The following is a 72,089-nucleotide window of genomic DNA, read 5'->3' as shown; positions in this document are numbered from 1 at the left end:
ATATGTCATCTATAATTATGGGTGAAAGGTCAAAATGAGGTAAAAAGCATCAATAAGATTTAAAAAAATCTTAATAAGGAGGTAAAAATATCAATTTTGAGATAAAGTCATGAGATTAAAATGTCATGACTATGAGATAAATGTCTAAGTTGTACAATAAGTCATAATTATGAGAAATTTATCAGTTAATCAAAATTATGAGTCAATTATGCTATAAGTCAGAAGTATGACATAATTATGAGATAGTTATAATTGAGATAAAAAGTCATAACTATGAGATAAATGTCTAAATGGGATACAATAAATCATAATTATGAGACAATCAAAATTATAAGATAAAGTGTCATAATTATGACATAAAAAGTAAAACTATAATTATGGATAAAAGGTCAAAATGAGGTAAAAAGCATCAATAAGATTTTTTAAAAAAATCTTAAGGAGGTCAAAATATAAATTTTGAGAAAGTCATGAGATTAAAATGTCATGACTATGAGATAAATGTGATACAATAAGTGATAATTATGAGAAAGTTATGAGTTAATCGAAATTATGAGTCAATTAATCTATAAATAAAAAGTCAAAACATACTAAACCATAATTATGATAAAAAGTAAAATCTAAAAATCTAAATTATGACAAGTCAAAAGTGTGACAAACATAAGCATTATTATGAGATAAAAAGTCATAAAAATGAGGTTGATAAAAAAATCATAATTATGAGATAAAAAGTCATAAAACATTGAAATTATGAGAAATGTTTATCTTATAATTATGACTTCTTAATCTTAATTTCATTATCTCATAATCATTACTCTTTTTGTATGATGCCATGAGTGACACTGATATACAAGAGAAAACTGTTAATAATTCATCATCATAAAGGCAACAGTACATTCGCAATACTCATAAGCAGTTAGAAATACTTATGTCTGGTACATATGCTCAATTCCTTTGTATTGTCAGGTGTGGAAAAGAGTTAATTTTAGCGGCTGCAGATACCCACAATGCCCCTCTCAGGTTTAGCAGCTCCATTAGGCGCTCAATAATAACACACAGTCACACGTCTACAGTAACAGCAGTGCGTGGATTACTGTAATATCACAGCAGTGTGTCGGATCAGCGCAGCTTCTGTTTCCCTCCCTCTGAGGCCCGAGAGCTTTGCTCGGATCCGACTCTACGGTCACTTGATGCCTGCCAAGGTCAGATACTCAAGAGGTTTGCTAGATGTGTTTATAGGCTTAGAGACGGGTGAACACTGAAAGAGTGTGTTATCACAAAAATATCACCACGCTGCCCTTCTCACATATTTATGAGTAACATTTTACTTTATTTTTTTATTATGTATATTTACTTTTTTTATTTGAACAACATTTGTGTATGTGTGTGTGTGTATGTGTGTGTGTGTAATCACCATAAAAAGCTTGTTGCTATATAAAGTTTATTATTTAATTATAGAGTTTAATGATTAGGATTTGGGCTGTTAATATGTTTTAAAATTAATTATGACTGTAGGCTAATCTTATATTTTAAAATAGCTGAAGATTGCATTTGAATATTAATATTGTTATTTTTTATACATTTTTTCTTCAAAATTATTCTTTAATATTTTTTAAAAGATATTTAATTTCCATTTTAAAATCTTTACAGACATTTTCAGTATGTTTAATTTTTTTTAGCAGATTAATATGAACAGCATTGTTAATTAAACTATTTTTAAACTTGAAATAAGATAAATATGAACTCAAATAATATATATATATATTTTTAAACATTTTTTATTTAATTTTTGATTGGTTTAAATTGATGCACTAAAATTACTAAAACTAAAACTGAAAAAAGAAACCATATAGTCATATTGAAGAAAAAGAAACAGTAAAAATGACAAAAACAATGGCTCATTTCACATTTCCATTCATGCATTTGGCAGATGTTTTATCTGACTTGTAATGCATTCATGCTGTGTTTGATCAGTTTTAGTTTTAACCTTCCTGTAACTCAAACAGAAGAGCATAATGCTTGCAACGCCAAGGTAATGGGTTTCATTCGTTAAAGTATGAACTCACTAAATGTGTAGGCTAAGTTGCTTTAGTTAAAACATCTGTCCAGTGCAAAACTGTAAATCAGTTCATGCATTCCCCCTGAAAATAGACCACAATAAGATCAAATTTTTACGCTGAAGAAATGCTCTTCTGTTTGAGGAACGTCTCTGATCACTGATGCGGAGTTTGTCTCTGCAGCAGGCGAGTCTCTGAGACGCAGCGGCACAGACATGATCCCGAAGGCCCGGATGAAGACGCTGAAGATGACCATCATCATCGTCCTGTCGTTCGTGGTCTGCTGGACGCCCTACTATCTGCTGGGCATCTGGTACTGGTTCCAGCCGGAGATGCTGAAGGTCACGCCCGAGTACATCCATCACCTGCTCTTCGTGTTCGGGAACCTAAACACCTGCTGCGACCCGGTGATCTACGGCCTTTACACGCCCTCGTTCCGCGCCGATCTCGCCCGCTGCTGCCGCTGCCGGACCCCCGCGGACTCTCCACGCTCTCTGGACCGGCTCTCGGCCCTGCACGAGCACGAGTCTGACCCGGCCAGCGGCAAGAGCTCTTAAACCACACCTCAAGACTCAAGTCTCGAGTTCACCACGGGTTTGATGAAGCGTCTGCTTAAGAAGTACTGAAGAATCATTTTTAATATATTAAGTACAAAATTAGTGCGTGGAAATAGAGCACTTTAAGTACATTATAGAAATGTACTTTTTTTTAATCTGGGAGCTGCTGGGTTCATGCACAACTAATGAAAGGAGCTCAGAAGCCTCTGCAGTTTTAGAATAACTTCACAGATTTCACAGCGTGCTTTTGTTATTAAAGCAGCTGGACGCACTGAAGCGTCTGTGTTGAACATGTTCTGTATGTTTACGCTGTTGATCTGCATGTGTTTGCACGCAGAGTGACTGTTATCGTTTGCATAAAACTTTGTTTAGGGAATTTTTGCATAAAAATCTCAAATGCCATTGAATCTGGTCCACTTTAAAGCTAATCCTGATGCAAAATCGCAAGCAAAGACACCGCAAAAAGTGCTTCTCTGTCAGTATTGTTGTCTTGTTTTCCAGCACAAATATCTAAACATTCTTAAATTAAGACACATTTACTGGAGATGCAAAACTTCACAAGATAAGAAGTCTTGTTTCATGAGAAAATTGTAAAAATGAAGTGAATTTATGATTGAAACAAGAACAAATATCTGCTAATGGACTCAACTTCATTCAAAGGGAGAACAAGTTATTTGTTAAGTTTCTCATTAAACAAGACTTAATATCTCATGTCATTATGCTTCTCATTAAAATGTTTTCTGATTTAAGAAAGTATAGATACTTGCACTGGAAAACAAGACACAAATACTGATATACACATAATGGGTGGCATGGCTGCCCATACAAAAGTAATAAATTCTAATTATTTCACAGAGAATAACTCAAACACGGGTTCTTGTTAGCTAATGCTGCTTCACAAAGATCTCAATATGCAGATGCTTGTATCCAAAGTGACTGATGTGGCATTCTATATTTTAGTAGTGAGCCTAAGCTAAAGTTCTTGATTTTCTGTGAAGTGAACCCAAAGTGACTGATGTGGCATTCAATGTATACATTTAATCAGTTCTTGATTTTCTGTGAAGTGAACCCATAACACAAAAACTAAATGTTGGAAAACAGGGTGATGATTTGTCTTATTCTGTTTAAAAATCATATTTTTCATTTGGTATCACACTTGAGAAACTACATAAATACTTTAATAAATGTTTCCCAGAAGACAAAATAAATACAATTTACCCTGATCATCCAATTCAGAAAGTTTACACCCTCTGGCTCTAAATGCATCGTGTTTCCTTCTTGAGCATCAGTAAATGTTTTCACCTTATATAATAGTTACGTATGAGTCCCCCAGTTATCCTGGATGTGAAAAGATGGATCTCAAAATCATACAGTCACTGTTGGAAAGGGTTCAAATATGCAGAAGATACTGGAAAACCAAAGATGGTGCAGGAGCTGGAGGATTTTTCTGAAGAACAGCAGGCAGGTGAACTGTTCAGACAACGAGGGACTCGTGAACAAAACTATCACTAAATAATAACCAAACAGGAAACGACACACAGTATTAAGATTCAAGGGTATGTAAACATTTGAACGGGGCCATTTTTATAAATTTAGTTATTATTTTGTCTTGCGGAGAATATAACCATCTGTTATGTGAAAATAGCTTCATCACAATATTAAATAAACAATAACATGCAATTTTCATTATTCCTCTTATTCTGCAAGGGGCATTATGAGCAGAACTGTATATACTGTATACACACACACACTTCATCTATCAGTCAGCACGCTGAAAGAGAAAGGAAGGAGAATTATGTTTAGTGGGTTGAATACTTGTAAAGTTATGTTAAACAATACTTGTTAAAGTGATCACTAAGAGCTTTCTGGGATCCCGGAGGTGTCAGTAAAGTCTTCATCATCGCTGCAGGCAGTCAGAGAAGCCCGCGTGCCACTTCCAGGCGCCATCACATTCAAGCCCGTTCCATCCAAAGATGTGAAATTAAATTTATGTGCAAAAATTGGAAGTATTGCATAAAACATTTGCAGTAAGTACCATTCCACTAACGAGTCAAAGAGAACAAATCATCATTCCTGGTAAACTGGCACTAAAAATATCACTGAGAGAAAACAGAGAGACCATGAAATATAATAATTTGCATTACTATTTACTTTTGCCTCAGAGGAGAGCAGACGACAAACCAATGAGGTCCATGGCTTTCGGAGGCAGATGTGGAATGCAGTCGTGTAAGACAATTATAACAGAACACCTTTGACACAGACTTTGCGTGAGCATTTCAAGATGCTCTGGTAACGAGATCGTCCTCTGTGCAAACTTTTTTGGTGAAACACAAAGTTGTTCACATTCCATAATTGTTTCGGATGCAATATTCCAAATGTCCTTCATTGGAACAGATGGATCTCAAACATCATACCAGCTACTAGGGATGCAAGGGTTTTCAAATTGAAATAAGACACTGCAAATACTATACTAAGATAGCACTTGCATATTATGGCTCTTTTGTTGGTGAAGAACAGCTTCTTTGCAAGGTGAACTTTTGGGATACAACAACTGCTAAAGTTTACTAAATGAACAAAAATATAACTAAAAATAACAAAATAGCTGTGAATCCTCCCAACAACGCCACAACTCAAATAAAATAAATAACACAAATAAAAAAATCTATTCATGTAAACGGGGCCATTGTTATACGTGTAGTTATTATTTTGTCTTAGAGGAGACCATGTAAAACATCTGTTATGATCCAATAGCTTATGCTGCACAATATGTAAACACGAAGTGTTTTTAATTGAAATTCTTCATTGTATATTCTCAAAATTTGAAAGCAAAAAGAATGGTTCGCAAACTATACATAAATAATATCAGCAGAACGAAAATATAGACGAGCTGAACGAGTGACACAGATTCACAATCTTTGCCATATCAGGTGAGCATTCTTAAAGCGGTTCACTCCTTGGTTACCCCCCCCCCAGCAACGCTGTAAGAGAAAGCACTTAGAACAATGCAGCAGTGGAGCTTAATACGTTTCTTGCGTGACGCACTAACAAGCACTTATGAACATCCAGCAGTGTGGAGTTAAAGCGTCTTCCTCATCGTTGCCGCTGTATCTCAGAAGCACTGATGCACACCAAGCAGCGTGCGCTTCAAGCCACGTTTCCATGGTTCCGATGTGAAACAAAGCACTTATGTGCAAACTTTGGCAAGGGTTGCGCGTTAACAGCTTTGCCAGTGGTTACCGCTCCAAACAAAGTCACTTATGAACAAAATCAGCAGGTGGCTGGTAAACTTTTTCACTTAAATATCACGAGTAAACAAAGCACTTAGAAACACTGCAGCGGTGGCGCTTATAAGCGTTTCCTTGTTACCCGCTGTAAGACAAAGCACTTATGAACACCTGCAGGCAGGTGGAGCTTAAAGCGTTTCTTGGTGCTGTAAGACAAGGCACTTAGAAACACTGCAGCAAGGTGGCGCTTAAAGCGTTTCCTTAGCTTGTTTCCGCTGTAAACAAAGCACTTATGAACACTCAGGCGGTGGCCGCGTAACGTTTCCTTCCTTGGTTCCGATGTAAACACTAGCACTTATGAACACTGCAGCAGGTGGCGCTTAAAAGCGTTTCCTTTTTTTTCTTTGTTTACCCGCTGTAAACAAAGGCACTTATGACACACTTGGCAGGCGGTGGCGCTTAAAAGCGGTGTCCTTGTGTTACCGCTGTAAACAAAGGCACTTATGAACTTTCTTGGTGGAGCTTAAAGCGTTTCCTTGGGACGCCCGCTGTAAAAAGCACTTGAAAATCACTGCAGCAGGTGGAGCTTAAAGCGTTCCTTCGTTACCATACCGCTGTACACAAAGCACTTCATGAACATGCAGCGCAGGGTGGCGCTTAAAAGCGTGCTTGGTACCGCCGCTGTAAACAAAGCACTTATGAAACACTGCAGCACGGTGTGAGACTTAAAGCGAATTCCTTGTGTTACCTGTCCCTTGTACACAAAGCACTCATGAACACAATGCAGCAGGTGGAGCTTAAAGCGTTTCCTTGAGGTTACCGCTGTAAACAAAGCACTTATGAACACTTCAGCAGGTGGCAGCTTAAAATTTCCCCCTGGTTAAAACACTGTAAACCAAGCACTTATGAAACACGCAGCGGTGCGCTTAAAACGTTTCCCTTGTTAACCGCTGTAAACAAAGCACTTATGAAACTGCAGCAGTTGAAGCTTAAAGAATGTTTCCTTGGTTACTCATACTGTAAAACAAGCATGCAACAGAACACTGCAGCCAGGTGGAGCTTAAAGCGCAGTTTCCTTTCGTTACCTCTGTAAACAAAGCACTTGACACACTGCCAGCTGGTGGCGCTTAAGCGTTTCCTTGGTTACCGCTGTAGAACAAAGCACTTATGAACACTGCAGCAGGGTGGAGCTTAAAAGCGTTTCCTTGGTTACCGCTGTAAAACAAAGCACTTATGAACACTGTGCAGCAGTGTGGAGGCTTTAAAGTTGTTTCCCCTTGGTTACCGCAGCTGTAAACAAGCACTTATGAACACTGCAGCATTTGAGAGCTTAAAGCGTTGCCTTGGTGACCGTTGTAAACAAAGCACTTATGAACACGGCAGCAGGTGGATCTTTTAAAGCTTTCCTTGGGTTACCGGCCGCTGTAAAACAAGCACTTATGAAACACTGCAGCAGAGTTGAGCTTAAAGCGTTTTCCTTGTTTACCGCTGTAAACAAAGCACTTATGAAAAACTGCAGCCAGTTGGAGCTTAAAGCGTTTCCTTGGTTCCAGCTGTAAAATACAGCAGCGCTGCACTTATGAACTTTATATGCTTATACCAGAGGCCAAGCAAAAACGGCTTTATTCAGGTTTGATCAACATCACTTGATCAAACTGGACTCCTGTTTTGATTTTGCACGCAGTTTTTTGCCAACAGATTCGTTAAAATGAACAATGATTCATAAGTTGCTCTGTTAACCTTTTTGCAACACTAAAAAAACCCACCCATACATCAAACACATTTCAAACATGAAGGTCAGTCACGTGATGAGTGGTGTTTGGAAACTGGAGTACGATGTGATCAAGTGATTTTTTTCTCTTTGTACTGAAATGGTCAATTTTTACTGTTTTCCAATATATTTTGTTACATACTAAACCAAAAGCTAAAATCTTATAGCGCCTAGTTGATAAAAGGAGGAGCGTTAATGTATAAACTGATGCTTGTCAGATTTCTGGGTATTTTAATGGAGCTGCAAAAAGACTGAGGGGAAATGTAGTTTTGTCAAACAAGCCTCATGACACCATCCATTAATATTGACAGTTAATCACATGAGCTGTAAAATGTTCATGTGTGTGATCCCGGCCTGCGCCATTTTCTTTCTTCTGAAAGCTTCCAGACAGTTCGAATGAAGCCTCTCCTCTGTACTATGAAGAGGATACTTTCCAGTGAAATGTTGCGTGGCGAATGATTGTTCAGTGTGTTATTGAGTGTGAAAGCAGTTTCAAGTGGAGACAGCATTTGAGGTGGCTGACTTATACAGTGAGGACGTCAGCGCACTGCGGTCCAGAAGAACAAGGTCATGTGCAAGGGATGACCCGTTTCCATGCAACACTGGCAGGACACTGCACTCCATCTCAGTCGAATACACTGCCCATCACACCCCCACCATCACACTCCACACACACCACAACTCTCTCCACACCACACCACACATACATACACAACCACACACTGACCCACACGCTCACACACACACGAACCACCCCAAACACACACACACACACCCACTCTCACACACACCTCTCACACACACACACACACACACACACACATCTCACCCACCTCACACACACGCTCTCTCTCAGCCCTCACACACACTCTCACACAACACACACACACAACCACAGCTCACACACACTCTCACCACACACACACACACACCCACACTCACTCTCATCACACACACACATTCTCACTCACACCAGACACACACACACACACACCCACACACAACTCACTCCTCCTCCTCTCTCTCACACACTACACTCCACACACTCTCTCTCACACCACACACACACACACCCACACAACACACACACACCACTTCAATACCATGACTTAGGTGCCCTTGAGCAAGGCATCGAACCCCCCAACTGCTCCCCGGCGGGCGCCGCGCATAAAATGGCTGCCCACTCTCTCCGGGTGTGGGGTTCACAGTGTTTGTGGGTGTTTCACTGCTCTGTGTGAGTGCACTTCGTATTGTGTTAAGGCAGAGCACGAAATTCTGATATGGGTCACCATACTTGGCTGAATTCACGTCACTTTCACTTTTTTTTTTTTTTTTCACACACACACCACACACAACACCACACACTCTCTCACACACACAACACAGCCTCCTGTTTACATTATTCAATGCATCACTTTCTGTCTGTGACAACTGTGCAGGTCTATTTTCACCACCACGATCAAAATAATGAGTCATGTAGTATATTTAACAAAGAAACTGAGTTTCATTCTGTTTAATAATAACTGATATGTTGAATGGTGACATTATTTTTAATAGGAATAAGCGTCAAATTCTCATAAAAAACTCATTAATGTATATTGTTCTAAATATACTATTCATTATTATTATTATAATAATTTTTTGTAATCACAGCAATTTAAAATAAAAAAAATTAATGAATAATTCAACAAATAACGGCTTTCTTGGGTTAAATAACCATTAAGCACAAAACGTATTTTTTCATGCACTTTTTATGCTATATGATTTTATTTTATTTGTTTATTTTGGGGGAAAACATGAACTGAGCATGTTTCTGAGAGATCTGCTGCGAAGATCAGCATCTCTCTTTTAATAAATCTGCTGTTTTTTCCCATTCATATTTATTACGATCAGTTTTAAAATGAGAAGGCACCAGCACTGTTATCCTGATGAAACAAATATGCAACATTCTTTTTACTTTGTGGTGTTTTGTGGTTTTAAAATGCACTTTTTTAAAAACCTGTTAATGATTATCTCTCTAGAGTTTTTCTCACCAGTCGTCAGTTTCTGGCATTGGTCAGCGCTGGTAAAGCTGGTTCGCGTGGTTTGGTTAAACCGCCGTGGTAGAATTTCTAACTACAATATTAGTAGTCTACAACATCTCCTCATTGAACACATCACTCCGCAGTGGCGTATTCTCTCTAAATAGAATTTGTAGGCTTGCAGATCACGTTGAATACTAGTAAACAACCGCAGAACCAAGACTGCGGCTAGTGAACTGATTCGTCGTGAAGCCACGCTTTTCAAACGAGCCATGCGCGGGAATGTTTTATTTTTTTTCCCGCGAGATTAGATCCGATGGCGGGACCCGCGCTTTATTTACCTCGCCATTAAGTACAACCGCCAATTCCGCGGATTTGCACTGGGTCTCACTCGATAGATAGATAGATAGATAGGTAGATAGATAGATAGATAGATAGATACAGGATGCGACTTTTTCTTACTATTCAGACTTTTTTGTTGTTTCTCACAGTGTTGCTTGTACTTTTTCAGAAACTGCGAGGTTAGTCTGTATTTTCGCATTTTTTGAATTTTCTATAAGCCTTGAGTTCTGATTCAGAAAACGTTTGAATGCAATGAATTCAGAACTAGTTCTGTTTGACAGAAAATATATTTTTTTAAAATATTTTATTTAATATTTATTTTGGAATTGACAGTAATCTAAGTCGCATCTACAAAATACAATAGCATTTACACAATTCGATAAAACGGTCTATAAAACTATTCGTCTGCACCTTCGGAAATTTTAAAAACAAAGTAAACAAATGATGCAGCTTCTTTATTGCAACCACTTTGTAGATGTACCCTCTATCTTGCTCCAACCTTAAGGACTTGAGTACTGACCTTCATAAATCGACAGACTTCCTAGTTTCACTTGGACTGCTCCAAAAGTTGGAAACCAGTTTCGCCAAATAAAGTTAATCAAATCTCTGTGAGCGGCGTACACTTATCATTCCAGAAATACACTTGATAGGCTTAAATTATGAAGAACAATCCTTCGGTTCATTTTGTCCAGTGGGAAACGTTAAAGTTCGGTGCTTTGGCTTGTGGGATACAACATGCTAATCACAGTATGACGTGCTGTAGAGATACAAGGATACTGAAGATTCAACACGAGTTCTTTCGCCCAAAAATGAACCGTACACGTAACGTTCTAACGTAACTCTGTTTTATTTTGGCTAGCAGAGGTTCATTACAAACCGACCAAAGGAAGAAAAGTAAATATTTCAAGCTGAACGTTCACGGATGACTGGCAGAGACTAAAACTAACTATTGCGATCATCTGAAATTAGGTAACAGCATGGTAAAGCTACCGTAGCGTTTGGTGCTGAGCATGAACAATCCTGAGGTTTAAAGCATCACTTCTCCTCATTGGTACAAGCTTTAAAATCAGCATCTTACTCCACAGACAACTTCTCCTAAAACAACTACACGATTTTGAGGCAATCCGTCACATATGAACATTTCATCAATCTGCAAAAACAAGTCATACTCCACTTTTTGATAATTCCATACCAGATTGGGGGCAGTATGCCCAATTAAAGTGAATTGTCTACTCTAGAGTAACAAAAGAGAACCGGCCTAGTCTCTCATGCTCCGCCCTACATCAGTAAATGGGTTTCACTTATATAAAGTAGTATGATCCCCCAATTGTCATCGGTGTGAAAAGAGGGATCTCAAACCATACACAGTCAGTTGGAAAGGGATTCAAATATGCAGAAGAGCTGGAAAACCAAAGGATGTGCTTGGAGGATTTTTCTGAAGAACAGCAGGCAGGTGAACTTGTTCAGGACCCCCGACGGGACCCGTGAATTATTTTGTCTTGCGGAGAATATATAAAACCAACCGTGGATCCTCCAGGAAACGACACACAGTATTAAGATTCAAGGGTATGTAAACTTTTGAACGGGGCCATTTTTATAAATTTAGTTATTATTTTGTCTTGCGGAGAATATATAAACATCTGTTATGTGAAATAGCTTATTCAGGACAATATTAAATAAACAATAACATGCAATTTTCATTATTCCTCTTATTCTGCAAGGGGCATTATGAGCAGAACTGTATATACTGTATACACACACACACTTCATCTATATATCGTTCAAGCATTCCTTCTCTCCTCAGTCAGCATGCTGAAAGAGAAAGGAAGGAGAATTATGTTTAATGGGTTGAATGCTTGTAAAGTGACTCACTAAGAGCTTTCTGGGATCCCAGGAGTGTCAGTAAAGATCTTCATCATCGCTGCAGTGCATCAGAGCCGCGTTCACTTCCAAGCGCCATCACATTCAAGCCACGTTTCCATCCAAAGATGTGAATTAAATTTATGTGCAAAATTGGAATATTGCATAAAACATTTGCCAATAAGTACCATTTCCATCCAACGAGTCAAAGAGAACAAAATCATCACTTCCTGGTAAACTGGCACTAAATATCACTGAGAAAACTTGAGAAGCCATTGAATATAATAATTTGCATATATAATAAATGACTTGTGCCTCAGAGAGAGCAGACGAAACACAATAAATGAGGTCATTGCTTTCGGAGGCAGATGTGAATGCAGTCGTGTAAGACAATTATACAGAACTACTTTGACAACAGATTTTGCTTGAGCATTTCAGATGCACAAAAACTAGATCGCCATTCCATCACTTGTTTCTGATGCAATATTTCAAAATGTGCATTAAAATTTTTTTTTTTTTTTTTTATACAAAATGATATTTAAAACTAAACAGAGTGTGGAAACATCACTAGCTACTAGGATGCAAGGATTCAACTCAAATTGAAATAATACACTATAATAATATACTAATATAGCACTTGCATATCATTGTCTCTTTGTTGTTTTGATTGCTTCATTTTGTAAGTCGCTTTGGATAAAAGCATCTGCTAAATTACTAAATTTAAATATAATGTAAATGTAAATAACAAAACTAAATTGAAATTTTAAAACAAGCCACAAATCAAATAAATAAATAACACAAATAAAATAAATCTCTTCATGTAAACAAAATAAGGCTTTGTACGTGTTCTTTCCATTTAAAATTAGAGGCAACCACTGCATTTTAATCATGATCCAAACAAAGATGCTGCATACATGTAACACGAGCAGTTTTTAATCGAAATTAGATTGTATAATTTCAAAATTTGAAGCAAAAACAGAATGGTTACTATAAACTATACATAAATAATATAAGCATGAAACAGAAACAGCAGACGAGCTGAACGAGACGCAGATTCACTCTTTGCCAGCAGGTGGAGCTTAAAGCGTTTCCTTGGTTACCGCTGTAAACAAAGCACTTATGAACACTGCAGCAGGTGGAGCTTAAAGCGTTTCCTTGGTTACCGTGTAAACAAACACTTATGAACACTGCAGCAGGTGGAGCTTAAAGCGTTTCCTTGGTTACCTCTGTAAAACAAAGCACTTATGAACACTGCAGCAGGTGGAGCTTAAAGCGTTTCCTTGGTTACCGCTATAAACAAACACTTATGAACACTGCAGCAGGTGGGGCTTAAAGCGTTTCCTTGGTTACCGCTGTAAACAAAGCACTTATGAACACTGCAGCAGGTGGCGCTTAAAGCGTTTCCTTGGTTACCGCTGTAAACAAAGCACTTATGAAACACACTGCAGAGGCGGCGCTTAAAGCGTTTTCCTTGGTTACCGCTGTAAAACAAAGCACTTATGAACACGGCAGCAGGTGGAGCTTAAAGCGTTTCCTTGGTTACCGCTGTAAACAAAGCACTTATGAACACTGCAGCAGGTGGAGCTTAAAGCGGTTCCTTGGTTACCCGCTGTAAACAAAGCACTTTATGAACACTGCAGCCGGTGGAGCTTAAAGCGTTTCCTTGGTTGCCGCTGTAAACAAAGCACTTATGAACACTGCAGGAAGTGGCGCTTAAAGCGTTTCCTTGGGGTTACCGCTGTAAACAAAGCACTTATGAACACTGCAGCAGGTGGCGCTTAAAGCGTTTCCTTGGTTAACCGCTGTAAACAAAGCACTTATGAACACTGCAGCAGTGGCGCTTAAAGCGTTTCCTTTATGCCTTGGTTACCCCGCAGTAAATCAAAGCACTTATGTGCATGCAGGTGGGCGCTTAAAGCGTTTCCTTCGTTACCGCTGTAAACAACAGCACTTATCAACACTGGCAGCAGGTGCGCTTAAAGCGTTTCCTTGGTTAGCGCTGTTGTAAACAAAGCACTTATGACCACTAGAACAGCAACAAAGACCACTGGAGCTTAAAGCGTTTTCCTTCGTTACCTTGTAACCAAAGCACTTATGAACACTGCAGCAGCTTGTAAAGCACTTGGTTACCGCTTAAACAAAGCACTTATGTTCACTGCGCGGTGGTTTCCTTGGTTCCGCTGTAAACAAAGCACCATTATGAAACACTGCAGCAGGTGGAGCTTAAAGCGTTTCCTTGGTTACCGCTGTAAACAAAGCACTTATGAACACTGCAATGCAAAAGGTGGCGCTGACTGAATTATGAACCACTGCAAAGCGTTTCTCCTTGGTTACCGCTGTAAACAAGCACTTATGAACACTGCAGCAGGTGGAGCTTAAATGTTTCCTTGGTTACCGCTGTAAACAAAGCAAAGACTATTAACATTGCAGCAGGTGGAGCTTTGTCAAACGCGCCTTTCCTTCGTTACCGCTGTAAACAAGCACTTATGAACACTGCAGCAGTGTGGCGCTTAAAGCGTTTCCTTGTTCCCGCTGTAACAAAGCATTTCTTATGAACACCTGCAGCAGTGGAGCTTAAGCGTTTTCCTTGGTACCCGCTGTAAACAAAGCACTTATGAACACTGCAGCAGGTGTGAGCTTAAAGTGTTTCCTTGGTTACCGCTGTAAACAAAGCACTATGAACACTGCAGCAGGTGGAGCTTAAAGCGTTTCCTTGGTTACCGTTGTAAACAAACACTGTATGGGGAACACTTCGGGCAGCAGGTGGAGCTTAAAGCGTTTCCCCTTGGTTTACCGCTGTAAACAAAGCACGTATGAACACTGCAGCAGGTGGAGCTTAAAGCGTTTCCTCGGTTACCCGCTGTAAACAAATTTCCCGCTGTGCACTTATGAATGAACTTTAATATACTTCAAACAAAGCGTTTCCTTGGTTCCGCTGTAAATAAAGCAGCGCTGCACTTATGAACTTTAATATGCTTTATACAGAGGCCAGGCAAAGGCTTTATTCAGGTTTGATCAACATCACGGATCAAACTGGAATCCTGTTTTGATTTTGCAAGCAGTTTTTTGCCAACAGTTTGTTAAAATGAACAATGATTCATAAGTGCTTTGTTAACCTTTTTGCAACACTAAAAAAACCTCACATTACATCAAACACATTTCAACACTGAAGGTGAGTCACGTGATGAGTGGGTTTGGAAACTGGATTACGATGTGATCAAAGTGATTTTTCTTTGTAATGAAATGGCAATTTTACTGTTTTCCAATATATTTTTGTTACATACTAACAAAAGCTATAATCTTTATAGCGCTAGTGTGAATAAAAGGAGAGTGTTAGATGTATAACTGATGCTTGTCCGATCTGTGTGTATTTTATGCGGCCGCAAAGACTGATGGGAAATGTAGTTTTGTCAAACAAGCCTCATGACACCTCATTAATATTTACAGTTAATCACATGAGCTGTAAAAGTCATGTGACTGATCACGCCTGCTCCATTTCTTCCTTCTGAAAGCTTCCAGAAGTTAGTGAAGCCTCTCCTCTGTAATATGAAGAGATACTTCCAGTGAAATGTTGAGTGCGAAGTGATTTTCAGTGTGTTAGTGAGTGTGAAGCAGTTTCACAGTGAGACGCATTTGAGGTGCTGAATTATACATGAGGACCGTCAGCGCACTGCGGTCAGAGACAAGGTCATGTGACAAGGGATGACCCGTTTCCATGGCAACACTGGCAGGACACTGCACTCATCCTCAGGTCGAAATACACCGGCCTATCACACACACACACACACTCACACACACTCACACACTCACACACTCACAAACACACACACTCACTCAGCTCCTGTTTAAATTATTCATGCATCACTTTCTGTCTGTGACAAACATGTGCAGGTCATATTTCACACCAAGATCAAAATAATAAAGTCATGTATTATATTTAACAAAGAAAATGAGTTTCATCGTTTAATAAATACTGATATGTTGAATTGTGACATTATTTTAATAGGAAATAAGCTCAAATTCTCATAAAAAAACTCATTACTGTAATGTAAATTGTTCTAAATATACAATTATTATTATTATAATTAAATTTTTTGTATTACAGCAATTAAAATGAAAAAATAAATGAATGAAAATAATGCAAACAAAAATCTTGCATTTTTTTAAAATAACAATTAAGCACAAAATTTTATTATTTTTTTCATGCACGATTTTTATGCTAAATATGATTTATTTATTTGTTATTTTGGGGGAAAACATGAACTAAGCATGTTTCTGAGAGAATCTGCTGCAGAGATCACATCTGCTGTTAATAAATCTGCTGTTTTTTTATATTCATATATTATGACGATCAGTTTTAAATGAGAAGGCAGCAGCACTGTTTATGTGATGTAGCATCACTTCTGATGATCCTGTGAGAACAAACACCTTCTGTCCTCTTCAGCAGTTTTTATATTTAGTGTGGTGTGAATCTGAGCTGATGTGTGTGTTTGAGAGCTGATATAAACTCGTTCACACACTGAAAGTGAAGCAGGACTGACTCTGGATCAGCTTGCAGAAACTATGCAACATTCTGTTTTTACTTTGTGGCGTTTTTGTGGTTAAAAAAAGCACTTTTTCAAACCTGTTGATGATAATCTCATCTTAGAGTTTTCTCACCAGTCGTCAGTTTCTGGGCAGGTGGTCAGCGCTGGTTTAGCTGGTTAGCGTGGTTTGGTTAACCCCCGCTGGTAGATTTCGTAACTACAATATTATGAGTAAATAACATTCAATCGCAGTCGCGTATTCTCTCTAAATAGAATTTGTGGCGAGCAGATTCACGTAAATACTAGAAAATAACCGCAGAACCAAGACGGCGGCTAGTGAACTGATTCGTCGTGAAGCCACGCGTTCAAACGAGCCATGCGCGGGAATGTTTTCTTTTTCCCGCGGGATTAGATCAGATGGCGGGACCCGCGCTTTATTTACTCTCGCCATTAAAGTACAACCGCCCACTCCCGCGAGATTTGCGCTGGGTCTCACTCGATAGATAGATAGATAGATAGATAGATAGATAGATAGATAGATAGATAGATAGATAGATGCAACTTTTATCTTACGATTCAGACTTTGTTTCTCACAGTTTCCTTGTACTTTCAGAACTGCGAGTTTAGTCTGTATTTCGCATTTTTGATTTTCTATAAGCCTTGAGTTTCTGAGTCAGAAAACGTTTGAATGCAATGAATTCAGAACTAGTCTGTTTGACAGAAAATATATTTTAAAATATTTTATTTAATATTTATTTTGGAATTGACAGTAAATCTAAGTTGCATCTACAAAATACAATAGCATTGAACAATTACGATAAAACAGGTCTATAAAACTATTCAGTCTGTACCTTCATAAATTTAATAAAAACAAAATAAAGTAAAACAAAATGATGCAGCTTCTTTATTCACCATTTTGTAGATGTACCTCGATCTTGCTCCAACCTAAAGTGACTTGAGTACTGACTTCATAATCACAGACTTCCTAGGTTCACTTGAATGCTCCAAAAGTTGGAAACAAGTTTCCCAAATAAAGCTTAATCAAATCTGTGAGCGGCGTACAATTATCATTCCAGAAATAAACTTGATAGGCATAAATATGTAGAAAAATACTTTTGGTTCATTTGTCCGGTGGAAACGGTCAAGTCCGGTGCATTTGCATTGTGGGATACAACATTAATCACAGTATGAGTGCTGTAGAAATACAAGGAATATTGAAGATTCCAAACACGGAGTTCATTTCAGCCCAGAAATAATGAAACACGTAACACGTAACGCTGTTTTATTTGGCACAGAGGTTCATTACAACCGACCGAAGGAAGAAAAGTAAATATTTCAGCTGAGAAGCTCACGATGACTGGCAGAGAATAAAACTATTGCGATCAGCTGAATGTGGGTAACAGCAGGGTAAAGCTACAGGAGCGTTTGGTGCTGAGAAAAGAACAATCCTGAAGGTTAAAGCATCACTTCTCTCATTGGTACAAGCATTTAAAATCAGCATCTACTCCACTAGACAACTTCTCCTAAACAATACACATGTTGAGCAATCAGTCACATATGAACATTTCATCAATCTGGAATATAAAAGAGTCCAGTAGATCCTAAAGCAGCAAATTTCAGAGTCTGAGGTGTTTTCTTCAACAATCGTGCTATAAAAGCACACCTGGAATGACCTTATAAACAATCAACAATCTACTCGTTTCAAACTCTCAAACTTCTAACATTTGAACTCTACAGAAAGAGAGAAGAAATATAATTTAAAAGAATTAAACGCCAAATAAAACGAATCAAAATAATGGCAACAATACTATAAGAATAACATTAAAGAACAATCGTACATCTATTTTGGCAATGTTTCCCAAATCAAGCAGAAAAAGAACTTTTCATCCGCGGGAAAATAAATCAGAGTTCTACAAGAGAACAGATGTTTCTCCACTCGTTTTGTCTATAAATTTGGCCTCAGTTTCTAATCTTGTTTTATTTGAGTTTTTACATTTTGGTTTTGTTTGTTTCAACAAGAATCAGAGTCTGAAAGGTTTAAAGACTTTTACGTGAATACTAGAACGTGTTATTTTGGTAACTATTCAAACAGTGAAGCGTGTGTTGAAGCGCACGCACACACACACACACACACACACACACACACACACACACACACACACATGAACACCATCAGACTGGCTCCAGGTTCCTTCATGTGCTTTAGAAGAAGAACTCCCAGGTATTTGGTCTCATCAACACTAACTTCACTAGCTTCAACATCACAAACAAAGAAGCAGACCTTATATTCGGGTTTAACATATGAAAATATATCCCATATCTGCTAGTTCTTATTATTATAAGTTATAATTTCTAGAATAGAATCTGTGTTTTTGAGGTAATCATCATCATCATGATGTTATGAGCTCGAGCTAATGAGTGCGTTTAGCTTTGGTTAATGGTCAGCCGGTCAGTTTTCTGGTTTAATCACCTTCATGACTGACAGTAAACCAGGAAGACAACCCATACAGCAAAATATATATATATATATTATTTTCTGGCCAAAATATATTTTAAATATATGTTGCAAACAGTTAATATATTTCATTGAAATATAATTCAATGAAATATATTTTTGAAATTGAAAATATATTTAGTTTCAACCTTCATATTCCAAAATATATTTCAAAATGTATTTCAGGGCAAGAAAACATTCATTTAGGATGCAAACTTGGATGGAATGGCTTGTTATTGTGCTTGTAAAAACTTATTGTAATATGTAATCTTTTTTACTGTAAATTATATATGGAGGGCAAAATTTATAAATGCTCTAAATGAATATATTTTAAAAAATATAAAAAAAAATGGCCAAAAATATATAGTCAGAAAATGTATTTACATAAATATTTTTTGGCCATTTCTTTGTATATTTTAACATATATTTAAAATATATATTTTAAAATCTAAATTTTTTGCTGTATGGAAAACAATTTTATAAATGACCGGAAAGGAAACGTCAGTGTGTTTGTGGAACATAGTGAAGAAATAAAAGAGAAGTAGAAGTTCTTTGGACGTCTCTTAACTTTCACAGAAGCTTCGTCTCATCACAAAATCTGAGAAAGAGTCTCGTAAAACGTCAACAGTCACAGCGGAGCTCAAACTCGTCGCCGCCGGAGGTTCTGACGGACCCGAGAGGACCCGTTTGAAGACGCGTGTGGTTGAGGTAGAGTGTTTTTCCCAGCAGCAGCAGGACGGTCAGACGGAGGCACGGCTCTTTGGACAGAGAGAGTCTGTGTGGAGTGGGAGGGGCTTAAAGAAGAGGGCGGGGCTTCAGCTGTACATGCAGTGAATAATTAATGTCCAATCACACGACACACTCTTCATCTGTTCAGTCACATAGAGCATGTGTTTTTGGTTTAACAGGATAAAGTTGAGTTTGTTATTCGTTAGTAACATTAGCAGAGTTTCAGGTTTGTTTGGAAACTTACTCTTAGCAATATTTCATCAAATGAGTTCTGTTCCAAACCTCGTAAGTTGCCTACATAGTCAGCACTGAAGGCATAGTTAGCTGTATTAATCAGTTTTATAAGACACCTATTGATTAACTTCTTAATTAACTTGCCTGGTTAAATCAAGGTTTAAAAAAAAAGCATCACATGCATGCTTTACATTTATGCATTTATGCATGTATAATTAAAGCGATATATTCCCTGGGAATCGAACCCATGACCTACTGCAATCCTAGAATGCACTGGAAAAAAAGCTGAGGGAATTCTTCCATTTTGCCCAGTTTATGTGTGTGTGTTTACGCTAAATGTGAAACTCATAAACAGTCCTGTGTGGTGTTGCATGATGGTTAGGATGTTGTCTGTGTAGGCCCCTCAGGTTTGGAACAGATGCAGCGTGTTGTATTGAGCGCTGAACATGTGTGTGTGAGAGAGTTGAGTTCAGTGTAAGGCTTTGGTGAGAGAGAAGCGGTCTCTGTACAGCTGAAGGGGGTGCTGGGGGGGTAGAGGTGCCTCATCCGGTGCCAGTGTCAGTGCCAGTGTCCGGCGGATGGACAGGTTGAGGTTCAATCGTCACCTGACACTGAGGAACAGCTGCTGGACGCTCCGCTGCAGCAGTCTGAGGAACACCAGGACAATTCATTACAAATCATATATGATTATTAATTTATGACACATGGGTGTGTGTTTTATTCTGAAATGCTGAATGTATTATTTTATTCTAAAATGCATTTATTCCACAATGCTAAAAGTATTTTTTATTTATTCTAAAATGTTTCTTTCTTTAATGCAAACATATTATTTCATCAATTTAAAATGCAATTATTCTATAATGCAATATGTATTCTAAAATTCAATTGCTAAAAGTATTGTTTCAATTCGAAATGCATTTTTTCTAAAATGCAAACAAAGTATTCTTATATGCATTTATTTTATAATGTTAAAAGTATTTATTTTAAAGTGCCGTTAATCTATAATACTAAAAGTATTTGTTACATTTACTCTAATAATAATGCTTAATGCAAAAGTGTTATTTCTTCATTGTAAAATGCAACTGTTATATAATGCAAAAATGAATTCTGAAAATCATCTACTTCTTTAATACTAAAAGTATTGTTTTATTCTGAAACAGATTCATTCTATAACGCAAAGAAATGTATTCTTAAATGTATTTATTGTACGATGCTAAAAGTATTTATTTCAGTGTTGTTATTCTATAATGCTAAAAGTATTTGTTAAATTGATTCTAAAATGCTTTTTTTCTTGAATGTTATTTCTTCATTCTAAAATGCAATTATTCTATGTTGCAAAAATTTATTTATTCTATAATGTTAAAATATATTTCATTTATTCTAAAATGTATTTTCATTAATTCTCTATTCTAAAATGCAATTATTCTATAATGCAATAATGCATTCTAAAATCTATTTCATTTAACACTAAAATTATCTTGTTTTTATTCTATAATGCTAAAAAATATTTGTTAAAAAATGCATTTGTTCTATATTGCAAACTTTTTTTACTTATTCAAAAATGCTTTTATTCTGTAATGCTTAAAGATTTAATTATTTATTCTAAAATGCATTTATTCTATAATTCTAAAATAATTTTTATTTTTCTTAAATAGAGTGTGTAGTCACTTTAATTAGCTTAATATATAAAAACATCAGAAGTCCATCCTGACGTTCTCTGTAGGTCTGTGCTGATGTGGGAGATGTTCACCTGTGTTGTGAGCTCGATAGCGTCGGCTGCTCGGATGCTGGCTTCTTTAGCTGCGGCGTCTCTCTGAGAAACACTGTGTCCTGCTGAAAGACTCCAGTCACCCGGAGAACCCTTCTGACAGAAGAAGCTACACACACACACACACACAGAGTCAGAGCGCTGCGTCTGATAATCACAGTATGAGTGACGGTGAGAACGACAGACGCACCTGTGCCGATAGCCAAACATCAGGAAGAGAGCGCAGAATATGATGCAGGCCATGCCAATGTGGATCCCAACCACCAGAGCCGGCATGGAGCCCTCACTGTCCTCACCACAGTCACACACACTCTCTCCCACTGCTCACACACACACACACACACACACACACACAAGTCAGGTCAGGATTATTACAGTGAAATAAAACTGCAGTGTGGTCTGTTATAGAACATGTCTTTGCAATTGTGGAAAACGTAGTAGATCACCCAATAAATACAGGAACGTCACATTAAAGCATATAGAGAAAGCAGAATGTGTATTTTGTGTGAAGCAGCTGATAATAAAGATCTGAGTAAAGGTGTTATGAAAGGATGTGTATTGTATGTCACTGATGGTCTCTGTCTCCATCTAGTGTATGTCACATCACACTGCAGACGACAGATGCTTTCAGTGTTAAATAAGAACAGGGATTGACTGAATTGAACTTCCACTCAAAAGCATTTTTTTTAGTTCTGGCCAAAATACTAGCCACAGATATCAGAAATTAACCAGTTATCAAAGTGACATCTTTGATTTAAATAGATCCATTCTGAAATCTGTTTGTGAATCATTGAATCTGTTTGAGTTAAATTATTGTTTGTGGACATTGTTTTGCAGGTGATGAATGTGAAGCATCACCTGCTGGCTCTTTCCCGCTCTTTTCAGCCTCAGCCAATGAGACGAGCCGTTTGTTGCTGATGCTGTCGCCGTTCCCGTTGAAGGCCGTGAGCTGAATCTCATACACCGCTGACGCTTCTACAGGAGACACACACTGACTGTTAGACTGACACGTGTGCGTGTGTGTGTGTGTGTGTGTGTGTGTGTGTGTACTGACCCAGGTTAGAGATGGTGTGTGTGTGTGTGTGTGTGTACTGTGTGTGTGTGTACTGACCCAGGTTAGAGATGGTGTGTGTGTGTGTGTGAGTGTGTGTGTGTGTGTGTGTACTGACCCAGGTTAGAGATGGTGTGTGTGTGTGTGTGTGTGTGTGTGTACTGACCCAGGTTAGAGATGGTGTGTGCGTGTGTGTGTGTGTGTGTGTGTGTGTGTGTGTGTGTGTGTGTGTACTGACCGAGGTTAGAGATGGTGTGTGTGTGTGTGTGTAGGTGTGTGTGTGTGTGTGTGTGTGTGTGTGTGTGTTTGTGTGAGTGTGTGTGTATGTGTTTGTTGATGTGTGAGAGTATGTATGTGTGTGTGTGTGTGTGTACTGACCCAGGTTAGAGATGGTGTGTGTGTGTGTGTGTGTGTGTGTGTGTGTGTGTGTGTGTGTGTGTGTGTGTGTACTGACCGAGGTTAGAGATGTGGTGTGTGTTGATGTGAGCGGGGAATCGCTCCTCGTGTCTGAACTCTTGCTGTGGCAGCTTGCGATGAGAGAGTTTGTATCCCTCCACTCGACCGGCTTTAGCTGGAAGCTCCCAGAACACCTGCATCGCTGTGCTGTTCAGAACCTTTGTGAAGAAGCTGGGCATCGTGGGAACTGACAGACACAGACAGATGGGTGAGATCAGTGACTAGTACATGTGTAGAATGATCATTACATTACCATTGTGTTTTGGACAACATTTTATCAGTGATGTAAGGATGTATACTCTTACCAGTTCCACGTGTGGTGGCGATGACACTGTTGGACTGTTGACTGGCTCCCAGCGGTGAATACGCTTTCACATAGATGGAGAAGGTGGTGGAGGCCTCCAGGTTCGTGAAGTCGTGCTGAAACGTGTCTTTGCTCACAGCTTCCTGAAGCTCGCTGCTGTCCAGCTCTGAAAGCACACAAACATCATTCAGTCAGTCTGGAGTCTGATTACGAGTCTGAGTCCGAGTCTGAGTCTAAGTCTGATTCTGAGTCTGATTCCGAGTCAGAGTCTGATTACGAGTCAGAGTCTGATTCCGAGTCTGAGTCTGATTCTGAGTCCGAGTCTGAGTCTGGTTCCGAGTCTGATTACGAGTCAGAGTCTGATTCCGAGTCAGAGTCTGATTCTGAGTCTGATTCCGAGTCTGATTCTGAGTCTGATTACGAGTCAGAGTCTGATTACGAGTCAGAGTCTGATTCCGAGTCAGAGTCTGATTCTGATTACGAGTCAGAGTCTGATTCCGAGTCTGAGTCTGATTCTGAGTCTGATTCCGAGTCTGATTCTGAGTCTGATTACGAGTCAGAGTCTGATTACGAGTCTGAGTCTGATTCTGATTATAGGTCTGATTCTGAGTCTGATAACGAGTCAGAGTCTGATTCCAAGTCCGATTCTGAGTCTAATTCCAAGTCTGAATCTGATTCTGATTCCGAGTCTGAATCTAATACTGAGTCTATTTCTGATTCTGAGTCTAATTCCGATTCAGAGTCTGATTCTGAGTCAGAGTCTGATTCTGATTTCGAAGTCTGAAGGTCTCAGTGTCTCTGTCGTCTCACCTCCCAGTTTGCGGATGTGCAGCACGTATCCGATGATGCCGTCCATCACATGTGGCTCCGGCTGTGCCCAGCGCACCCGTAGAGAAGTGGTGGAGAGCGGCGTGACCGTCAGGTCCTGAGGGGCTTCTGGGAGATCGAGGGATGGGGAGACGGCGAGACGAGCGCTGGCCTGGTTGGTTCCTGCGCTGTTCTCCGCGATGCACTGATAGATGGCCTCATCTTCAGCCGTTATGCGCGTCACTGCCAGCGTGCTGCAGAACAACACACATCATCATTTACACCAACATCTGATCAAAACTCACTGTCACACTCAATCTACTGCACATCTTCTGTCGTCTGAGTGATGGTTTAGAGTGTTTTATCCAGTAAAAGCTCTTCTAGTGTAATCAGCTTCAGCTGCTGCTTCTGGTGTCAGATCTTGAGTGATTTTGATCAAGTAAAGGTCAGAATAACTGCAGTAATATCTCCAGATGAACTCTTACTGGACTGAAGCAGCTCAGCTTTACTAATTCTCCATCAATCTTTTTTTTTTTTTTTTTTTTTTTTTTTTTTTTATCAATGCAAATCTGAGATCTGAATAAATAATCTCTCCATTGATGTATGGTTTGTTAGGAGGACAATATTTGTCTGAGATACAACTATTTGAAAATCTGGAATCTGAGGGTGCAATAAAATCTAAATAAATGAAGTTCTTAGCAATGCATATTTCTAATATATTTACAGTAGGAAACTTACAAAATATATTCTCATGGAACATGATCTTTACTTAATATCCTAATGATTTTTGGCATAAAAGAAAAATCGATAATTTCGAATAATCTGCAGCAAATTCATATTCTTCCTCAATTTGAGTCTCTGAATAAAACCGAGCTGTTTCTTCCTCCATATTCTCACTGTATCAGACTATATAAGCCTAACGGAGGAAACTTGATACTCAACATAAAACACATATGCAAACTTTGTCTTTATATTTTGTTTAAATATTCAATAAACTGTTCCAATTTAGAAAGTTCGATAATTATTAGATATGTCAGGTGTTTAGGCCGGCTCTGACCTGTTGTTGTTGGTGAGTTTGACGTTGTCTCCAGGTGTGAGGATCTTGCCGTTCTTCAGCCAGATGAGGTGTGGATCAGGAACACCTTGAGCCTGGCAGGTGAAGACCGCACTGCTGCCCGCAGACTTCGACACGGACTGAGGCCACTGCAGGAACTCCGGAGGAGCTGAGCAAAACACACAGAGAGAGAGATTCAAGATTTTTATTTGTCACACACTTGGTTATATGGAGAGCATATGACCAGCAGTTCATAACATGTCCAAACTGACAGAGACCAGCTATTAAACATAACTCACAAACTATATCTACAAAATCTGTGTCCTAAGGAGTCCATTCAATTGTTTTTTACAAAATGTTTTTTTATGGTTGTCAAATTTGTATATTTATGTGTATTTGTAAGATAATATAGTTTTTTTTCACATTTTCTGAATTTCATAATATTTCATTATTCTTTATTTTTGTATTTTTTCCTTTTCATAATAAATTTTTTTATAAAATAAGCAAATGTTTAATTGTATAATGTATAAACTTTATGTAGCCTATTTACATCATGCAATATTATTTAACTCTTAGAATGACTAATATGCATCATTCTTTGTCTGTAAATGTGTAATTGATCATTTTATCTCATCACACTCTATTCAGTGTTTCATTTATTGATGTATTTGGTAAGCAGTCGTGTGATGAGCAGCACAAACATCAGAGGTTTCATTTCTATAAATAGTGAATTTATGCTGCTACTTCTGTGTTTTTGTCCTAAAATCACCCCAACCGGCTCTCTCTGGTCCATCAATCCAGACCACCCCCCCCCACCCCAGATCATCTTCTGCAGGTCTGCTGGATTGAGGTCAGGGGTCAGAGGTCAAAGGTGATCCATCACCCAGACAAAATTATTCCTCCCCCTCCGCCTCGCTTTCTTCTATTATCCATCCGTCCGTCCCACTCAAACACAACACAATCCCCACAACACACTACAATACTGTCAAATACTGTAGTAAGAAACATCAGATACCCAACAACACGGTAAAACACTAAACTATTCAACAATATTGTAGAATATTCAACAGCACTGTAAAACACCATATAATACTCAACTGTGCTGTAAAACACAGTTCTCCAGCAGTATTGTAGTGTTACACATGTGCTGTAGTTTGATGTGATCTCGAGTGTGTGTGGCTTTACTTCATTCAGTTCCTGTGGGGTATGTGTGCACTTGTCTTTTATCTTTACTATATTTGACAGAATATTATTTTAATAAAGCACATGAACACCCATCTATCTGCCTGTCTGTGTCTCGTGTGTGTGTGTGTGTGTGTGTGTGTGTGTGTATCACAGCTGCTGCTCAAACCAGACGAGCTCACCAGACCATCTACAAGCCCCTCCCATATGCTAATGAGGCTAGAGGTGACCTGGGGGTTTTGTGGGGGAGGTGGGGTCAGAGGTCAGAGGTCACAGTCAAAGCCCTTTGTTCATGTCTCGCTGCTCTTATAGAGAATAGAGTGTGTATGTGGAAATGAAGCCGGGTCTCTGGTTAGCTATTGTTCAGTCTCCTGTGTAACAGGAAGTGCATCAGTCATTAACATCCTCACATGCTGACCGTAATTAAAGTTGGAAATAAGCAGCTTTTCTAATGAGTGCTTCAGTTAAACCGAACTGAACTGCAGATCTGGTTTGTGTGATGGTGTGTGTGTGTTTAGTGTACCCTGCACCACCAGTCGTCCCAGCGCGGTTCTCCTCATCCTGGTTCCGGGTCGGTTAGCGGAGCAGACGTACACACCTGAGTGCTGCAGAGACACGTCTGAGATGATGAGGTTACCTGTGCCCAACACCTGGATGCCCTCCACGCCGATGGAGCGACCGTCTGGCAAACACACACAGTGTCCAGAAGTTGAAAGACGTAATAACTTAAATATATTACAATTAATAGAAGTTTTAAGAGCTGAATATTTTTCAAAGTTTCTGCTTTTTTTGTTGTTTTTTTACCAATAATTTTGCACGATTTTTCCAGTCATATTAACTCACAATTTCTACATGAAATATTTTTGAGCTTGACAAAAAGGTATTTTTAGATTTTATTAATTTCCATGAGTTTTCCGGGTCTAGGAATCACACTGTTTAAGTGAGTCTTCCTCATATTATCCAGGTTTTCCAAAAACCGGAATCAGAATCTGGTTCTTCAAAGACCAAAAATTGTTGCATTGCTATAGTTCACAGGTGTAGACACTTATGTAGTTATCGTTATAATTACTGCTCGTTATATTGCATTTATCATTATAGTTGTGCTATAGTTATTGTTATTGTTATAGTTATTATGTTCATTATAGTTACAATCATAACAAAAAAGATTAAAAAAAAAAAAAAAAGCTTTTATCCAAAGCGACTTACAGTGCATTCAGGCTATTAATCTCTACCTATCATGTGTTCCCGGGGATCGAACTTATCCCGGGGATTAACCCCCAACCTTGTGCTTGTTAACACAATGCTCTAAAACCATAGCTATGTTCACACTATAACTTGTTATAGTTGTTTTATAGTTGTATAGTTATTGTTAAAGTCATTGTTATGTTCGTTACAGATGCAATCATTATAGTTATTGTTACAGTTATAGTTATCATTATAATTATTATCTTTATAGTTATTATTGTTGTAATTATACTAATTATTATAGTAATATAATAGTAATATAGTAATGTATACATAGTAATACATTATAGTAATTGTTGTTATAGCTATTATTGCTATCATTATTGTTATAGTAATATTGACAAAGTTATCATTATTGTTATCATTATAGTAATTATTGTTATTGATATAGTTATTGTTAACGTTACAGCTTCGATGGCTTTCAGCCTCACCCTGCTTCATTCTACTATGTTAATAAATCATTAGCTCATCAAGACCACAACTCCCATGATTCCACACTCAGTCACAGGCATCAAACTACAGCTTTTTTATTTTTTTGCTTGTTTTGAATACACGCCCTCTAGTGGCCAAAACTTACATATTGTGCTTTTAAGCAGTTGTTGAGTGGGTGAATTGAAATGAGGTCTTGGATTAGATTATTTTTACCCAGCCTGCTCCAGGACACGATGGGCCGTGGGTTTCCGGTGGCGATGCACTCCAGGATGGCGGTCTGGTGAATGTTCAGAGTGAGGTTCTGCGGCCCAGAGAGAATCACTGGCTCCTTATAGAGACGATTAGCTGCGACTGAGACAGAGACGGAGACGGGTCATTCAGAGATGCTCAGGGGTTCGGATCGTATCATCAGAGGAAGGACGGTCTCGGCTCTACCTGTGACTGACAGCTGCCCCTTTAACTTAACCAATTTTTTCCAATTTCCTATAGACACACAGCTATATCCCGCTGTCAGCCTGATGCACTCCTGTGATGTGCAGGATACCGTTGGGAAGAAGAGTGTACCTGAACACACACACACACACCACAAAGTCAGATTAAAGCTATGTTAACACCAAAAGCAGTTACTATAACCATAACATTTTAATAAATTGTGAATAGCGGAGTTATTTCACCACAATCATAATGACACTGTGATGAACACTTAGAATAAACATGAACATTATTATCCACTGCTGCAGATGCTGATATAGATATCATTATAGTTATTATCATTATTATTAGGGTTATCGTTATCATTCTTACCATTATAGTTAGTGTTACCGTTATTGTTGTCATTGTAGGCATAGTTGTCAGTGTTATTGTTATAGTTATGGTTATCATTATAGTTAGTTATTTTCATATATATATATATATATATTATATATATATATATATATATATATATATATATATATATCATTTAGTTTCTCACTATATTTATCATTATCATTTTAGTTATTGTTATAGTTTATAGTTATTGTTTTTGCTGTGATTGAGCCTTAAATGCAGATAAACCACAGTGGGTTTTCCACGTACACAAAGTCAAATGTCAACACATTGCAAGTTGTAAGTTCTGTTCAACAGATTTAATATATTCTAGTGTTTGTTTCAGGCTTTATTCGTGTACGAGAGTGTGTGTTTAACCTGTTATCATCAGCGTTGAGAGCTGTTCTGTTTCTTTCCCAGGTGATGTTGGCCTCTGGGACGCCGCTGACGGCGCAGTGAAATCGAGCGACGCCGCCCTCGTCCACGCTCATGGATTCTGGGTGCGTGTGGAACTCTTGAAATTCCTAAAAAAAAAAAAAAATAATTAAAAAATCCCAAAACAACTCCAGATACAGACCCTAAACTGCCCTAAAGCCACCAGCACACCACATTAACCTGGTTTAAGCAGGTGTATCAACTCTTAATGTCTCTCCTAAAAAAGACCCAGGATAGTAAATTAAATCTCTAGGAGAAGCTATTAAATATATCACAGTGCTTTTTCTTTCTGAAGTGTGTCTGAAGCGTGTTTGCGTCACTCACAGGCCAGCTGCACATGTGCTTTGCGGCTGATGAGCAGCCCGTATCGGTTCTGCGCTGCACAGTCGTACTCGCCCGCGTCGCTCTCGTCACCGTCACGCCGTTTCTGGAAGTTCCGGATCAGGAGCGTCCCGTTATCCAGCACGGCTGCTCTAGCTCCCAGAGGAACGGGAACACCGTTCCGTCGCCAGGTGATGGTGATAGGCCCCTCCCCCTCTACCTGACAGTCCAGCATGAGGGGGCGGTCCCTCACTGCGATGACATCACTGGGTTCTTTGATGAAGGCCAACTCTGAAGCTCCGCCCAAACCTGAAGGACCAGAGCAGGAGAGCGTGACGATGAGGAATAAAACACAGAGAGACATGCGTCTGAGTAATCTGAGAACTTACGAATGATTCATGATGAGGATGAGGAGGATGATGATGATGAAGATGGTAGTGGTGATGAGGATGATAATGATGCATCATGAGAGATGATGAAACCTTGATGGAGGAAAACTGTTACTCACATAACATTAGATCTAACATAATGCAGCAGAACCGATACAGAACCAAATAAAATACTCGAGTAAAGCTTAATAATCATATAAGATTAGTTTTTTTAAATTCAGTATTTTTAATTTAATATATTTACTGCAAAAAGTGATGTATTCCCCAGTATTTTTCTCTTGCTTTCCAGCACAAATACAAACTTTCTTAAATCTTGATACATTTACTGGAGAAGCAAAATGACTGACATAAGTTGTCTTGTTTTCTGAGAAACTGGAAAATGAAGCGAGTTATATCTGTCAAAGAAAAATTTATCTAATTAAAAGGTTGATTTTTCTAATCCCATTGGCAGAAATTTATTCTTGTTAAGCATAAATGAACTGACCTCAAATACCCCAACCCTCAAAAAAACTAAACAAAACAACCAAAAAAACACACAAACATAACATTTGTGCTAACATTTTGGAAAAGAGGTGGAAAATTTCCAAAAATCTTGGAAAGTTTCCAAAACTGCTCTTTTGCAACCCCATTGGCAGACATTTATTCTTGTGTTAAACAAAAAAACTGATGCGCAATAAAACAACAAACAAAATGTTCATCCAGTTGTTACAGTTTTTTACAGTTAAAATTACACTTACTGCCAGTAAGTATAAGAAAGTGTTATGAGAAGTATATAGAAAGTGTTAAATGATCTGTTATTAGCTGTGGACTTGGAAATGTGGGTTTTTGGTTCTCCTGGGTCTAGGCTCAGCTCTTTTGATACTATCGATCATTGTATCTTATTGAGTTGACTGGGGAAGTATGTTGGTATTAAGGGAACAGCCTTAAGCTGGTTTTCATCCTATCTTAAGGAAAGATCTTTTTTTTCTGTAGCCATTGATGATTTTTCCTCTGTCTCAGCTGCATGTACATGTGGGGTACAGCAGGGTTCTGTTTTAGGCCCTGTTTTGTTCTCCCTCTATCTTCTTCCCTTAGCCAAGATCTTTTGTAGGCATCAAATCTCATACTATTTTCATGCAGGTGATATACAGCTTTAGCTTCCAATGAAACTAGATTAGATCTTATGTCTCCAGCATCTGTTTGATTACATGAGTCAAGTTAAAATTTGGATGGCAGATAATTTTTTACAGCTAAATGAAGTGTTGTTTTGGGACAGCCTCAGCGTGCGGCTATCCCTTCTAAAACCCTGCATCCTATAACTAATACTGTAGACAGAATTTTTACCCTAGCTTTCAAAATTGATAAACAGATTGAAATTCAGTTGTTAAATCGGCATTGTTTAAGCTTAGGATAACTGCTAAATAATTTTTTTTTTTTTTTAAGGATCTGGAAACTGGTATCCATACATATATTTAAACACGACTGGACTATTGTAATTAATTGTACTAAGTGATCACACAGTCCTGTTTATCTCGCCTTCAGATGATCCAAAATGCTGCATCCAGACTTTTCACAGGGACCAGAAAGAGTGATCGTTATAGTTATCGATATCATTGACAGATATTTGTTCCTGTTATAACCATAAAAACAGACCTCAAACACTGAGTAAATCCACAAACAAAATAAGTGCCATTTGAAATTTTCTTCTAAAATTAGCGTTTTAGTATTAGGCTCAGTAATTTCACTTTAATGGAAATTAATAGGTTCTTTTCATTGCCATTAAAGTGAAAAAATTGACCATAAACATAGGAGCCTGAAAAAAATGCTAATTTTATAAGAACATTTCAGACAGCACGTAGAGGCTTTTGCATCTGAACTCTTCATTTCTGAACAGACATTCACATTCGTTAAGAAAGACATGAAGTTTATTTAGTCCTCAAACGCACACTTGCATCAGTAGATGGTGTTTGTCTTGTGCTTGAGTTGCCGATGTGATGGAGGCAGGGCTGGTTAGATTTAGAGCATCTTAAATCAAAGTGATTCATCTCCACTGAACTTAAACTTGACTTTGGGCCGTCTGATTGATGGCTCTTTCAGAAGCACTCACACAAACACACACAAAAGCCCAAAACAGCCATACAATGCGACCCCACCCCACCCCCCCACAAACACACCCTCCAGATCTGCCCCGGCCCATCATTCCTGCCCCGTCTGAAGAGCCATCTGCCCCTCCTCCGCCCCGTGGCGCAGCGCGAGGGTGACTTTCCCATGCCACCGCATCAGTCAAACGCGCCGCACGCCGCCCCTCGCAGCTGCCAAACACACAACAAAACACTCCTTGAACGCGCTCGCACGGAAAAACCAGACTCCTGTACCTCTGCGCTCGTCTGGCATCTGAACCGGAGTCTGACCTCAGAACATGAGCCGGGTCTCCTCAGACCAGAACTTCAGTCTGTCCGTCTCTGACAGGAATTAAACGCAAACCTCATGGTACTTAACAGACATTCCCAAGAATGCTAACTATAACTATAAAGATAACTAATAATAACTATAATGATAACTATATTACTATATTAGTGTCCACACAAACATACGATAATTATAACAAAAACTATAACGATAACTATAATCATAATAACTATAATTACAATTATAACAATAATTATTAGCGTCCGTTCACACAAACAAACGATAACTATAAGAATAACTATAATCATAATGATAACTATAACTACAAAATATAAAGATTTCTATAACTATATTAACATCCAAACAAACAGATGATAACTATAACGATAACTACAATCATAACAATACTTATAAATATAAATACAACAACTATAACTATACTAACGTCCACACAGACAATAACTATAACGATAACTATAATCATAACGATAACAATAATTATAACTATATTAGTGTCAAAACAAACAGAGAATGACTAAACCAAAAACTACAACATAACCATAACTATAACTATATTAGTGTCCACACAAGATGATAACTATACCGAAAACTAACAATATCTATAATCATAACTAGAACAGTAATAGCTATCATCTTAGCATCACGAAACAAAAACTACAACATGTACTGATAACAATAACCATGCTTGCATCCACACCAATGAAAAATAACTATAACAATAGCTATAATCATAACTATAATGATAAATATAACAATGACTATAATGACAATAATTATAACAGTAACTATATTTGCGCCTGAACCAACAATAACTATAACAACTACTATATTAGTGTTCACACAAATAGACAATAACTAACCATAACTATAATGATAACTATAACTACAGTTATCATCTTTTGGTGTGAACCGAAATGTAGTTATAATGATAACTATAACAAGAACTATGAAGATATTTGTAACTATAACTATTAGCATTCTCCGGACGATAATATAACCACAGAGACAACTATATTAACATCCAGGATGATATTGTTCTGTTTATTATAACACGCTGCGGTTTTGACGTCTGTTCCTTTAAATGCTTGCGCACTTTAAAGTCAGCCGGATAGTGATTGTACAGTATCCCACAATGCAATGCACTTGACTTTTTAAAACTCATTTGATCAGACTTCGATCATAACGATATCTATAAATATAAATACAACAACTATAACTATATTAACGTCCACACAGACTGAATAACTATAACAATAACTATAACGATAACTATAATCATAAATCACCAGACTTTGATCATAACAATATCTATAAATATAAATACAATATACATTTAATAAATTATAATAAATAAATCATAATAAATATAATAAATAAATAAATTAAATAAATATAAATTAATTAATTATAATAAATAATTAAAATACATTTTAAATTAAAATAACAAATAAATTAAATTATAATAAATATTATAAATAAATAAATAAATGTATATTTATTTATATATAAATATATAAATAAAATATAAAAATATAGTTATAGACTTAAAGTTTAAGGCTTTTTAATGCAAACTTCAATAAAAACATGAACAGTCTGAGTTGAGAGCTGAATTGAACAGCACACTGCTGTTGAACACTATAGAGTGCGCACTATGCAGTAAGTATATGGTCAGGCCCAGGACTGTGCTGGGTCAGATTCAGTGAAGTTTGCTACATGAACTCAAACTCCAGAGACTTAGTAATTTTGAATGCTTTAGTGATTGAATGAGACCCCCCACCCCCAACCCCCGCTGCTGGCACACCGTGACCTCAGATCCTAAAGGTCATGAGAGAATCCGCCGCTCCTCCTCCCACTTTCTTCATTGTCTCTGGAGTGGCCGTGAACTTCAGCGGCCAATAAACACGTCAAAACCCCCATTAATGCCGTCTCTGTGGCATCTGCTGCTCAGACGAACAAATCTGAATGTCAAATATCTGTCTGTGTGACCATGTGACCCGAGGACAGAACCACACTTATATATGAGGCCGTCACAGGCCGTAGTCAAGTGTGTTGAATCTATCACTGATCACTAGAACACACCATCAACAAAAATACCACAGTTGACACTACCATTTTTATACTTTTTGAATGTGTAAAATTGTTAATACTGGCATTACCAATATATAATATTGGTAGTACCATGCAAATATCATAATATATGAATATGGTATTGATTCAAGTAAGGTCAAAGTTATTTCTACAGTACTGTTATCATTGTCTTTATAGAAAATCGCATTCAATCACTGCTAAATAACTCCAAGAATTAAAATTGCATGGTTTGAGAGTTTAATCGCTGCTCCTGTTTTCATAAATAAGCAACCATTTTAAAAGTGTAGGCTAAGTACGATTTTACAAAAAAATAATTAATACTTTATTCATCTAGATGCAATAAATTGATCAAAAAAAGTGACAGTATCATGTAAAAAAACTTTTTTTTTATTTCTAATAAACGCTATTCTTTTGAACTTTCTATTCATCTGTGAATCCTGAAAAAAAAATCTACCAAATATTGTGCAGCACAACTGTTTTCAACATTGATAATAATCAGAAATGTTTCTTGAGCAGCAGATCATCATATTAGAATGATTTCTGAAGATATCATGTGACACTGGAAGCTTGGAGTTAATGATGCTGAAAAATTACAGGCACATCACAGAAATAAATTACACTTTAACAGAGATCTCACAGAGAAAACAGCTGTTTTTAACATTCTAATAATTTCACTATTTTACACTGTATTTATGATCAAGTGTGCATTATAATTGCATTTATCAGATTAGAGATGTGATTCCCAGACTTTATTTTGTGTGGTTTGAGAGTTTAATCGCTGCTCTATTATTGTATGTGATTCCCAGACTTTATTTTGTGTGGTTTGAGAGTTTAATCGCTGCTCTATTATTGTCAGGGTGAGGATGGAGTGAATGTGTGTATAGAGTCTGAAAGAGTCGTCTGAACTCAGAGTCTGTCCTGATTCTTCACGCTTTCAGGCTCTCAGCGGGAGAATCGAGCATCTAATGAGACTAACAGCGGCTCGTCTGTCTCAATTAACACTCATTAATGAAAGTGAGACATCAGAACTATGAGTACTGCTGGAGTTTGTGTTACTGATAAATATTATGCTTGTGTGAGAAGTCGCTGCTTGTGTGAGTGTGTGTGTGTGTGTGTGTGTGTGTGTGTGTGTTGTGTGTTGTGTGTGTGTGTGTGTGTGTGTGTGTGTGTCTCCACTAACAAATTATCATATTCATGACACTGATCTGGTTCCCACAGTGCTGAATAGATTCTGGGGCTAATAAATATGTGAATCAGTCGCTGCTCAGTCGGTGTGTTGTGTGTTTGTGGATTGTTCCAGGACCCCGTGACACACACACACACACACACAGTGAGTGTGAGTACAGACGGTGTGTGATCTTTTGGATTGTGTGTGTGAGAGAGAGAGTGTGTGAAGTAAGTGTGTGTGTGTGTGTGTGTGTGTGTGTGTGTGTGTGTGTGTGTGTGTGTGTGTGTGTGTGTGTGTGTGTGTGTGTGTGTTTGCTTTCAGCAGCTGCAGGATTACAGGCCCTTATAATGAGATCTCAGTCAAACCCCACCCAGTCTGACCCCGACCCTAAAGGCCCAGTCATATGAAAATGAGGGTCAGGTCAAAGGTCAGGGTCAATGTCTGCCTCAGGTCAGTCTGTCTCACTCTCATGAACATGAACTTCAGCAGAAGCTCCTGCAGTGACTCTGAATCATCTGAATCATTCAGCCAATAGAGAATCATTCTGGATTCAAAAACAATATTTGTATTTTCTCATTGAAATAATAAAGAAATTACATATAAATCAGTGGTGGACCAACTAATCAATGAAAGGTAATAAAAGAAAATAATCAACAATGGAAGTAATTATTCATTGTTCTGGATATACATATCTCAATATTTTAATGGAGAACAACAGACAACACACATTCAATAAAATGCTTTTATTTCTGATAAATCAAACAACTAATCAACAGATTATTTATCAAATTCATTGTTAACTGCAGCACTAATATATATAAGGTACATAGTTTTTATATATATATATATATGCCTTAATGACCAACTATGTTAATAACACATGACTTATTTGCATATGAGCAGCAATATTTACATTATCAGAGCCTGAATCAATGACATGAACTGTGTTATTAGTTTTAAATTATTATACTGATATTTCCCAGAACATCAATGAACCAAAATCGAGCAAACAAGTAAACAAAGCATCGCTGCTGAAAGATGAAGGGGTTCTGAGGAGAGAAAGAGTACAAGCTGAGACTCACCTGAGACTGTGATGAGCAGCAGCAGCAGCGCTGAGAGTCTCTCCATGATTCCTGCTGTTCGGAGGATGTTTTATAAACTCATGACGGAACAAATCAAACGAGAATATTCCTCAGGGCTGCTTTATCGCTCCTCCAGATACTCCCAAGTCGAGTCACCGAGCGCGTGTGACAATCAGCAGCTCTGTTTGACGCTCTCAGACTCCAGCTGGGCGGGGCCACGAGTCACCAGCCAATCAGAGAGCAGTTGGAGATAAGAACACGCCCCTTACACAAAGGTATAGGTGTCCAGCACAGTACTACAGATCAGATGATAATACCATGATATTTCCTGTTGTAAATGGGTATTTCTTCATCTTTCAGTTCATTTTTATTTTTTAATAAATAGGCTTATTTTGCATTTTTCCTTTTATAATAAGAAGTGGAAACCACTAAATAAATCGTAATGTCTGCTTCATATATATATATATATATATATATATATATATATATATATATATATATATATATATATATATATATATATATATATAAGTACAGACCAAAAGTTTGGAAACATTACTGTTTTTAATGTTTTTGAAAGAAGTTTCTTCTGCTCATCAAGCCTGCATTTATTTGATCAAAAATACAGAAAAAAAAAAATGTGTAATATTGTGATATATTATTACAATTTAAAATAATTGTTTTTAAATGTATTATACTTTAAATTATCATTTATTTCTGTGATGCAAAGCTGAATTTTTTAGGATCATTATCACATGATCCTTTAGAAAATCATTCTAATATGATGATTCATTATCAAAGTTGGAAACAGTTCTGCTGCTTCATATTTTTTCAGAACATGTGAGATACTTTTTTTAGGATACTTTGATTAATAAACAGTAAAAAAAAAGAAAAAAAAAAAGAAGCTATGTTTTTAAAATATAAATATTTTGTAATAACAATATACACTACTGGTCAGTAATATGGGGTCAGTAATTTTTTTCTTTCTCTTTTTTTTAAATAAAATCAATACTTTTATTCAGCAAGGATGTGTTAAATTGATAAAAACAGTGATAGTAAAGAAAATATATTATTAGAATATATATTATTAGAATTTTTTTCTTTATTTTGAATAAATGCAGTTCTTTTTAACCTTTTATTCATCAAATATATTAGACTGCAGAACTGTTTCCAACACTCATAATAAATCAGAATATTAGAATGATTTCTAAATGATCATGTGATAGACTGGATGTTACATGTGACACTGAAGGCTGGAGTAATGATGCTGAAAATTAAGCTTTGCATCACAGGAATAAATTATTATTTTTAAAGTATATTAAAATAGAAAACTTTTATTTTTAAGTTGTAATAATATTTCACAATATTACTGTTTTTTTCTGTATTTTTGATCAAATAAATGCAGGCTTGATGAGCACAAGAGACTTCTTTCAAAAACATTAAAAATAGTAATGTTTCCAAACTTTTGGTCTGTACTGTATATATATATATATATATATATATATATATATATATATAGATATATATATACACACAACACACATATCACACACACACCACACACACACACACACACACACACACACACACACACACACTATCTCACAGAAGGGAGTACACCCCTCACATTTTTGTAAATATTTTATTATATCTTTTCATGTGACAACACTGAAGAAATGACACTTGGCTAGGTGTGTTAAATTTGGTGTTATCGCTCTCACTCTCTCTTACTGGTCACTGGAAGTTCAACACAGCACCTCATGGCAAAGAACTCTCTGAGGATCTGAAAAAAAGAATTGTTGCTCTACATGAAGATGGTGTAGGCTATAAGAAGACCGAAGACCCTGAGACTGAGCTGCAGCACGGTGGCCAAGACCATACAGCGGTTTAACAGCACAGGTTCCACTCAGAACAGGCCTCGCCATGGCCGACCAAAGAAGTTGAGTGCACGTGCTCAGCGTCCTCCTCTTCTTTTCAAAAGAGTTTGAAGGCATCGAAGTTATGAGTTTCTGGAGTTTTGGTGTTGGAATGTTATACCATTCCAGCTGCTGAAGAGTTTGTGGTCATCCTTGACATATTTTTCGTTTAATGATGCGCCAAATGTTCTCTATAGGTGAAAGATCTGGACTGCAGGCAGGCCAATTCAGCACCCGGACGAAGCCATGCTCCGGACTCTTCTACTACGAAGCCATGCTGTTGTTATAGCTGCAGTATGTGGTTTTGCATTGTCCTGCTGAAATACACAAGGCCTTCCCTGAAATACACATCGTCTGGAGGAGAGCATATGTTGCTCTAAAACCTTTATATACCTTTCAGCATTCATAGTGCCTTCCACAACATGCAAGCTGCCCACACCCTATGCACTTATGCACCCCCATACCATCAGAGATGCTGGCTTTTGAACTGAATGCTAATAACACGCTGGAAGGTCTCGCTCCTCTTTAGCTCGGAGTACATGGCGTCCGTTATTTTGTCATAGCTGAACTCATCTGACCATCTGACCAAAAACAAAGTCTTCGGCCTTGCCCCTTACTCACAGAGATTTCTCCAGTTTCTTTCAATCTTTTGATGATGTTATTAGTGATGTTCGGTTCTTGAACGAATCGTTCTTTTGAGCCGGTTCTCAGAAAGTGACCGGTCGAGCCGGTGCACAAATCGAACTGAATCTAACTTTATGACGCAGGATGCACAGCTGTAGTAGCACGTCCAACTCAAAAAGAACCGAATGATCTGGTTCAACCAACTGTCGAAGTTTGCCGAGGATTACCAAAGATTCTGATGAGTGAGTTGACAAAACTGTGCAAGCCTGAGGTGTGTACTGGAAATATGCTTATTATGACTGTTATTAATTTACATTTTATTAAAACCTGCAAAAACCTTTCTGTCAAGTGATGTAAATAATTTTACAGTAGTTTATTGTGCATGTATATTAAAATTAAAATTGCTTAAATGAAATCAAGGAGTTTATGACTGGTTTATTCATTCTTTATACGCGTTTGTGCATCAATGTCTGTAATGTGTGCTGTAGGTGCGAAACTTTTAGGAATCTTATCCAAGTAGTAGGCTAGTCAATATTGGTCAGTCAGTCGTATTTGACATAAGGATCCGCGAATGAAACTGTGACGTGTGACCACAAATACTATTAACTTAAGTGAATTATATGGTAATAATCAGAAATATGCTTTCACACAAATAACTTTATTTTTTGAATGTTTCAGTGTGTTGGCACAAATGACTTATTTGAATTTTTCATTGATACAACATTGCACTGAGTTGTTAGAAAAGAAATGCATAGAGACGTTATTGCTTGATGACCTCAGGAACCTATGAATCAGCTTTTTGAACCAGTTTAATGAGCCGATCTGCCCGAAAAGAACCGGTTCGCGGAAATGAATCAGACTTTGCATTGCTGGATGTTATGCACTGTAGATGATGATCTCTTTTTACGCACTATTTCTCAGATTGGAGATTCTATGCCCATCTTTACTTCTGAGAGACTCTGCTTCTCTAAGACATCCCTTTTATAGCTAATCATGTTATAGACCTGATGTCAGTTAACTTAATTAGTTGCTAGATATTCTCCCAGCTTTATCTTTTCAAAATGTCTTGCTTTTTCGGCCCTTTGTTGCCCCCGTGCCAACTTTTTTGAGACCTGTAGCAGGCATCAAATTGGAAATGAGCTCATTTAGTGCATAAAAGTATTAAATTTCTCTGTTTAAACATTTATGTTCTCTATTTTCTATTGTAAATAAAATATTGGCTCATGCAATTTGAAAGTCTTTTAGTTTTCATTTTATTCAAATTTGAAAAACATCCATATACAAGTATATGTCTGGAGAAGAAGAGAAGTTTGTCTCCGTCTCAGTTCAGACTCACTGAAGCTGAATCACTGTGTGTCCTAACAGCGCTCTGCACAGACAGCAGTGGAGGACAGTGAGAGGATCTTTACTGAGCTCATCCGCTCCATTGAGAGAAGCCGCTCTGAGCTGATACGACTGATCCGAGATCAGGAAAAGACTGCAGTGAGTCGAGCTGAAGAACGACTGGAGCGACTGGAGCAGGAGATCAATGATCTGAGGAGGAGAAACTCTGTTTTTGGACATATCATAATGCCAATGACAAATTTATAATAGTTAGAAGAGGATCTATGACTTCTGGAAGCACCTCTTTTAGTAGCTTATGGTTAGGGTCAAATCATCCCCTCCATCCCTCTCAGCAGCATCTCTTTGAAATCAGATGGAAGTGAAAATTATATTTTGCTGTGCGCCTCACTTTTGGTTGTGTTAGCAGTCCAAAAATATTCAATTCTATCTCCAAAGTACTTTGCTGGATCTTACTGAATAAATACAAACTCCCCTTCATCCTTTATTTGTTAGAGGATTTTTTAGTCTTTGACTTTCTCAATTCTCCTCCCGATCACTGTACTGTATATCTCAGCTAAAAGATTTATTCTCAAGTATAAGTTCTCCCTTGTTAGAAAAGAAAATACAGGTCCTTCATGAAAGCCTCTTTGCCCAAAGTCAAACTTAATCACATTCAGCAAATTTTGTCGTATTTCTAATCAGAAAAATTTATCTAAGCTAGACCTTTTGTCTTTATTAGGACATTTAAACTTTGCCATGTGCATTATTCCCCAAGGCTGTGCATTTATCTCTATTGCAGTCGTCAAAATCTGTTTCTGCATGATTTAATTAGTTTAGATGAAGAATGTGAGGTTAAATATGAGGTTTGGAATGGCCAAATCTACACTGAAAGCTTATGACTCTGCCTGGTGTTATTTCTCTCTCTTTTGTGCTGCTTTTGTGGTTCCTGCCTTTCCAATAAATATTGAGGTTTTATGCAGCTTCATAGTTCACCCTGCCAGTGCCCATAAGCTCTAGCCTCCTTCCATTAAAGCAACTCTAGCAGGAATCCAGTTTCATCTGTTTTCAAGACCCTAACAGCATTAGCCTCTTCCACACCCTTCCATCTCCCTGCTCATGAATGGCATTTCAAAGTCACTTCAAAAAGGCAAAGGCATCCACTGTCACATAAATTGTTGAAATATCTCAGACTTGGGGTTATTGGGACCTATTTAGACATCATTCTAGATTCAGTTCTGTTCACTGCTCTTTATGCTTTTGTAGGTGTGGGGAATTTACTTGTAAATCACTTTGCTTTGATCCTAACTACGATCTCATCATTTCTGATATTTTATTAAACAACCATCAATTTACTTTAACACTTGAACACACCAAGACTTTCAGATCTGATAAAGGTGACCCAATAATTATCTCCAGAATTAATTAAGGGTTTTGCCCTCTCCTTTCTATGTCTCGGTACCTGAAAACCCGGAATCACAACATACTTGACGACCCCTTGTTCCTTACGGAGGATGGCAACCTATTGATAAGCTCCTGGTTTGCCTCTAAATTCAAGCAGCTCTGTCAATTCTGCAGCCTCAATACAGATATAGTCCGCGCTCAATCAGGATTGCAGCAGCAACTACAGCAGGGCCTAAAGTGCTGACCTCTACTCTAAAAGAAATGGGCCGATGGTTTTCAGCAGCTTTTGAACATTATCCCCCAGTTTCACAGACAAGGCTTAAGCCTAATGCCAGACTAAAATGTAAATCTGAGCTGTTTCAACTGAAAGAAACTTGCTCTTACTGATCTTAAAATATATTGGTGCCTTTATTTTGTCTCAAAATGCACACCAGTAATGTTTTTTTCTAAGGTGCGTTTATAAAAATTACTTAAATGTCCTAATTGAACTTTGGCCTAATCCAGACTTAGTTTAAACCCTGTCTGTGAAACCAAGCCTATATGACCTAATTCCAAAGATATTGTCCAAGGCCAAAAGTTAATGAGTTCTTAATGTACGCAAAATGAATGCTTTACAGGTGGTGCTGGATTAAGTTAGTTCATTCTGTTAGTTTGTTCATTAATTATCGCTTAGTGATAAAAAAAAAAAAAAAAATCTAGTAGTATAACCCTTCGTCTACATATAGTTATCTTCTCTGCAATAGTGATTATCACTAATTCTGGTACACATAGTTCATTATCAAAGTTAATTAATTCCTGGGATTCACATGTCCAGGTACACATTTTTAGTCAGGTCACTAGAACTAGGCTCACATCTATGATAGTCCAGAGAGCTAAGCCATTCGGCCGACGTGGACAGACTCACATAGCTAGTACACTTTCAGGCTCCTGGAGCAGCAGCAGTACACCATAGTGTTGTCACGGTTCCAAATTGAGCTCGCGCCAAACAAACAGGTGTATTGAACACATTCAGATTATTATTATTATTATTATTATTATTGAGCAGATTCTGAATTAACAGCCTCTGATTGGCTATTGCGTTTACATGCTCATCAAACATGTTTGTGATTGGCTACATTGATCAACACTTCAAAAACACAGTGTTTAAATTCAAACCTTTGACGCTCCAAGGTTCCTGGCTGTCCTGGAAGGAGCTATGGTTGATAATCCTAGCTAGGGATACTGAGTGAGTTTAGGTATATTGGTGCAGTGCCAGTGGTTGTCGTGTAGGCAAACACCAGTACCTTGAAATTGATGCGAGCAGCTATTGGCACCCAGCGCAAACTGATGAAGAGAGGGGACGTTTTTCTTTGGCTTGTTGAAGACCACTCTCGCTGCTAGTGTAAAATTTTATATGTTCCTGGTGAAATATTTTTCAGACAGGCTGCAATGCATACAGCTTCCGTCGGATAATCTGGTTGGAATGAGCCAGCCAATGTGAAAAAGTCAAGTGTAAAATTTAATATGTTCCTGGTGAAATATTTTTATGAAATTTTGTGTGAATAAAGGTTTAGTTGTGGTGAATCAATGGTGTACATTTCATTTATTTCCCTTCATTAGTAAAAAGCATTGCTATGGACTTCATTTGGGCAAATTTAAAGATGATTTTCTCAATATTTAGATTTTTTTGCTCCCTCAGATTCCAGATTTTCAAATAGTTGTATCTCAGACAAATATTGTCCTCCTAACAAACCATACATCAATGGAGAGATTATTTATTCAGCATTCAGATGATGTATAAATCTCAATTTTGAAAAATTGACCCTTATGAATGGTTTTGTGGTCCAGGGTCACATATAATAATATTTATGTCTCTCACTCTATAAATAATTCTATATATAGTCTCAACGTTTTAAAAGACAAGACAATGCACAATTAATAAAATGCTTTTAAATCAGTTTAGCCCAAAAACTAATCAATAGATTAATTATCAGATTCATTGTAAGCTGCAGTACTAATATTAGCATATATTTATTATTTATTTATTAATATAAGCAATTATATATTTATTTATTAATATAAGCAAACTATGCCCCTGGTAATCAAAAAAGCCCATGGACAGGGATACAACATTCAGTTAGGGAAAGGCAAAAAAATATGATAATATCTGTCAGAAACATTATCAGTGTTGTCCAAAACAGTAGCATTTAACACTAGTACACAGATCTGTAGAACAAGTAGGTTCCAGAATGAAATGAAATACGCAAACACTAGCCATGAAGAAGTCTATGCTATGTCATTCAGGAGTTAAATTAGTTAATTCAATTTAAATTAGATGTTAAAATTAGATATTAAATTAAAATAAATTAGTTAAATTCAGTAGTTACATTTTCACAAGTAATGCTTAAAACATTCATAAGAGCACAAGACCAACTTATCATCTTACATAGCAATGTGTATTAATCAAAACTGTAACAGTAATATGTATTGCTGCATGAATAATAAACAGCTGATAAAATTATCCACCCCTAACTATAATAAAGTTTTAACAAAATTTGATGCAATAAATAAGGTATGATTTAAAAATGACCATCCCTCCAAAACAGAGAAAACATCTTTCACACTTCTTTTAAAGTGTTTATAGTGGATATACTGTATACTTAGTTGCATTTGTAGAGGTTATTGTAGCACAATTCTACAATTCTTTAACGACCCCCCCACCACACCTACATACGACCACTACAGCCCTGAATGTCAGAGGAGACCGTGTCAACTAGATGAGCCCTAGTTTTATTTAAATGTACTACAAATGGCTATATTGTACCCTGCCCTTCTTTCAACTCAAATCAATGAACCTGTAGCAAGGTATTTTTTTTCTCAAGAATAAGATTTTACAAGTTTTTAAGAAATTATGAGTATAGGTTATTATATTTGGCTTATACACCACTATCACTATCACTGTTTACTTTAATAAGATGCAGGTCTGTCAAAACTAAACTCTACAGGAGCTTTACACGTCACTCAACAGAACCAGGAAACAGTTCAGTTCAGTTCAGAAAGTGAAAGTGTAGTTGAGCTGTTGTGTGTGTCTATCTGTATGTGTTTCAAGCAGCAAAATGGCAGGAGCCAGAATTTTTCAGGTCGAGTTCATGTGTCCAATGTGTCCGGATCTCCTGAAGGATCCGGTGACCATTCCCTGTGGACACAGTTACTGTAAGAGCTGTATTACAGACTGCTGGGATGAGGAGGATCAGATGAGAGTCTACAGCTGCCCTCAGTGCAGACAGACCTTCAGTCCAAGACCTGATTTAGCTACGAACACCATGCTGGCTGAAGTGGTGGAGAAACTGAAGAAGATGAAAGGTCCTGCTGACTTTTACGCTGGAGATAAGAAGTGCGACGTTTGTACTGGAAAAAAATACAAAGCCGTCAAGTCCTGTCTGATGTGTCTGAACTCGTATTGTCAGAATCACCTTGAGGAACATGAAAGCTGGTTTAAAGGAAAGAGACACTATTTGACTGATGCCACTGGACGACTGCAGGACATGATCTGCCAGAAACATGAGAAGATACTTGAGGTTTTCTGCCACACTGACCAGAAATGTATATGTGTGCTGTGTATGGATGAACATAAATACCACAACATTGTATCAGCTGCAGAACAGAGGACAGAGAATCAGGTATTTAACAATGCATATGACAGCAGAAATGAAGAGTTTCACACAATCTTTCATAAAATAGACTTTGATTAAACAACATTAAATAATGGTGAGACCCATTCACATGTTCTTTGTTTAAATACTTTAATAGTCAAAATACAAGCTCTGCTACACAGTCAGTGTGAAGCTCTACGTCTGTATCAGTTTCACTTTTATGTAAGGAATCCCCAAACTGTCCCAGCAACGGAATCCAATGGGTGGACGAAGGTATAATGTGTGCAGGTCTTTTAATTTCGCTTCTGCAAAGTTCACTTAATTTATCAGGATTTAGTGTAAATTTTAGTCTAGCTCCATGTTTAATCTGACTCCAATTTCAAGTGATCATTCAATTTAGGCTGTATTTCTAATTCATGAGTTCGCCTGCATCATCCAGTCCTGATGGTTAATGGTAAACAAACTTGGCTTGCTGTTCTCAATGGAGGCTTGAACCCGAGGCTCAACTTGAGCTCAGAGTTCAATCCCCCCATTGGGGTACTACCTAGAGGGAGGATAACAGAACTAAACAATGATTCATCAGCCCCAAAAGTATATCGTTTCAAAACCAACGCAAAAGGTTGTGGGTTCAATTCCCAGGAAACAAATGTTAGGTCAAAAAATGTGTTAGCCTGAATGCACTGTAAGTTGCTTTGGATACAAGCGTCTGCTGAATGTAAAATGAGGTGGAGGGAGACTGGATGAATTGATGCTGGGGCGGTCCAATGAGTGCTGCTTATATAGGTTAATAATGATGATTGACAGGCCTGAATGATTAGGCTCCTCCCAAACCTGTTTGGAAATTCATTTCATTGCTATGATGACTGGAAATAAGCTGTTACAACGCTGAGAATGTAAGAATCACTAAGCAACCATAAACAAGACGGTGCAATGTGCATTCAGTTAATGATGAATTATGAGGAGGATGTTTAGGCAATACTAACGTTGTTCACTGCACATCATTTCTAGTCTTAAGTGCTACCTGAGGTGCTGTTGCATTGGAATGGCATCACCATTCCATCACCAGCCGCCACTCAAAGTCCCTAATGATTCAGTGTTGAAAATGTCATTTGAAAAACAACAGTAATCCGACCATTGGGAGCTAGATCTAGGATAGTGTGGGTGGGCACGATATGCAGGGACCAGTCGGCCACTGTTTAACAGTTGGAGTGCGTTTGGATTGGATTGCATGCTCAGATTGACATGTCTATAATTTACTGTAGGCTGTAGAGTAGGAGCGCATTGATACTGAGACATTACACATTCACAATTGTTACTTATTTAATAAGATTATAAGTGTAGGAATACCGCTTAGGCATCAGATCATTAACTCTTTCCCCACCAAACACGGAATTTTCCGTTATTTATGAGACAACACTTCCCAGCCAAACACGGAATTTTCAGTGTTTCCGTGTTTTCTCTGTTACATGCTAGGGGGTGCTATTACACATCTCCTGAATGAGTACAGAATGTGCTGATCAAAAAAAAAACAGACCAGGAAGACACAGAAACGAGCGATCTCGTATGTATGCATATGCATCTGAAAAATAATACAATCATCAGCACTAAACCACATATAAATGAAAACTGCCTAATGTTAGTGATTGAAATGTCAATCCAGGAAGTGGAAAAGGCCTGTGCAAGTTTTAGGAGTACTGATGGAAGTAATCTACTACATCTTTATTTGATAATAGTGCTGAATATGATCCAGATGTAGTATTTGATAAAAATGCGATTTTCTCAGCTTTTTGCTCAAAATGTTGCTTTTTTTTATTATAGTAAACCTACCTACTGTACATACTCTACCTAACTACCTACATTTTTGTTTAAAAGTAGAAAGGTCTGTTCTTTATTTTGATTCTGGGGGCCATGACATTTCTGTGAAAATCATCAATAATGCAACTTTTTTTCAAAAATGCTGGTGGGGAAAGAGATAAAAATCTTTTAGGATATAAAGGGAAATCACTCGTAGCAGCAACCGGGTGTGAAAAGAGCAACGGATTAGGTGAGCAGAGTAGAATTTCTGTTTGTGGGAAATGGATGTTTGGGGAGGCTAGCGTGCCTCAAACAGTGGACCTTCTGCCTTCCTATTTTAGCAATGGTAACGTTAGATTTTCCAGATGAAAGTGGTTTAGATGGAATTCGAGTAGGAGCTGACATGGCAGGGTGTGCGGGTGGCTATGCTGGGTGGGAGAAGCATGTTTGATGGAGGCAGCTGGGCAGATCCGCAGGTGGTCGATGACGGGTCTTGATTCCCTTGTTATGAGCCAAAGGTCAAATCGGATTAAGAGTGTCTTTGCAGAGCATTGTTCGTTGGAGGTAAAGTGCTGGAGTTCGTTGTGTTAGGACGCTGTTCACGGGACAGGACAGGGACAAATGCCGGAAGAACTGACACTGGGGCAGTCCAATGAGTGCTGCTTATATAGGTTCGTAATGATTGACAGGCCGAATGATTAGGCTCCTCCCGAACCTAGATTTGGAACTTCATTTAAAACTGATCACAGAGTGAACTTTACCAATATATATAACATTTTAGTTGTCAGATAAATGCCAGATAAATACCAATTAAATAATTAAACAAGTAGAATACAACCCAGAATAAGGTTCAGTTCCAGTTCAGATATATACTTAACATCAATTGCTCAAAAATGAATCTAAGAGATGCATACCTGACAGCAGAGAGACACAGTGGCCTTTGAGAGTTCTAGTGCAGAGCTCAAGAGACTCACACACCCTGTGTGGGGTTATTTGGTTACAGAATTCCCAATGACTATAATGCCCCTTCACTTTTATATCCAGACCAGAACAAAGAAATCTTCAAATCGGACACATAAAAGACCTTTTGGTTTGTTAGGATCTCATGACCCGAGGGCACACCTGGCTGGAGAAAGGAAAACAATCTTACCCCACACTGATGGAGACACACCACTCAGCAGCAGAAAACAATTCTTTCAAAAGTGTTCAGTCTTTCTCATAATATAAGTGACTGCTGTGAAATTGAGACCATTTTACCAATCGCATGGAGACCTTTATAATGATACAAAACATGAAGGGTAAAAACAATAGATTCACGAGATACATCATATGGAAAGGAAAGGAAAGAAAAGGAAAAGAAAGGAAAGGATGTGTAGCCAAGTATGGTGACCCATACTCGGAATTTGTGCTCTGCATTTAACCCATCCAATTGTACAGTCGTGGCCTAAAGTTTTGAGAATTACATAAATATTGGAAATTGGAAAAGTTGCTGCTTAAGTTTTTATAATAGCAATTTGCATATACTCCAGAATGTTATGAAGAGTGATCAGCTGTATTGCATAGTCCTTCTTTGCCATGAAAATTAACTTACCCCAAAAAAACCTTTCCACTGCATTTCATTGCTGTCATTAAAGGACCTGCTGAGATCATTTCAGTAATCATCTTGTTAACTCAGGTGAGAATGTTGACGAGCACAAGGCTGGAGATCATTATGTCAGGCTGATTGGGTTAGAATGGCAGACTTGACATGTTAAAAGGAGGGTGATCCTTGAAATCATAGTTCTTCCATTGTTAACCATGGTGACCTGCAAAGAAACGCGTGCAGCCATCATTGCGGTGCATAAAAATGGCTTCACAGGCAAGGATATTGTGGCTACTAAGATTGCACCTAAATCAACAATTTATAGGTTCATCAAGAACTTCAAGGAAAGAGGTTCAAATCTTGTAAAGAAGGCTTCCGGGCGTCCAAGAAAGTCCAGCAAGCACCAGGATCGTCTCCTAAAGAGGATTCAGCTGCAGGATCGGAGTGCCACCAGTGCAGAGCTTGCTCAGGAATGGCAGCAGGCAGGTGTGAGCACATCTGCACGCACAGTGAGGCGAAGACTTTTGGAAGATGGCCTGGTGTCAAGAAGGGCAGCAAAGAAGCCACTTCTCTCCAAAAAAAACATCAGGGACAGATTGATCTTCTGCAGAAAGTATAGTGAATGGACTGCTGAGGACTGGGGCAAAGTCATATTCTCCGATGAAGCCCCTTTCCGATTGTTTGGGGCATCTGGAAAAAGGCTTGTCCGGAGAAGAAAAGGTGAGCGCTACCATCAGTCCTGTGTCATGCCAACAGTAAAGCATCCTAACACCATTCATGTGTGGGATTGCTTCTCATCCAAGGGAGTGAGCTCACTCACAATTCTGCCCAAAAACACAGCCATGAATAAAGAATGGTACCAAAACACCCTCCAACAGCAACTTCTTCCAACAACAACCAACAACAGTTTGGTGAAGAACAATGCATTTTCCAGCACGATGGAGCACCGTGCCATAAGGCAAAAAGTGAAAACTAAGTGGCTCGGGGACCAAAATGTTGAAATTTTGGGTCCATGGCCTGGAAACTCCCCAGATCTTAATCCCATTGAGAACTTGTGGTCAATCCTCAAGAGGCGGGTGGACAAACAAAAACCCACTAATTCTGACAAACTTTAAGAAGTTATTATGAAAGAATGGGTTGCTATCAGTCAGGATTTGGCCCAGAAGTTGATTGAGAGCATGCCCAGTCGAATTGCAGAGGTCCTGGAAAAGAAGGGCCAACACTGCAAATACTGACTCTTTGCATAAATGTCATGTAATTGTCGATAAAAGCCTTTGAAACGTATGAAGTGCTTGTAATTATATTTCAGTACATCACAGAAACAACTGAAACAAAGATCTAAAAGCAGTTTAGCAGCAAACTTTTTGAAAACTAATATTTATGTAATTCTCAAAACTTTTGGCCACGACTGTACACACACACCCGGAGCAGTGGGCAGCCAATGCTGCGGCGCCTGGGGAGCAATTGGGGGTTCGGTGCCTTGCTCAAGGGTCTCACCTCAGTTGTGGTATATAGATATTGTGGTATATGGATATTCTTAGTGAACTTTCAGTGAAGCCTGGTGGGGGAGAGGTAGAGTTAGAGGGGAGAAAGGGGTCATAAATGAGAAAGGAAAAAGGAGAGAGGTTTTGGCAAGGCGGTGTCATTTGCTGTTTTTGTAGATTTCTTCTCCAGATTAGTTTTATTGTTTTGTTGCGTGGTATCTGTTTTTTTTGAGAGTTCCTGGACTTTGATTTCATGGGGAGATCATTTCACTTCTGAGACATTTACGATCTTCTGTTTGTCCTCCAGCACCAACTGAAGGAGACACAGAAGATGTTCCAGCAGAGAATCCAGCAGAAAGAGAAAGATCTTCAGCAGCTGAGAGAGACTGTGGAGTCTCAGAAGGTGAGTCTGGAGAAGAAGAGAAGTTTGTCTCCATCTCAGTTCAGACTCACTGAAGCTGAATCACTGTGTGTCCTAACAGCGCTCTGCACAGACAGCAGTGGAGGACAGTGAGAGGATCTTTACTGAGCTCATCCGTTCCATTATGAGAAGTCACTCTGAGCTGATACGACTGATCAGAGATCAGGAAAAGACTGCAGTGAGTCGAGCTGAAGGACGACTGCGGCGACTGGAGCAGGAGATCAATGATCTGAGGAGGAGAGACACTGAGCTGGAGCAGCTCTCACACACACAGGATCACATCCAGTTCCTGCAGGTAACACAGATCTAGAATAACAGGATCATAGTGGACTTGAGCAGATCCTGCTGTGACAGAGACTCACAGAGAAACATTTCATGAGTGTCTTATTATATAATCATCAGTCAGACTCTCATCTGATCATCTTCTTTTGAAAGAGATGCTGCTTACAAATGCCGTTCAGCTCTGGAAATCTCTTAGGATTTCTTTCTCTCAGCTCTTTCTTCTGGAAGATATATTTAGCTGCTAAATACCACTAGCACCACCAACAGTTCAAAACTTCATTTCAGCATCTACCTAATTTTTTATTCTGATTTATTACATCACTGTGAAATCAACTCGATAGTACAGATTCTAAATAAAGTTAATCAAAATTGAATCCTCAAACTTGATAAAACTGATTTTTAATGGCCTATAACACATTGATGATCATAAAGACCCCAAACATGAGTTGAGCCTGTATATTAGCAATGCTTCAGTGTATCGAAACCAAACCAAACCTGAGTGTGTCTTAAGGGTCATTGTGAAGTTATAAATTATGGTCAATCTACAGTAATCAACATTTGAAGTAGATCAAAAAAAGTTAATCAAAGTTGTCCTAAGACAAGAGTGCATTTTGGTTTTAGGACAACTTTGATGAAAGTATTGAAGTTTTGATCCACTTCAAATGCTGACTACTATAATCATAGCCTTTGAGCTGCATTTCCTGAGCAAATCTACTCAGCCCTTCAATGAAACTCCACTGATGTGCTTGAGCTGTTAGATGGACATTTTTTGTTCTTTGCAGATGTTTTATCATCCAAATTATTTCCTAGAAAGTTCTCATATAATGCAAGTGGCAAATACTAGAATCTGTAGCTCTTATCTGATATAATGAATATTGATATAATGAATATGAGAAGAATGAAGCTGATCCTGTGAAAGTGCTGGATTGAGGTGAGTTACTAAAGATCAGTCAAGTAAACAAGAGCCACACAATCTGATGTTCCTGCAGGTTATTGGGTGAAGTGTGGAGCTGATGAGTTTGATTTCTGTTTTCTGTAGAGTTTCCAGTCTCTCTCAGCACCTCCTGAATCTACAGACGTAAATGATGATCCCTTCATTTCTCTCTTCTCTTCTGATGGTCTGAGAGAATCTGTCCATCAGCTGAAAGACAAACAGGAGGATTTCTGCAAAGAGGAGCTCAAGAAGATCTCAGACAGAGGTAAAGTCCTGGAGATTCATCTGCTCTCAGAAACCAGTCCATCATCATCTCATATCATGGAGAACATCATGTTAGAAATGTGTTAGGAATGGATACAGGATCATGAGAATCACACTGTTCATGTCTGTTGATTTCCACAGTAACATTCACCTACGTTGTTCTCTGGACCAGGAACGACTTCCTACGATGTAAGTCAGTAAGAAAACAAGCAGAAAAACTCACTGTGTGTGTTCATGTTCTTCCTGTAGAGTTTAGCTGCATGAAATAATCAAACAGATTCATAATTCCTGATTCTGATGTGTTTTATCTCCATCAGATTCCCATCAGCTCACTCTGGATCTGAACACAGTGAATAAACACCTCTGTCTGTCTGAGAGCAATAGAATGATTACTGCGACTAAAACAGTCCAGTCGTATCCTGATCATCCAGACAGATTTGATGTGTATCCTCAGGTGTTATGTAGAGAGAGTGTGTGTGGACGCTGTTACTGGGAGCTGGAGTGGAGTGGAAATAACGGAGTGCGTATATCAGTGTCATATAAGAGCATCAGCAGGAAGGGAGATGTTGAGTGTTTATTTGGATTTAATGATCAGTCCTGGAGTTTGTTCTGCTCTCCCTCCAGATACTCATTCAGACACAATAAAATAGAGACTGTTCTCTCTGTGAAGTCCACCAGCAGTAGAATAGGAGTATTTGTGGATCACAGTGCAGGAACTCTGTCCTTCTACAGCGTCTCTGACACAATGAGCCTCATCCACACAGTCCAGACCACATTCACTCAGCCACTCTATCCTGGGGTTTGGGTTAATAATGAAATATCAGTGAAACTGTGTTCATGAATCAGAATAGATTGCATTTCAGCCTGTCTGAGTGACATTTCTAGCTGGATGAATGACCATCACCTTCAGCTCAACCTTACTAAGACAGAACTGCTGGTGGTTCCAGCTAACCCATCGTTTCATCACAACTTCTCTATACAGCTGGGTTTGTCAACCATAACTCCTTCCAGGACAGCCAGAAACCTAGAAGTTGTGATGGATCATCAGTTAAGCTTCACAGACCATATTGCTACAATGACCCGGTCCTGCAGATTTGCCTTATACAACATTAGGAAGATCAGACCCTTCCTGTCAGAGCAAGCCACCCAACTTCTTGTCCAAGCTCTTGTTCTCTCCAGACTGGACTATTGTAATGCTCTCCTGGCGGGCCTTCCTGCATTGACTATCAAGCCTCTTCAACTGATCCAGAATGCAGCAGCGAGGGTTGTCTTGATTGAGTCAAAAACAGCTCACGTTACTCCTCTCCTCATCGGGTTACACTGGCTACCAGTAGCCGCTCGCATCAAATTCAAGGTACTGATGCTTGCCTACAAGACGACCACTGGCACGGCACCAACATACCTAAGCTCACTAGTTCAATCTTATGCACCCTCCAGAAGCTTGCGTTCTGCAAGTGAACGATGCCTTGTGGCTCCATCCCAAAGAGGTTCAAAATCACGCTCATGGATTTTTTCCTGGACTGTGCCCAGCTGGTGGAATGACCTCCCGATCTCAATTCAAACAGCTCTTTGAGTCTTTACTCATTTTCAAAAAACATCTAAAGACACATCTTTTTCGCCAGCACTTAACCAACTAATACTAGTACTTACCTTTTCTTTTCTTGTCTATCATATTCTTAAAAAAAAAAAAACCCTGGCTACGTGTTCTGTACTAGACTAACTGAGACTTGTCATGGCACTTGTATACCGTTGTTCTCTTGTTGATCTGATTGCTTCTATTGTTCTCATTTGTAAGTCGCTTTGGATAAAAGCATCTGCTAAATGATTAAATGTAAATGTAATTAATAATCTTTTCAACTCAAAAGTAAATATGCACATAATGTAGTTATTTTAATATATCTTACATTTTATTTACTGTAAGTAAATTAATAAATAAAATCAAACTTACTAATAGGCTTTCCCAATCTTATTTGCGTTAGAAGTTTGCGCGTGACGAATCTGCATTTTGGCGGATAATAGCCTATGCTTGCCTGTTGCATGACATGAAAGGATATTTAGTGTTTTTTTTTTACAACATACAACAACTGCAGAGGAATCTGTACCTAACCAAAATAAAGACAGCTGAAGCTAGATGCCCACTCCAGACCCGAACAGCGTCATAAAGGTGATTCATTAGACTCTCCCTTAGCAGCTCAGTGTTTTACATTTATGTCAGATAAAGGACCATTTACATCCAAATGTAATTTAATGCACACAGAACACAACCTATAAACATATTTCAGAATATAAACTGCTTAATCGGCCATTTTCAGTAAGATTTAACGTTACTAAATGTGTTTGTGTGTTTGTGTTTAACTTGAATAATGTCCAAAAGATATCTGTTTTAAAGCAGTGGGTAATTCACTCGTTGATTTGCTTAAAATCTACTTTGCGATTCTTTTAGCAAACATGTTTATGGTGCATTCTATTCAACCTGTTTATTGCTAGTGAAGCATAAATAGACAGCGCGGCCTTTACAAGTAATTCGCGTGCAATGTATCTGCAACAACGATATGTGCCATGGCAACCTCACGCGCTTGCTGCTGCGCTAATCATAGTAAAACCGCTTTTAATGGTAACTTACATGGATTGTAAAATAGAATTGAGCTATTTACAGAAATGCTAAAATGTATTTAAAAGTTTGACTGACAAGCGTCAAGCTACGCCTATGTGTATAAATAGAATTGAGCTATTTGCAGTTTAAACAGCATTTCACTAAAATATCTGCTATAACCCCCCCACCCCGCGCGTACAGCACCCCCAACCTAAACATCTTCCCGCGCCCCTGCATTAAATTAGAGTTGCTTACGACGGATGTCGACAAAGTCTTAGCTCCTGGACATAATGTACACATTACATTCATGTTCTTGCCTTTGACCACAATGAATTTGAAGTAGAGCTTATATCTCCACCTTAAAGATGCAAACTTTTAATCGGATTGCTTCTGACTCGCCATCTCTCCTCCAACCTCTAATCTGATTGTAGATGATGGAAGTGTTTGTTTTTGTTTGTGCGTGTGGCGCCGCTGGCGCATGTGTGTAAAAACACTGGCTCTGATTGGCTACCATGAAACACATGACTCTGCCTTAGCCAATCACAACCGCTTATCTCGTTATTAACCCACCTCCTCACTAGCTGTGTGAGCCAGGGGTGCGTTCGGATTACACAGTTTATTCAATCAACGCATAGTATTCAATGCATAGTAACGCACCGCATGTCCGTTGTAACGACGGGAAAAGTAATTAGTTAGATTACTCCGTTACTAAAAAATTAAGGTCGTTACCTAACGCCGTTCTTTTAAATGCCGTTATTCCAAACACTGGTCACGGGTCAATTTCAAATGAATGTAAATACATAATGTGCAGCTCAGAACTGTCTGAAACATATATCTTAATGTCCTTGTCATTTTTATCAAATATGCATCCAGTGTAGACAGCATCACTGATTGTATTGTGATCTGTAATATTTTGTCATGTTGTGTGCTATTGTATCTTCATCTGATTTAGGATGTAATGACATGTAGATAAAACAAATGATTTAAATTAACTGTTATTATTATCCTTCCAATCAAAATCTGAAGTTCAAAAAACGTAGCTTTAATTTTCAATGCTGATATAGCCACAGGCCTATGTTTTGTGTATTCCATGTCATGCAATAAAATTGTTTAATGCACACTTAGTTGTGGATGAATCTTTAAATACTTGACCCTTATGAGTCCCTCAGTTCATTTTGACATGAAACTGATTTTTTTTTATATAAAAAAAATTGTGTTGATCGTTATGGTCCAAGATTTCTTTACTATTGTCACACTTGCACCGGAAATACACACACTTTTTTTTTTTTGAGTGGATTTGAGTAGCTAAAATGGGTGTTATTAAAATCCAATTTTGACCCGCATAGGAATGAATGGAATTTATGAGAAAAACTGTGTTTTTTACTATATTTGATTTTTTTATATATATATATATATATACAAAAAACACAAAAAAACACAAACAAAAACAATACACAAATGAAGGGCTGAGACTACAGAATATCCCCAATGCAGAAAACACTCATATACTGTACACACACGTACACACATGCACAAACACACACATGGTACACACACTCCCAAAGAAACACATTATAACATGTTTTATGTTTGGGGCAGATGTGGCCTAATGGTTAGAGAGTCAGACTTGTAACCCGAAGTTTGCAGGTTTGAGTCTCAGTGTCGGCAGGAGTTGTAGGTGGGAGGGAGTGAATGAGCAGCACTCTCTTCCACCCTTAATACCCATGGCTGAAATGCCCTTGAGCAAGGCACTGAACCCCCAGTTGCTCTCCGGGCGCTGGATATATAGCTGCCCACTGCTCCGGGTGTGTGTTCATGGTGTGTGTGTGTTCCCTACTCTCTGCTCTCTGTATGGATTACCATACTTGGCAAATGAATAAAAAAAAATTTAAAAAAAAGTTTCTGCTGGGAAATGACTGTCATTTTTCCTTTTTTATTTATTATTATTTTTTTTTTATTGTCTCTAACACAGTTAAGTGATATGGTGGAGACCAATGAGTTTATATCATATTTATATTTTTAAAAATATATTAGATATTTATTTATGAAATTGTATGAATATACATATGTTTAGGTTATAATTGTTAGATTTTTTTTATTTAACTTTTTAACAAAATTTAAAAAAGAAGATTTTTTTTTAGTGTTTCAATATATATTTGAATCCATAAACAACCAAACTGAAGCTTCAAGATTATCTAATTTCTCATGTTTCACTTGTTTTTCTCAGATAAAAATCTCCATAGGATCCTATAGGCCCCTCTAGTGGCTGTAACCAAAAAATGCAGGTTTATGTAATATTTCCCCACCAGATGGCATCAGAAACCATCAGTGACTCAATTCCAATGCATCTGATAAAACATGACAAAAAATGACTCAAATTCTCTTTTTAAAATAATTTAAAAAAACTTACAAAAACGCTTAAAGTTTCTTTACCCCTTAACTGTCACCGTCCCACCTGTGGGACGCTTGGCGTTCTTTTTGTTTGTTGTCCTTTTTCTCTATAAAATCTTTTAGTAATCATCATAAATTATATATCATTTGAAAGCTTAGAATCCCAAGATTCCACCTGTGAAAACCATTTTGAAATCGGACATTGCGTTACCATGGAAATGGTACTTAAAATCTTATGGCGGTCTCCTCCCCCTTAGTGGGCAGTGTCAAGTATCATATTACAAAATGCATTACGGTCTTTAAGAATCAAAATTTTTATAATCTTGGCAACAAACATATCATTGGAAAGTTCTGAGTCTCAGGATTCCATATTCGGTGGTTATTTTGAGTATTGAAGTAAAATCGACAGAGAAATCTAGGGAAAAATTCATTAAACAAAAATTCAAAGGAGTTTTGATGGCTCCCAGTGGCTGTTTGTGGTATGACGGCCTAAATAAAATCTCACAGGAAACCTCATTTTTTTCATATCAACTTCAAATTTGGAACATAACTTATGTAGACACAAGGCTTTAATTTTATACCAATTTTAGAGTAAAACCTGTTATGTAAAATATTTATAAATACAATAAAATAAAATAAAAATAATATAGCGCATTTTATTTACAGTACATTTAAACTTCTATAACTTTTTGATACTTTAATTTTTTGAAAAAATTCCACTTTTGCCAAAATCTGCTAATTTTCTTCTTTAAAAAGAGACCAACCTTAGGTCTATATTCCAAAGTGTTCATAAAATACAACAATTTAAGTTTGGATAGTGCACTTTAATGCACATTCAAAAAAATTATAATGACACAAAAGATCCTAAATCTTCTTTAAAATAACCAGAATAAAAGGTAAACATAAAAAAGCCAAGACAATGATAATAAACTGGAAAAAAGTATAAATACATAGAAATAAAAATGAATTAACCAAACACAGGTGAGCATAATGGGCAACTGATTAAACAAATGAGAACACAATAAAAGCATATATAGGCACCTCAGAAAACAGGAACTAATCATAAGTATAAACTCCAACATTTGCAACAAAATGAATCAACATAACAGTCCTAGAGCAGAAACAGATGTGTAGTGTTATCATAGTCCTAAAACACAATACATTTTTCTTTATTGTAGTTTTATGCAATGTTAAAGCAACACTATGTAAATTTTGGCGCTCTAGCGGTTAACAAACAGAACTGCACGCATCCCGCGGAAGAACATTCTAACCAGAGCTACTTCTCCAAGTTTATGTCTATGGCGATTCACGCAGGTATGTGTTTTCCCCGCAGCGGTAACAACCCAAACAGGCTACAATAGTCCAAAAATAATCACTTATAATAAATTTACCGTAGTGATTTGGGATAAGACAAAAAGGTGGTTTGGTAGATGAATTTATGATGTACTCGCTCATTATATACATTTTGTAAATTATGAACACAGAAAAAGTTACATAGTGTTGCTTTAAGAACATTAAGAAATAATATGCATATGAAAAACATGCAAAACAGTATTTATAAATAATAAATATACTCACATCACGCCTCTGTAAAGATATCTTGTTAAGCAAAACTGGGAGAGTGGGATGCTGTGATGGAACCGCATAGATGGAGACCCACTGTAAAGCCTTAGATGATGCAAACCAGGACAGAGTTGGGTAGATGGAAGACCAAGGCGACATCAGGAAGGCTGGAGACCAAGATGGTGCCAAACTGCTGAAGAACCAGCATAATGACACTGGACCAGAGGGCCAAGCTGGAGACGGAAGATCTGTGGACTAAGGTGGAGCCAGTGGAAATGATGAAGATGACAGAGCTGGAGGAATGAAAGACCCCAGTGGACCTGAAAAAATGACCTATTGGTAAGCCCCTCCCCTCGAACGCAGATGAGCCAATGGCAGTTAAATATCAGTTGAATGGGGAGCGGAATTTGGACATCTTTAGGTTTCAGCGCCATAGAGAAACATGGGAAGATCCGAAGCTCGCATCTTTATGTGCATGTTTATGTAGCATGTTTATGTAGCATGTTTATGCTACAAAAATGGAAAAACTATGTGCCTAGGGTACTTGTAATACTAATTCCAGTTATCCTAAGAGGATAGGCAATGTAATTTATTTTATTCCATTTTCTAAATCCAACCAAAACAGAGTAAAATGCTCCTAAACATTCAACCCCGATCACAATGAAGATGAAAAAATTTATTTTCTTCTTGTCATATTCTCATTAAATTACACTTTTCATCTTCTCAAGCATAACATTAATGTCATCTTGTGCTCCATGCTAACTTACAAACCTAAATAGCGACCTGTTCTCAAGCCATGTAATGTGCAGGGAAAGTCAAAAACACATAAACGAAGATCAAAATGCAAAATGAGAGTGCCTCTCCATATTAATCTGGTTAAATGTAAATTAATTGAATCTTACTCTGCGGTATATGAACGGTGTTGATCCGGGATGTTGTCATTGCAATCATGACGACCGTAACATTCTCCCATTTGCATTGTGATCTGTATTTTTACATATTTATTTTAATATCTTTTATATATGTTTGTTTGATAACTTGTGGTTAAAGCGCCACTCAGCGGTCAAAAGCTGCAAATGCACTTTGCAGACGCGGCGGCAGCCAGTTTTGGATGGCCACCTACTGTGGCGGTATATATAACCATATGTTTATATATATAATTGGCCACCTACTGTGTATATATATATATATATATATATATATATATATATATATTCCTATATATACATATATTCCTCCAAGGCATATTTAAGTAGGATTGGGTATCGTTTGAGTTTTTTTCGATATCGGTGCCAAATCGATACTTTTATAATGGTTCTGGTGCCTAAACGGTTCGATACTTATTAAAAAATAAATAAATAAAAAGTCCCCAAAAAATTTAAAAAGTGAGTGACGTGACATACAGCCAAGTATGGTGACCCATAATCAGAATTCGTGCTCTGCATTTAGCCCATCAATTTAACCCATTAAACATGCACACACACAGTAGTGAACACACAACACACCGTGAACACACACCCGGAGCAGTGGGCAGCCATTTATGCTGCAGCGCCCGGGGAGCAGTTGAGGGAACACACGAGGAATTTGTTGTGGTTCCATATAGAACTGTATAAATAAAGAGATATGCATATGTATTTACATAATACTTGAGAAAGGCAATCATTTAAGGTGTAGAATGATTTACAGAAATGATTTACAGAACACAGGTAATGATTCATATTTTAGCTGTTTAAGATGGAGATGGCTGCAGTAAAACTCGTTCAGGTCTTCAGCCAGGTGTTGATTGGCCTAAGTGCTGGGGGATGGGGTCTTGTAGCTGGTGATGGCTTTCAGGCCATTCCACACTGATGTAGAGTCATTACTTGAAAACTGTTGTTTTAGCTTTTCAGAGTAGTTTAACTTTGCCACTCTTATCTCCCTATTCAGTGTGTATTTGGCCTGTCCTGTAGGCGTCCTCTTTGGCCTGGCAAAGCTGTTTGAGCTTTGCACTGTCATTGTTAAAAGCGAAATAAGTACTGGTGGGAACACACATGTCCTCACAGAAACTGATGTAGGATATCATGGTGTCAGTAAGCTCATCCAGATCAGTAGCTACAGCCTCAAAAACACTCCAGTCAGTAAGTTCAAAGCAGGCCTGTAAATCTTGCTCTTCTTCAGCAGTAAATCTCTTTACAGTTTTTACTACAGGCTTAGCAGATTTGAGTTTCTGCCTGTAGGCTGTTAGAAGATGAACTAATCATTGATCAGAGAGTCCCAGCGCTGCTCGGGGGACAGAGTGGTATGCATCCTTTAAAACAGTGTAGCAGTGATCCAGTATATTGCTGTCTCTGGTGGGGCATGTGATGTTCTGTCTATATTTAGGCAGTTCACGGTGATATTAGCTTTATTACAATCACTGAGAACGATCATGAAAGAGTCTGGATAACGCTGTTCTGTGTGTGTGATCTGATCGGCCAACAGTTCTAGCGCGACGCTCACACATGCGTCAGGAGGAATGTACACACTCAACAGAATAAATGATAATAAAACTCCCGTGGTGAAAAAAAGGCTTGCAGTTAATGAAGAAAGCTTCCAAATTTGGGCAGCACATTTTCTTTAAAACTGTCACAACTGTACACCAGCCTTCATTGATATAAAAACATAATCCACTGCCTCTCGTTTTCCCCGATGACTCTGTGACGTGGTCTGCTCTGAACTGCTGGAAGCCCGTTAGATGTAACGCACTGTCTGGGATTGCTCCGTTCAGCTAGGTTTCCGTGAAGCAGAGCACAGCGGAGTTTAAAAAGATGAATGCTCGGCAGTGGCATCCTAAATCCATGCTGTCGGAATTTAATGAGCGCGCCGGTGTGCTTGCGTCACCTGGAGCGCTTGTATAGGAACACAGCTCCTCAGACTAAAATGTCCAGTAAAACATCTGAATGCTCAAATATCGGTTCCTAGTAAAGCTGATCGGGAAAATATTGCTTAAGACAGGACAAATAAACAAAGTACAAGTACCAAGGACCAACAAACCATGGCTGCCATCTGTGGTGCCAACTAGAAGGCAGAGAGTTGTATAAAGAATAAAAAAAAATTTTTTTTGGTATTTCCTAGACTAGCCCTCTCGGTGTGTTCACTGCTGTGTGTGTGCACTTTGGATGGGTTAAAAGCAGAGCACGAATTCCGAGTATGGGTTACCATACTTGGCTGTATGTCACGTCACTTTGTATTACTCAATAAAATCATTGTATTTATGAAATATGACCTATTATTGCATTGTCCATGGAAAGCCTGCATAGGTCCCATCAAATAAGTTACAGGTGGTCATGTGACCAGTAACTTATTTGACGGGGCCTACACAGGCTTTCTGTGGAAAGCCCTTTTTTTTAGCCAATGAAAGTGAAAATAAGTGAAAGTGAAGTGACATGTGTCCAAGTATGGTGACCCATACTCAGAATAAAATCATTATAAACATGAATTATGACTATTTTTGAAAATGGGTTTCAAAGTGCAAGTTTTTGTAAATACCAACCGTTATTGTTTCCGTGTAAACACCCAATATGGGAATCTTTGAAAATGGTGACGTTATGCGCATGCGTAGTACGTATTAGGTATGTAGACATGCATAGTACGTTTCGATTTTAAAGGCAAGCGTGAACAAACATACACAACTATGGTGGAGTACTTGGTACTGATGTTGCTGCTCAAGAGTTTGCTAAAGCTTCTTCAGCAAAGTGTGGATTTACTTCACCAATTTTACAACCAACAGTGGAGACGCATCATATACAACATATAATCATCACTTCCCTACAGGTACTGTTTACTAACAAGGTGACAGCGCCAACTACTGGCCTGGCATACAAAATACAGCATTTTTGGCCATTTTTGTGTGGCCGCTCCTCCAAAATGCCCCCCCTCCCACCCGCACCTGTCTCCTCCACCGTTGTCATCTGGCAGCCCCTCTGCTTGCCCTCAGCCCACCATCATTGCGGAGAGAGCTCCACGGGACTGCCATCCTCCAGTGTCACCGTGGTCGGAGTCTCCCTCACCTCCGCCTCCAGCCTCCGAGGCCTGGACTCCACCTCGACCCATCAGCTCCACCATGGCTCCTAGCTCCCTCCTCTCCGCTGTGGCCCAGCTGTACACAAGCTCCGCCTGGCTCCCTCGTCCCTCTGGCTCCGCCTTGGTCTGGCGTCGAACGTCCTGCGCGTCGGGACTCCACTCCTCTGGCTTCACCTCATCCCTCCGTCCCTCTGGCTCCATCAGGCTCCTTCAAAATCCCCTTGGCTCCACCGCGGCATCCTGGATCCACATCCCGGGTCGGTCACCGGCACCATCGGTTCTGCCTAGGACTTCCGGATCCTCCCCGTAACCCTGGCTCTTCAGCTCTCTGCCTCGGGCTCCTCCTCCACCTGCTCCGCCACCGTTGGTCGGCCCCCTGGAGTCGGTGGCCATTCCTTCTCCATGGCACCTCCCACTGTCGGCTCCACCGTGGGCCGTCATTATGGCTGTGGCCTGGGTCCAGCTGGACTCCTCCTGCTCCAAGCTCCTCCTGTCTCCTCCCTCCGTCGTCTCCTCCCTGGCTCCTCCCTCCATGATCTCTGTCTGCCGGCCCCCTCCCGGGGGTCCGTCCTCCACCGGAACCTCCTCCAAAGTTCCCACCCACGCCCTCCCTCTGTTGTTACTATGGTGCGAGGACGCACCTTCCGGGAGGGGGGCGAAATGTCAGGACTATGAACCTGTTTGTGTGTGTTTTGCTCCCTGTGATCCAGTTTCTGTCTCCCGTGGTGTTCATTTGATTCCAGGTGTGTCTAGTTTCCTCCCCATGTGTTCCATGTCTCTGTTGATTAGTCATTCCATTCACCTTTGTTTCCCCAATTATCCTGCCTTTAAATAACATAGTTTTATTCGAGTCTACCAGTTACAAGTCAGTATGTGTGTCTTCCTCCTGTGTTCCATGTTGGATTTACCCCTGTGTTGGATTAATAAAGACTCTCTCGAGCCAATCGCTGCACTGCTGATCGTGGTTTCGGGTATCGATACATAACCCCTTTTAAACCAACCCATGAATGTGCAATTATCTCAGATAACTCAATCCAGCCATACTAATCATCAACAACAGGTGTGTTCGAAGAACCGAATTAGCCAGATCCTGATTAGCACAATGATATCATCTTGGATGTGACATTCCTGTTCCTGGAGTTCTACCTTCCTGCAAAGTTCAGCTCCAACCCTGATCAAACACAGCTTAACCAACTAATGAAGATCTTCAGGAGCAGTTGATAATTACAGACAGGTGTGTTGTATGGGTCGCCGGGATTTTGCCAAGTAAAACATGTTCCTGGATCAACATCTTTAATGATCCTGGATCAACATTATTATTCAAAAATATAGACTTAGCCCAATCCCTATCCCTAAGCTTAACCCTACCTATAATTTATTCCTAAAATCAGTGGGAAATGATAGGTGATTAACAAGGGTTCTGAAGTCAAAACGGCCATTTTCAGTGAAACGTGACTAGTTGAGCTGTTCTCAGTTTAATGCTTTTTTGTTTGTTCATTTTTCTGTTCCGAACCCTAGAACGTATCCCTCCTCTTTTCATTTTGTTTAGGACATGACTGTCGAAGGGTGAACTCATTTAAAATGCTAAACAAATGTAAAAAAAACCCTCTTCTTTCTCCTTTATTTCAACCAATAAACTTTTGATTATTTATTTTATTAAAGAAGATTTTCATGGAATGATTGTGGCAAAATGTAAGAATGTAACAGCCCTTGAGCAAAAGTCTGAAGTGTGTACAAATTGACGAGTAGTTTTGAAATTGTGTTTATGGTAGAAATTTATAGTAGAAAATGGTTAATTGTTTCATGAATTGTGTTAGCAATCAAGAAAAACGTCTCAGGTTACGTATGTAACCATGGTTCACTGAGAAGGGAACGAGACACTGCGTCCTCTAGAGGTCACTACGGGGTGGCCTTCAGCGAGACCGGTGTCTGAAGCATACAGCTAAACACGACAATGATATTGGCCGGCGACAGCCTATGACGTCATTTCTGGCGTGACCACAGTATGAAAGGGCGCCGGGAGAACTCGTCATCCGCATCTTCGTCTGAAGCTTACATCTGAAGCATGGCGAGGAGACTAGAGGATGCAGTGTCTCATTCTCTTCTCAGGGAACCATGGTTACATGCGTTACCTGAGATGTTACCTTCCGAGGGAACTGCATCCGAACTGCATCCTCTAGAGGTCGCTATGGGGAATGGTAAACCCACGCTGCCATGCTGAGGGGAGTGCATGTCAATACTAAGGTGAGCACGAAGTACCAACTCAACCAAGTCAGATGAGCTCCCCCTAGGAAGTTTTGATGGCTGTAAGTGACATACTACCAAGCTCAACCATACAGAAGAGTGAGCCCCAGTTAAGGATCCAGAGCTTGAATCAACTCAGAGAAAGGGGACGAGGCAGCATCGTGTCACCCTTACCATAAAGGATTTTGAAAAGGTGCGCAAAGGCCCAGCGTGCACACCTACCATGATTATGGTGCACAGAGAACTAACGTATGCACTTACAGCATGCTCAGAGGTGACCCTCTAGGTGAGGGGAGCACTGCTACGCTCGACCAACAAAGTGAGCAGTCTAACAGGGAGGCAGATAAAAGCCTAACAGCCTGAAGCTGCAACTCAATGGAGCTTTTAAGGAGCTTAGGACCCAATGAGAGGAGACCTCAGATGCTCAATTGGGAGTGGTGTGCTCAAAGGTAACCCTCTAAGGTGAGTGGCGCACTGCTGAACTCACCAACAAAGAAAGCAGCCTAGTACCTAACTCTTAAGGAGAGAAAGACTCACAAAAGCTGCCCAGTAATAGTGGGGACTGTTTTCTTAAACCCGCACCCTCCCGCTCCTGCTGAATGTATGACCAGGCCCGCCTGCTCCCGCAACCTGTGTGTTCCAGGCCCGACTTGTCTTGCTTTGCTTTTGTCAAGTTAATAGCAGCTTTAATTTTCTTCTCAACTTCTTGTGTTGACTCCATTTATACTATACACCACCGTTCCCCGCGGGTCTCCCGCAAAATGTTCTGACCGCCTACACCCGCCCGCAGCAAAGGTAAACCCGCCTGCTCCTGCAAGATTTGTGTTGGGTCCCGCGGGTCCCGCTGGAGCCCAAACCCAATGCAGCCCTCTACTGCCTAGGACAGGCAAACTCATAAAAGACCCTCCCACAGTGAGGGGAGCACAGCCATGTCTGGGGAGCAGATTGACTGCAACTGGTACATCAGAAATGGGGTCCAGCTTAAAAGGGGATTGCACATTTCAACAAGGAACCAAAGGGGCCCAGCATAGAGGCAACTAACCAAGGAGGCAACAGGATGAGCCTAACAACTCAGTATCATTACATATGGAATTCTCTGGAGCAGCACTCTCGGCTCTCAAGCTGAGGCGGGCCCTCAATGCACAAACTGGGAGCAATAGGCTAATAGCTAACCCACACATTGAGGGGATCATTCTCAGCTCGACCAGATGGCAGCGCTAGATTAGAAGTGCAGTCTAGTAGGGCCCAAAGAGAGACCATCAACTGATGCAGCTGAACACAGTTTAATGATCTTTATCTAAATATTAATTAACCATTAACCCATTCATGCATGAAAAGCTACTGCTCATCAGAGCCGAAGCACTCAGGAAGGGTTTCCACAGGAAATGCAGCGTACTCAAGCTCAGTCCTCAAAAGGGCGATTCACCGGTTCGACCATAAGGGCAGTGTGACAGGGAGGTCCCGTGGGCCTGACCGACTATCAAACTGCTGAGTGGATCAGAAGAGTATTAGACCCTCAGCGCCTCAGCGAGAGGAGCCCTCTCAGAGAACATGCATGACGGTTGATTGAGGATGACTCAAATCTCAGGAGATATGAGAATGCATCCTGGCCAGGGCAGCTTCTTGAAGCAAACACCCAGCCAGGACATCAAGGAGCACATCACAAAGCATTATACTCCGAAAAATGCTCACCCGAATGGAGGACCTGCGGGTCCTGAAGTTGTAGCATTTTACTGCGGACCTGATTGGCTAAAAGGGCTCTCACAGAGGCCCCGCAACTCTGTGTGGCTGTGTGGTCCAGAAAGCATGAAGCCGAAGATGCAGGGCTATCATCCAACCTGGATCCAGTACCGACGGGTGAGCTACCATCACTATGATCGGTCAACAGCGGGAGGTTCTGACTTTAGCAGGGGAGATACTCACAGAGGTCCTAACCCCAAAACACAGTCAGAAAACAGAAACAGGTCCAAGTAGTGCTGTGGAGAAACTAGTTAGTGAATTCACATAAACTAGCAATAGATAGATGAAATGGATTGTACTCACCAACCACAGCTTCTGCACATGACTCAAGCTTCACAGGCATCATCTGAAGGGCGAAGCCTGAAGAGACCTTCTGCTTAGTGGCACGGAGACCAAGATCTGTGGTGCAACGAAACTCAGCCACATCAGGGGACAGACCCTGGCCTTTATCCAGGTCTTCCAGCAGATCAGCCTGATAAGCCTGAAGCACCGTCATGGTGTGCAACGAGGCTGCAGACAGACCTGCTGCCACGTATACACTGCCATTCAAACGAATTGTATCCTGAAGGGGTTTGGATGGCAGCAAGGGAGCCTTAAGAGAAGATGTCTCCTGCATAGAGTTAAGATAGCACAGGGGGCATCTTTTCTCAATCTCCACATGAAGATCAGTAAGGCTCACCTGAGCTCAACATACTCAGAGATCCAAACTATACACTCCTATAAGAACAAAAAGATATTACTGATAGGGATAAATTTCTCATCAGGTCCTTTTCATATTCTGCCCATCAACCAGCATGCTTTCTTAACGCGTCCACCCAAGAGCTAGATAACCTCGAAAATCAAGCGAGAATGGGAACCGTTGCCATGAATGAACTCATGCAAACGCTATCTAAAAACTTGGGTAAATGGTGAAGTACTCACCTCCCCCTCAATAATCCTGCACATAAATCACAATGAGTACAAGCCATCTCCTCATGAGATGAGCACGTTCAATTCATGCTTTTCCCTCAAAAGAAATAAGCCATGAATGCAGAGCACATCCAACTTCCTCTAGAGCTGAATGTGCTTGCTCTTCACCACACACACACATAGCATGTGAGCCGTGTGAAAATGCGGGTATCAGAGCAAAGCCTCTAGCGAGAGAACATGGACTCGTAGTCATGCTTAGCTTATACGCTAAGATAAACAAGATGGTCAGTGAAGACGAAAAAGAGGATGACGTGTTCTCCCAGCACCCTTTTATACTTTGGTTATGCCGGTAATGACGTCATAGGCTGTCGCCGGCCAATATCATTGTCGTGTTTAGATGAATGCTTCAGACACCGGTCTCACCGAAGGTGTTCCCTCCCCATAGCAACCTCTAGAGGATACAGTTCGAAGTTTCCTCGGAAGGGAACTGTAATTTAACAACTAATCAACAGATTAATTATCAAAACCACTGATAGCTGCAGCACTAATATAAGTATAAAGTTAACAATAAATTATCAATCTAATGTCAAATCAATATAAAATCTCTCCTCAGTGAAGAATAAAGCAAATGAATCTACACAGAGATCATTTGCATATGATCAGCAATATTCACATTATAAGAGACTGAACCAGTGACAATCAATAACTGTTATTAGTTCTGATCTATTATATTGATATTTTCCCAGAACATCAATAAACAAAAATCCAACAATCAAACAAACAAAGCATCGCTGCTGACAGAGATAAAGGATTTCTGTGGAGAGAAAGATTAAAAGCTGAGTCTCACCTGAGAATGTGATGAGCAGCAGCGCTGAAGAATCTCTCCATGATTCCTGCTGTTTGGATGTTTTATAAACTCATGACGGATCAAATCAAATGGGAATATTTCACACTGCTGCTTTATTGCTCCTCCAGATATCCTCACATTATTCCTCTCAGAGTCACTGAGTGTGTGAGACAATCAGCAGCAGCTCTGTTGACGCTCTCAGACTCCAACTGGGGCGGGGCCATGCATCACCAGCCAATCAGAGAGCAGTTAAAAACAAGAACACGCCCCCTTATGCTGAGGCACCAGGACGGTAATATGGATCAGATGATAATATCATGTTTCCTGTTGTAAATGAGTGTTTCTTCATCTTCATCTTTGAGTTTATGTTTACTTCATATTAAATAGTCAAGTCAAATCAATTCTGCTTAGTCAGTTCTTCCACATGTACAGTAAATACATACAGAGAATTGAAATTGCGTTACTCTCAGACCCTTGGTGCATACAGATAACACTAACAGTAGAACATTAAACACAGATAATAAAATATAAAGTACAACTATACAAATATACAAATAGGTCATGTAAAAAAGAAAGATAAGTAAAGCAGCACAAGGCACATGGTAGATAGAGTGCAAACCAGTGAAGTAAACAAACAGTGCAGATATAATGACTGTAGTGCAAAAGAGCTTATTCAGTCTGATTAAAGTGTCAAAAATCTCTGAGAGCAGTTCTTTATTTAAACTGACAGAAGAGGTCGTTGAATGAGGTCAGTTAACTGCTGAATGGGGTAGAGAGTAGACCAATGCTGTACAAAGTGTCTGGTGCATGTCCCAGTGTGTTAGTGGGAGCTGGGGGCGGGGGGTAGGGACTGAGGTTTAGAGTTCAGTGGTGCATGGGGAAAAAGAGAGGAGGGGGGGCAAGGTCGGGAGGGATTTCAGCTTCCTGACAGCCTGATGAATGAAGCTGTCTTTCAGTCTGCTAGTCCTGGCCTGGAGACTCTGCAGTCTCCTCCCTGATGGCAGCAGACAGAAGAAACTGTGTGACGGGTGGGTGGGATCACCTGCGATGCAGAGGGCTTTACGGGTGAAACGGGTTTCATAAATGTCCTGGAGGGAGGGGAGGGAGACACCAACGATCTTCTCAGCTGCTCTCACTATGCGTTGAAGGGTCTTCCGGCAGGACGCGTTGCAGGCGCCATACCACACAGTGATGCAGCTCGTCAGAATGCTCTTGATGGTGCCTCTGTAGAAGGTGCACATGATGGGGTCCAGGGCTCTGGCTCTTCTCAGTTTGTGGAGGAAGTAAAGACGCTGCTGTGCTTTCTTGGCCAGTGCTGCAGTGTTTTCAGTCCAGGAGAGGTCCTCTGTGATGTGCACACCCAGGAACTTGGTGCTGCTCACTCTCTCCACAGACGCACCGTTGATGGTCGGGGGAGCATGCTGAGTGTGCACTCTCCTGAAGTCAACAACAATCTCCTTTATCTTCTCCACGTTCAGAGAGAGATTATTGTCACTGCATCACCCGGCCAGGCGGCACACCTCGCTCCTGTAGTTTGTCTCATCTCTGTTGCTAATGAGACCCTACACATTCGTGTCATCCGCAAACTTAATGAAGATGTTGGAGTTGTGTGACGGTGTGCAGTCGTGGGTCAGCAGAGTGAAGAGGAGGGGGCTCAGCACACATCCTTGGAGGTCCCCAGTGTTCAGTGTGATGGTGCTGGATGTGTTGCTGCCTACCCATACTGCCTGAGGTCTTCCAGTCAGAAAGTCTAAAAGCCAGTTGCACAGCGAAGTGGTGAGCCCCAGCTGGACCAGTTTGTGAATGAGCTGTTGAGGGATGATTGTGTTGAATGCTGAACTGAAGTCTATGAACAGCATTCTGATGTATGAGTCTTTTTTCTCTAGATGTGTGAGTGCTGAGTGGAGGGTAGTTGAGATGGCGTCATTGGTCGAGCGGTTGGACCGATATGCAAACTGGAAGGGGTCCAGGGAGGGGGGGGAGGGCAGACTTGATGTGTTGCATGACTAGCCGTTCAAAGCACTTCATGCGAATAGGGGTAAGTGCAACTGGATGGTAGTCACTGAATCAGGATGGAGACGGATGATGGTGGTAGCTTTGAAGCATGTGGGGACAACAGCCTGACTAAGCGAGATGCTAAAATTGTCTGTGAAGACATCAGTGAGTTCCGCTGCACAGTCTCTCAGTACATGCCCAGGAATGTTGTCAGGACCCGGAGCTTTTCGTGCGTTGATCCTGCTGAGGGATCTCCTCACGCTGTCTGGGGACAGTGTCATCACCTGGTCACCAGGAGGAGGTGGAGTCTTCTGTGCCGTGGAGCTGTTTTGTGCCTCAAAGCGAGCGAAGAAGGCGTTCAGCTCGTTCAGCAGGGAGATGGTGCTGTCACAGGTCCGCAGTGGGGGCTTGTAGTCCGTAATGGTCTGTATCCCCTGCCACAGGTTCAGAGTGTCTCTGCTGTCACTGAATCAATGGGCTATCCTCCTGGAGTACTGTCTCTTAGCCTCTCTGATACCGCGGGACAGGTTGGCCCTGGCTGTCCTCAGACCCACCTCTTCTCCAGCTCTGAAGGCAGCGTTCCGCGTCTTCAGGAGTCTGTAGACCTCCCCTGTCATCCATGGCTTCTGGTTGATGACAGACAGTGATGGTCTTTGTGACTGTTACATCATCAGTACACTTGTTGATGTAGGCAGTGACAGTCTCTAAGTACTCTTGGAGGTCTGTGGTGTTATTGTATGTGGCAGCCTGTTTAAACATATTCCAGTCAGTGGTGTCAAAACAGTCTTGAAGAGCCTCAGATGACGCTTCTGGCCATACTTGAATTTGTTTGTGAACTGGTTTGGCGACTTTAATGAGCGGTCTGTATGCAGGCATTAGCATGAAAGTGATATGGTCTGAGGCACCGAGGTGGGGGAGGGGGAGTGCTTTGTAAGCTCCTCTCTGTGTGGTATAAACAAGGTCTAAAATGTTTTTACCTCTTGTTGGAAAATTAATGTGTTGGTGTATTTTTGGGAAAACACTCTTTAAGTCTGTGTGGTTGAAATCCCCAGCCAAGATGAGAAAAGCATCAGGGTGGGCTTTCTGCTGCTCACTGATGTTCTGGTACAGTTCATTCAGTGCCTCACTCCTGTTGTTGTTGGAGCTGGGGGGAACGTAAACAGCAACGAGCAGTATGGCTGAATATTCCCTCGGCAGATAGAACGGCCGGCACTTAATAATGATAAACTCCACCAGGGGCGAGCAGAGTTTGCAGACCCCAACAGCATTGCGGCACCATGCGTCATTGATGTAAACACA

At 39.4% G+C, this 72,089-nt stretch overlaps 3 protein-coding genes across 4 annotated transcripts in view; 2 read left to right on the top strand and 1 right to left on the bottom strand.

Moving 5' to 3' along the window:
* The window catches only part of LOC109081666 (gonadotropin-releasing hormone II receptor-like), an 8,084-nt gene extending 4,792 nt beyond the window's left edge, over positions 1-3,292 (top strand). For both annotated transcript variants that reach the window (XM_019096635.2, XM_042741832.1), the window contains one exon: positions 2,238-3,292. In XM_019096635.2, the coding sequence (XP_018952180.2) occupies positions 2,238-2,611 (374 nt within the window). In that variant the 3' untranslated portion in view covers positions 2,612-3,292. The remainder of the gene's footprint in view (positions 1-2,237) is intronic.
* A 14,744-nt stretch (positions 3,293-18,036) lies between these two features.
* On the bottom strand, positions 18,037-36,986 carry LOC109095661 (immunoglobulin superfamily DCC subclass member 3-like). The gene is made up of 13 exons (XM_042740313.1): positions 36,811-36,986; positions 29,682-29,983; positions 29,297-29,442; positions 28,325-28,482; positions 26,958-27,116; positions 25,256-25,421; positions 24,202-24,452; positions 23,393-23,557; positions 23,086-23,274; positions 22,439-22,555; positions 21,771-21,900; positions 21,563-21,689; positions 18,037-20,459 (listed from the first exon to the last, which is right to left on the bottom strand). The coding sequence occupies exons 1-13, from the start codon at positions 36,854-36,856 to the stop codon at positions 20,355-20,357; spliced, it is 2,061 nt and encodes a 686-aa protein (XP_042596247.1). The 5' UTR covers positions 36,857-36,986; the 3' UTR covers positions 18,037-20,354.
* An 8,132-nt stretch (positions 36,987-45,118) lies between these two features.
* Positions 45,119-53,403, top strand: LOC109089422 (E3 ubiquitin-protein ligase TRIM39-like). The gene is made up of 6 exons (XM_042740312.1): positions 45,119-45,733; positions 50,874-50,969; positions 51,049-51,228; positions 51,891-51,906; positions 52,609-52,656; positions 52,785-53,403. Exons 1-6 carry the CDS (start codon positions 45,170-45,172, stop codon positions 53,306-53,308), a joined length of 1,428 nt encoding a protein of 475 aa, XP_042596246.1. The 5' UTR covers positions 45,119-45,169; the 3' UTR covers positions 53,309-53,403.
* Positions 53,404-72,089: the final 18,686 nt, after the last annotated feature.

This window comes from Cyprinus carpio, chromosome B16 (assembly GCF_018340385.1).
Source record: "Cyprinus carpio isolate SPL01 chromosome B16, ASM1834038v1, whole genome shotgun sequence".
NCBI classification, from domain to species: Eukaryota; Metazoa; Chordata; class Actinopteri; order Cypriniformes; family Cyprinidae; genus Cyprinus; species Cyprinus carpio.
The sequence above is the reverse complement of the archived record's forward strand: the minus strand, read 5'-3'. Positions and strand labels throughout refer to the sequence as shown.

What these genes read in the sequence shown, in the direction of transcription:
- LOC109095661 (XM_042740313.1), bottom strand. Translation starts at nt 36,856, where the DNA reads ATGGAGAGACTCTCAGCGCTGCTGCTGCTGCTCATCACAGTCTCAG. An exon ending in CGTGTCCTGGAGCAGGCTGG is followed by an intron (nt 27,117 to 28,324) that starts GTAAAAATAATC and finishes TGTGTTTGCCAG; the next exon opens with ACGGTCGCTCCATCGGCGTG. An exon ending in AAACTCACCAACAACAACAG is followed by an intron (nt 24,453 to 25,255) that starts GTCAGAGCCGGC and finishes GTTGTTCTGCAG; the next exon opens with CACGCTGGCAGTGACGCGCA.
- LOC109089422 (XM_042740312.1), top strand. Translation starts at nt 45,170, where the DNA reads ATGGCAGGAGCCAGAATTTTTCAGGTCGAGTTCATGTGTCCAATGTGT. An exon ending in AACAGAGGACAGAGAATCAG is followed by an intron (nt 45,734 to 50,873) that starts GTATTTAACAAT and finishes TTTGTCCTCCAG; the next exon opens with CACCAACTGAAGGAGACACA. An exon ending in CAGGAACGACTTCCTACGAT is followed by an intron (nt 52,657 to 52,784) that starts GTAAGTCAGTAA and finishes TATCTCCATCAG; the next exon opens with ATTCCCATCAGCTCACTCTG.